Source organism: Neoarius graeffei, chromosome 1 (genome assembly GCF_027579695.1).
Source record: "Neoarius graeffei isolate fNeoGra1 chromosome 1, fNeoGra1.pri, whole genome shotgun sequence".
Lineage (NCBI taxonomy): Eukaryota > Metazoa > Chordata > Actinopteri > Siluriformes > Ariidae > Neoarius > Neoarius graeffei.
Genome location: NC_083569.1, coordinates 22006098 through 22078186, shown reverse-complemented (window position 1 = coordinate 22078186; position 72089 = coordinate 22006098). Strand labels below are relative to the sequence as shown.

At 41.8% G+C, this 72089-nt stretch overlaps 10 non-coding genes and 3 pseudogenes across 10 annotated transcripts; 7 read left to right on the top strand and 6 right to left on the bottom strand.

Annotated features, from left to right (window-relative positions):
* The first annotated feature begins 7028 nt into the window (after positions 1-7028).
* On the top strand, positions 7029-7111 carry trnal-caa (transfer RNA leucine (anticodon CAA)). Its single transcript has one exon. It is a non-coding gene; the product is annotated as a tRNA-Leu (tRNA).
* Positions 7112-7249: 138 nt separating this feature from the next.
* trnas-uga (transfer RNA serine (anticodon UGA)) lies at positions 7250-7331 on the top strand. Its single transcript has one exon. It is a non-coding gene; the product is annotated as a tRNA-Ser (tRNA).
* A 26447-nt stretch (positions 7332-33778) lies between these two features.
* Positions 33779-33892, top strand: LOC132896370 (U5 spliceosomal RNA). Its single transcript, XR_009656009.1, has one exon. It is a non-coding gene; the product is annotated as a U5 spliceosomal RNA (small nuclear RNA).
* Positions 33893-41245: 7353 nt separating this feature from the next.
* Positions 41246-41335, bottom strand: trnar-ucu (transfer RNA arginine (anticodon UCU)). The gene is given in 2 exon segments: positions 41246-41281; positions 41299-41335. It is a non-coding gene; the product is annotated as a tRNA-Arg (tRNA).
* An 881-nt stretch (positions 41336-42216) lies between these two features.
* Positions 42217-42306, bottom strand: trnar-ucu (transfer RNA arginine (anticodon UCU)). The gene is given in 2 exon segments: positions 42217-42252; positions 42270-42306. It is a non-coding gene; the product is annotated as a tRNA-Arg (tRNA).
* A 2348-nt stretch (positions 42307-44654) lies between these two features.
* LOC132897651 (U2 spliceosomal RNA) lies at positions 44655-44833 on the top strand (annotated as a pseudogene).
* Positions 44834-45187: 354 nt separating this feature from the next.
* On the bottom strand, positions 45188-45302 carry LOC132896091 (U5 spliceosomal RNA). The gene has a single exon (XR_009655929.1). It is a non-coding gene; the product is annotated as a U5 spliceosomal RNA (small nuclear RNA).
* Positions 45303-46787: 1485 nt separating this feature from the next.
* On the bottom strand, positions 46788-46978 carry LOC132897014 (U2 spliceosomal RNA). The gene has a single exon (XR_009656218.1). It is a non-coding gene; the product is annotated as a U2 spliceosomal RNA (small nuclear RNA).
* An 8813-nt stretch (positions 46979-55791) lies between these two features.
* LOC132899213 (U5 spliceosomal RNA) lies at positions 55792-55906 on the top strand. Its single transcript, XR_009656667.1, has one exon. It is a non-coding gene; the product is annotated as a U5 spliceosomal RNA (small nuclear RNA).
* A 171-nt stretch (positions 55907-56077) lies between these two features.
* Positions 56078-56254, top strand: LOC132898395 (U2 spliceosomal RNA; annotated as a pseudogene).
* A 504-nt stretch (positions 56255-56758) lies between these two features.
* On the top strand, positions 56759-56942 carry LOC132898367 (U2 spliceosomal RNA). Its single transcript, XR_009656500.1, has one exon. It is a non-coding gene; the product is annotated as a U2 spliceosomal RNA (small nuclear RNA).
* A 4810-nt stretch (positions 56943-61752) lies between these two features.
* LOC132896656 (U5 spliceosomal RNA) lies at positions 61753-61874 on the bottom strand (annotated as a pseudogene).
* Positions 61875-67311: 5437 nt separating this feature from the next.
* trnam-cau (transfer RNA methionine (anticodon CAU)) lies at positions 67312-67383 on the bottom strand. The gene has a single exon. It is a non-coding gene; the product is annotated as a tRNA-Met (tRNA).
* Positions 67384-72089: the final 4706 nt, after the last annotated feature.

Sequence of the window (72089 nt, the reverse complement as noted above, 5' to 3'; positions counted from 1 at the left end):
GGAGAGCTCAAGCTCCCTGCTTATCACCACCGAGGTCAGGAAAGGTGATTACATCATGAGAAGATGCGTAGTTAGAACGAACTCAAGCACCCTGCTCATTACCACCAAGGCCACAGAAAAGCGATTACAGCATGTGGAAAAACATCTCTTCTCAGTAACTAAGCCACTTTAGTTCAACATACAGAAACACAGAGAATAATAATGTTCATCCAAGTCACTTGAGCTCAACATACAGAAACACAGAGAATAATAATATTCATCCATTAAAATTCCCTCACATTCTCCCCCCTTTTTATCCTATAGGATAATAATTGCTAAAAGAAAAAAAATGTACACAATTTCAGTGGTAAGAGTTCCCAGAGAGATTCGACTTAACATGTCATTGAGTGTACAGAGATAATGCTAAGGCTGTTTTTTATAAGACATAGACATCTTAAGTTAACGCTAGCAAGCTACATACATAGATCAGGAAACAATCATAATGAAAATGTTTTAAGTCAGGACTAGTTTCATGTCAACTGTGCTGATGTCATCGAACAGTGGGTTATAGTCTTCATGTGAGTTTGGAGGCCAGTCAGGCACGTCATCAGAGTCTATTTTCACCATCTGGTAACCGATATTTGTCAGCTCCCTCTGAAACACAGACATACAAACATTGACAGAAAACAGGGAGCAAACATAGCATCAAAATCACTAAGCCCAGGACTGGTATGGTGGATAGAATCAGAGTCTTCCATCCACTGAACTAACACGATCAGCTGTCTTCAACTCCTCCATGTTCATCTGCTCGTAATTGTTCAGCAACCTTGCGCATCTTGTTCAGTGCCTCAATGATGTTACCGAGTTAACCCTTGCCCTTCTTGATGTGTATTGGTGCTCAGAGGGCGGGCACGCCCTATCAGCCCTCGTCCCACCTCACTGGGACTTGGAGGAAACTCGAAACCCTAAGGCTTATCTATCAGCTAGACACTGAAATACTCTTCCCTATTGAGGGTGTGATTGATGTGATACTTGCACTGTTCCATGCAGTGATACCTTTCTTCCTCACGAGCTTTAGTCAGCGTCTGGGTCACTTAGGCCTTCTTTTCCTCCTGCTCAGCCGGTTCAGGAACCCTCCTGCAGCAGCTAGCGTGGATCCACATCACTCTGCCTGTGACCTTCACTGCCATTGGGGTTGTGAGCAGGACCTGGAATGGGCTATTCCACTGTGGCTTGTTCAACTTGGTTTGTTGGAAGTCCTTCACCACGATCCAATCCCCTGGTTGTAGATCGTGCAGAGGTCCCTCAGTGGGTTTGGGAAGTGCTTCTTTGTGGATAGATTTCAAAGCAGAGGACAACGTTGCACAGTAATTCAACATTGCATCATCACACAGTGTGGTGTCTGGCAGTGTTCCTTGAGCTGGCCCTATCCCCGTGTTGGGTAGTCGTCCAAACAGAATTTCGAATGGGCTTAACCCATGTTTAGGTCTAGTTTGCATCCTCATTTGTGTGAGTACTACAGGGAGGACCTTTGTCCATCCTAGCCCTGTTTCTGCACAAGCTTTGCTTAGTTTATTTTTAAGTGTCAGTTCAATGAAGTCCATTTGGAGATGATCAAATGGTTTGTCTGATATTGGGTGTGCTGCTTGAGTTAGTTTGATACCTTGACCTGCATTATGTTGTGCACATATCAAGCATTGCTTGCAAAATTTCGCAGCATAATTTGAAAACCCCTTTGTGAACCATCTCTTTGTTACTTCTGCTACCATCCCCACTTTTGACACATGGATGAGCCCATGTGCCAATTTTGCATAGAAAGGGAACATGTATTTTGGTAGACAGGGACGGCCCGAGGGACAAACCCAGACTGAGTTTGCAAGGATACAGCCTGCCTGTTTCCAGACTCGTCTCTCGTCCTGGGTGGCAGTGCTCTGAAGGTCCGCTAGCTGTAAACAAGGGGTAGAAACCTGAGGAAAGGCAAGGTTAGAGAGTGAACTGGAAGCCGAGGCTGCACACTTAGCTGCCGCGTCTGCCCTGGCATTCCCTTGAGACAGAAGATCAGTATTGTTAGTATGGGCAGCACACTTACACACAGCAATGGCTCTAGGGAGTAGAACAGCATCCAACAACTCAGAGACCAGTTTATGATGTGCAATGGGAGATCCTGTGCTAGTTAGAAAATTTCTATGTTTCCAAATAGTGCCAAAATCGTGCACAACGCCAAATGCATACCTACTGTCCGTAAAAATATTGACAGATTGCCCTGCAGCCAATTTGCATGCCTCAATAAAGGTACAGAGCTCTGCGGCCTGCGCCGACAGGTTTGAGGGCAGACACAACGCCTTGAGGACCTCGTGATCTGAGACTACGGCAAAACCTACTTTGCTCTTTCCTGTCTCTGAGTCTCTGGAGGCTGAACCATCCACATAGAGGACCATGTCTGGATTTTCCAAAAGGGTCACTCTTTAAGTCTGCCCTGGGGGAACAAAAATCATTAGTGAGAGCAACACAGTCATGTGGTTCTCCATCATCCTCTGTAGGGAGAAGAGAGGCAGAATTCAGAACAGAACAACGTTTCACAATGATGTTAGGCATATCAAGTTTGACAGTGTTATACTTCAACCATCTCTGTGCTGACAAATGTGACGTCATTTCTCCAACAGAAGCAGGGAGACAGCATGTGGGACCAAAAGGGTGAGGTTAGAGTATCCCACAATATTTCTGGAAGCAGTTACCGCCTTTTCAGCTGCAGCAACTGCACGCAGGCAAACAGGAAGTCCAACCGCCACTGGATCCACCCTGCTGGAGAAGTAGGCTACAGGTCTCAATCTATCCCCGTGTTTCTGCAAAAGAACAGAGGTCATAAAAACCCTTCTTTTCATCTACACTTTGAACAAATGGTTTATTGGGGTCAGGCAGTCCCAAAGTGGGTGTGGTCTGCAGAGCACTCTTTAGGGATGTCAGGCGCGTGCAGGACAGCCGCAGCATTGACTGCTTGCAGATCTTGGACAAACCTCCACTCATCGGGCTGGGATGGTTTTCTTGCCTTCTTAACTGGAAAAAATAGGAGTGCACACTGGAGAGTCCTGGCAAGGGACAATTACATCTGCCTTCAGCAACGAATCAAAGACCGGTCTTATACCTGCAATTGCTTCTGGTTTGAGTGGGTACTGGGTCTGTTTAGGCCTGAAATCTGATTTGGGGGTGATCACCACTGGTTCAGCATTCTTTATTAGGCCTACATCATGTTTACCCTTCGCCCAAACGGAATTGGAACTCCCACCAATTTGGGGTGCACCTCTGCTGGAGTTATGCCTGTGGAAACAGAGACAAACAGGCCACTATGGCCGGGGTCCCCAGGATCCCAGTCATCAGTGGCTAATATTACACTGCGCTTAACATGCACACACCAGGCCCGTAGCCAGCATTGTGGAGGGGGGGGATCTTTTTTCCCCAAAAGTGGACTTCATCTGGCCCCCTACTCCCGTACCCCCCAAATACACGAGCACACTTCAAATCTCCTAATTTAGACTTTTTTTATTCGTTATAAGTTCTCTGTTGTCTAACTTATTATTGTTATCTTCCTACAACTGTGCTGTGACTTCATTGTCTGTCTCTGTTGCTCACCTCAGTTGTCTGTTGTTGCTCTCTTTCATTGTCTGTCTCTGTTGCTCTCCTTTATTGTCTATCTGTTGTTTCTCTCTTCCACTGCCTGTCTCTGTTGCTCTCCTTCATTGTCTGTCTGTTGTTGCTCTCCTTCATTGTCTGTCTCTGTTGTTGCTCTCCTTCATTGTCTGTCTCTGTTGTTGCTCTCCGTCATTGTCTGTCTCTATTGTTGCTCTCCCCTCTGTCTGTCTGTTGTTGCTCTCCTTCATTGTCTGTCTGTTGTTGCTCTCCTTCATTGTCTGTCTGTTGTTGCTCTCCTTCATTGTCTGTCTGTTGTTGCTCTCCTTCATTGTCTGTCTCTGTTGTTGTTGTTGTTCTCCTTCATTGTCTGTCTCTGTTGTTGTTGTTCTCCTTCATTGTCTGTCTCTGTTGTTGCTCTCCTTCATTGTCTGTCTCTGTTGCGCTTAGGGTGACCACCTGTCCTGCATAGCACGTGCGCGTACAGCATTTGAAGCCGAATTTATGCGTCCCGCAAATTCAGAACGTGTCCCGCATAATCGATGCTTGCTGAGGGGGCTGTCGCTCTCCCCGGGCCACCCAGGCAGCCAAACGAATATTACGAGTACTTGACATTTCAGCACACCACCGTCGCCACTATAGACTGTAGAACAAAACCACACACACACCCCTCACAACTGACTGGTTGTTGTCAACTTTTTGTTGTTGCCATGACACCGCACTCACGTGCACAGACAGTGACGAGGGACGCAGGTGCAACGCATGCATTGCTTTCATATTAAAAAATGGAGAAAGGTACCGGGGAGATGGCAGGTGAGGCACCGCCACCTCCAGTTAAAAAGAGAAGGTGTATGTACAGGAAAGAGTGGGAAAATTAATATTTGTGGCTGAAAGGGGTTGAGGGGGATACCGAGAGGGCTTTTTGTGACCTTTGCAAAACATCTTTCTCAATCGGACATGGCGGGGAATACGATGTGAAATGACACAGGCTCGCGGAGACTCACAAGAAACGTGTGCAACAGAAAGAAACGTCTAAATCTATGGATGCTTTCCTCCGACCTAAAAACGACTCTCTAGCTGACAAAGTGACTGCGGCAGAGGTGACGAGTGTGTATCACACTGTCCAACACGCAATATCATATCAGGCAGGAGACTGTGGCACAAAGCTGTGGTTGTGAGTTAAGAGACTTTTTTTCTACTGTTTCTGTGGTGCTGAGCCACTACAATTCCTGTTAATCCACTGAAAACTAAATGGAGACTTGTCACTATTCCTGCTGTACTGATGCACTGCAAAGCCTCAGAATCAATATTATATTATGATTGATTTAAAGTGAATAAATTGTAATGGAAAATAAATAAAATTGAGTAGCTTCAGTAAATCATAAGTGGAAGTGTGTCTGTCAAGTCATTGAATGATCAAAATATTATGAATGTTTATTTAAAAAAAAACACATTTGGTGGCCTGTTCATGACCATACATCACCAATAACAGCAGAATAGGGTATTATTGATATACCATGTAAGGTAGTATGTGCTAGAAATGGGTAAACCACTATCTGTGAGTCTTCCAGCGGCTGGCGCAGCGCAGTGGGGGCGGCGTCCCACATTGTCCCTCAAAAACATACCCCTTGTCCCCCCTTGGGCTTATGAGCAGGTGGTCACCCTAGTTGCTCTCCTTCATTGTCTGTCTGTTGTTGCTCTCCCCTCCTCTGTCTGTCTGTTGTTGCTCTCCTTCATTGTCTGTCTGTTGTTGCTCTCCTTCATTGTCTGTCTGTTGTTGCTTTCCTTCATTGTCTGTCTGTTGTTGTCTGTCTCTGTTGCTCACTTCAGTTGTTGTTTATGGCATCAGAACACTCCTGATCTGCCCATGCTTCAGCATAAAAAACAACAATAATTTCTAATTGAGATAAATGTTTCAAGTAATCCTGAGATTGAAATAATATCGCACAGCCCTATAAGGACAATTAATTTAAAATTGCCTAAATGCAGCAACAGTGGGTGTTTTCACACACACTGGTCTGAACATTTTCATTTTTCAGCTAGTGCACACGTTTCTTTTCACTCTGATCCAAATGCCAAACCACTGACAGGGCGTCATGTTACCATGACGACTGAAAAACACGTGCTCTTAAAGTCTTGCATTTTACTGTCTTCACACCACACCACAGCTCCGATTTCCCAAGCTGAAAAAAAAATAAAAGCAGCCCCAGGTCCAACGCTACTAGTACCTAGCCATCGAGCCACCTAACTCATCTCTGTGTCTGCGTGTCACTGACACACATAGACTGACGGATTGGCTGACGCTACCCCCACTGATCACTCTGACGGATCGATCTACCACTACTGTTGTAAACAAAAGAAAAACAAAGTCCTGCACTCAGCACCTTACCCATTTTGGCCCTTTTTTGGAACATGGTGCCAATATTTTGGGACAAAGTAGCAGCAGATTTCTTGCATTTTCTGTCTTTATCTTCTTTTTTCCTTCCCCATTTTCTCTTCTATCCAGGGCAACCGCGTGACGTCACCGTACCGCGAGATTGTGCCACGCAGCCAGCTCAAGACCTGGGAGTGGTCAACGATGCGTCTCGCTTTGGTGTCTGGCCGAACGGACTAGGAGCAGTGTTCGGCTAGCGGTATCCAGTGAAGAAGCGTTCTTCTATCTTGATCCTGAGGTATCCAGTGAAGAACTCTTCTTCACTGGATACCGCTAGCCGGACACTGCTCCTAGTCCGCTCGGCCAGACACCAAAGCGAGACGCATCGTTGACCAAGCCCAGGTCTTTAGACCAGGTCTTTAGACCAGGTCATTGACCACGCCCAGGTCTTTAGACCAGGTCCAGGTCAAAAGACTGGCTTTATTTAGCAGCGCTGCCCACAGACGGTTGTACATCCAGCGAATCAACGAGGCTAGGCCGTAGACTCGTTCACGTCCAACCTGAGGATTTTGCCTCCCTGAAGCGTATGCGTTTTGAAACGAAGTGCACCGAAGCGTCTCCTGATAATTTGTCCACGCTCTCCCGAGGCCCCGTGTGCAGTCGTGGTTAAAAGTCCAGGTTAAAGCGATGTCCTCGACGTCCGCCCGACGTCTCCCACGCTGCTCTGAGTGTGCTGCCGACGCCATCTGAAATTGGGTTTGTTGAAAGGCAGCCGGAGCCTTGTTCTGTGGAGGCTTTTACCCGAGCTTGTCTGGCAAAAGAGGGAGCGGTTCCAAGTCCAGGTCTCTGTCCTAAACGGAAAGGGCTCCTCTCCCAGACAGGTCGAGTCAAAGCACGGTCGTAAAACGTTTGACGGAAAGACCGTGTTTTCTGCAAATTTGTAAAAGCACTGCCCAGAGTATTGCGAGAGTGAGCCAAGCGCATGGCCCACGCGTGAGAGCAGCACGAGCCCTCAGCATGTTCCACGCCGGATTCGCGCTAGGTGTGGTGAGTCAGGGTGGTCGAGTGGTCTAAGGCGCTGCGTTCAAGTTGCAGGCTCCTCTGGAGGCGTGGGTCCGAATCCCACTTCTGACATTTGCTGCAGTGGGTTGTTGATGGGCCTCGTGGCCCATGCTTGGCATGAAAACAGAGGCTTTGGCTGGTGTGCCTTTGCAAAAGAAAAAAAAGTTGCTCAAAGCAATTTTTTGTCGCACTTGAATTTCGGCGCCTGCAGTAGTCATGGCCGAGTGGTGAAGGCGACGGACTTGAAATCCGTTGGGGTTTCCCCGCGCAGGTTCGAATCCTGCTGGCTACGTGCGGTGTGAAATTTGGGGCCCATCGAGTGTTGCCCGTATCGGGCTGGCTGGCAGCGGACGGGTTTCGCCAGGGCCCCTGTGCGCTCCGCCTGAAACGGGGCGGCGGTCTTCCTTTGATCACTGAAAATAGGCATTTGAGCAGTGACCCAAGTGCACTGCCAACTGACGTGGTCAGCTCAAGACCTGGGTGCGGTCAACGATGTGTCCCGCTTTGGTTTGTGGCCGAGCGGACTAGGAGCAGTGTCCGGCTAGCGGTATCCAGTGAAGAAGCGTTCTTCTATCTTGATCCTGAGGTCTGTCATCATCATCTGATCATCATCACTGGTATCTCAGGAGTGGCATGTGTAGCACGAGAGAGAGAGAAACACAGATTGTTAGGTATGCTCACTGTCATGTAATGGTTACCAACAGTGAACATTGTGTGCTGAGTGCAAGTGGGGACTCCGGCAAGACTAAATATGACGGCATAACTAACAGGGAGAGTCAGAACGTAACAGCGACTTGAGGGTGTACATAAGGCCATTCTACCATCAACAAACCTCAATGAACGTGTAAGGGGGGCAGCATCCAAACATCCCATTTTACCATTACATTACATTACATTACAGACATTTCACAGATTGATGTATGTAGCAGTGGGGGCGTGGTCAAGCGTCGGTCTGTGACAGGAGGGCGGAGTCAGGGAAGGTAAGTGGCAGAATCACCACACCTGATGTTAGTTAACCTGTGTTTGTGTGTCTTCCCCAGTGACCGCGCCCTATATAAGGAGAGAGAGAGCAGAGGAAGAGAGCTCTCTCCCCGACCAGATGACTTATGTGTGTGTGTATGCGTGTGGCTGGTAGAGTGTGTTTGCGACTGACAAGTGCAAATAAAAAGAGTTTTTGGAACTCAGTTCTGGCCTGCCGTACTTCTGTGCTCCACCCACCCGCTCTGATTACCACAATCAGGTGTAGTGATTCTGCCACTTACCTTCCCTGACTCCGCCCTCCTGTCACAGACCGACGCTTGACCACACCCCCACTGCCACAATGTACAACATACCCAGAGCAGTCTGTGGAGCAGTTGGGGGTTAGGTGCCTTGGTCAAGGGCACTTCAATACACTCTTCAAAACACTTATCAAAACACTCTCTGCCCAGGAACCCTCCAGATCTGCTACTTTATGTAATAAAAAGCTGTTGACAAAAGGCTTGACTAAACAAATATATTTTCAGCCAAGACGTACAACCCCGATTCCAAAAAAGTTGGGACAAAGTACAAATTGTAAATAAAAACAGAATGCAATGATGTGGAAGTTTCAAAATTCCATAATTTATTCAGAATAGAACATAGATGACATATCAAATGTTTAAACTGAGAAAATGTATCATTTAAAGAGAAAAATTAGGTGATTTTAAATTTCATGACAACAACACATCTCAAAAAAGTTGGGACAAGGCCATGTTTACCACTGTGAGACATCCCCTTTTCTCTTTACAACAGTCTGTAAACGTCTGGGGACTGAGGAGACAAGTTGCTCAAGTTTAGGGATAGTAATGTTAACCCATTCTTGTTTAATGTAGGATTCTAGTTGCTCAACTGTCTTAGGTCTTTTTTGTCGTATCTTCTGTTTTATGATGCGCCAAATGTTTTCTATGGGTGAAAGATCTGGACTGCAGGCTGGCCAGTTCAGTACCCGGACCCTTCTTCTACGCAGCCATGATGCTGTAATTGATGCAGTATGTGGTTTGGCATTGTCATGTGGGAAAATGCAAGGTCTTCCCTGAAAGAGACGTCGTCTGGATGGGAGCATATGTTGCTCTAGAACCTGGATATACCTTTCAGCATTGATGGTGTCTTTCCAGATGTGTAAGCTGCCCATGCCACATACACTAATGCAACCCCATACCATCAGAGATGCAGGCTTCTGAACTGAGCGCTGATAACAACTTGGGTCGTCCTTCTCCTCTTTAGTCCAAATGACACAGCGTCCCTGATTTCCATAAAGAACTTCAAATTTTGATTCGTCTGACCACAGAACAGTTTTCCACTTTGCCACAGTCCATTTTAAATGAGCCTTGGCCCAGAGAAGATTTCTGCACTTCTGGATCATGTTTAGATACGGCTTCTTCTTTGAACTATAGAGTTTTAGCTGGCAACGGCGGATGGCACGGTGAATTGTGTTCACAGATAATGTTCTCTGGAAATATTCCTGAGCCCATTTTGTGATTTCCAATACAGAAGCATGCCTGTATGTGATGCAGTGCCGTCTAAGGGCCCGAAGATCACGGGCACCCGGTATGGTTTTCCAGCCTTGACCCTTACGCACAGAGATTCTTCCAGATTCTCTGAATCTTTTGATGATATTATGCACTGTAGATGATGATATGTTCAAACTCTTTGCAATTTTACACTGTCGAACTCCTTTCTGATATTGCTCCACTATTTGTCGGCGCAGAATTAGGGGGATTGGTGATCCTCTTCCCATCTTTACTTCTGAGAGCCGCTACCACTCCAAGATGCTCTTTTTATACCCAGTCATGTTAATGACCTATTGCCAATTGACCTAATGAGTTGCAATTTGGTCCTCCAGCTGTTCCTTTTTTGTACCTTTAACTTTTCCAGCCTCTTATTGCCTCTGTCCCAACTTTTTTGAGATGTGTTGCTGTCATGAAATTTCAAATGAGCCAATATTTGGCATGAAATTTCAAAATGTCTCACTTTCGACATTTGATATGTTGTCTATGTTCTATTGTGAATACAATATCAGTTTTTGAGTTTTGTAAATTATTGCATTCCGTTTTTATTTACAATTTGTACTTTGTCCCAACTTTTTTGGAATCGGGGTTGTAAACACTGAGACTGTGTCTGAGACCCGAATACGACTTGGAAGGCTGTTGCATAACTGGGGGGATTTGTGAGAGAAGGCTGTCCCTCTGCTGGAGCCTTCACTATTTGAGGTACCAACAGATAGCCTGCACCTTTTGATCTAAGTCAGTGTGGCAAGTCATGAAGGACCAGAAATTCATTCAGGTACTGTGGCGCAAGATCAAGCACATTTAGTGCTTTATAGTTATAGTAGTTTATAATCAGTGTGAAATTTGATTGGGAGCCACTGCAGTGTGGATAAGATACACAGCAAATTCCTCAGTGTTGAATTAACACTTTCAGAGTTAATTTGTGTCCAGTTGGACCTATATAAACACAGTAGGGTGTTAAATCAACACTCTGGGTGTTAATTCAACACTGGGGATTTTGCTATGTAGGGGTGATGTGGTCATATCTTCTAGTTTTAGTAAGGACTCTCGCTGGAGCTTGTATATGCATCTGTTAGATCATTCAGACAGTAAGGCATCACAATAATCCAACCTGGAGGTAAAAAAAGCATGAACTAGGTTTAATGCATCATGGAGTGGCATTATATTTCTTACCTGAGCAATATTTCTGAGATGAAAGAAGGCTATAGTGATATTATCTACATCCAGCCTCACATGGGGAACGTGTCCTGAGCACATTGAAGCAAACACATACTGAAAAGAGGGAATTAATGTTTTTACATAATTACAGTCATTTTAATGTATAAACTACACTCGGGTGGCACAGAGATGCAGTGTCACTGTCGCCTCACAGCAAGTAGGTTCCTGGTCTGAACATACTAGTCAATTGGGAGTCTTTCTGTGTGGAGTTTGCATGTTCTCCTTGTGCCTGTGTGGGTTTCCTCTGCATGCTCCAGTTTCCTCCCACAGTCCAAAGGATGAGGTCAACTGGCTTCTCTATAGAGATATTGCTCGTATGTATGAATGTGAGTGTGAATGTCTGTCTGTGTTAAGCCTGTGATAGACTGGTGACTTGTCCAGGGTGTACCCAGCTTCTCCATCATCATCAGCTAGGATTGGCTCCAGCTCACCGACGGCCCACAATGGAAATGCAGTATAGAAAATGGATGGATGGAGGGAGAGAAAAATATACTCTAATAAGTACAGAATTGAATATTTTAATTATGTGCTTTTGTAGTGCCTCAACATTAGGGTCCTCGACCCCAACAGAAAATATATTAGAGAGAAAAGAAGCACAAAGCCTCTTTTTAATTTGTTTTTGCATCACAAATATTTTCTGAGGTGTTTCACTGCTGGTCTTTCAAAGATGCCAGCAAGCCATTAGGCTTTGGAAGGGAGTGGTACATGCTGTGTGTGTGTGAGATATTTTTGCATTAAATGAACTGATATTCACTTTGAATGCGAATTTGTTTTGTGTCTTGCTTTCTCCATGTGTCATATGTGCAGCAGCAGGCAGCTTAATGTTAGAGCTGCTAAGTGGAAGAGAATAGTTAAGGTTTATTTCAAAGTTTAGTCATCCGTGGACAGTTATGTTGTTTTATCAGAATGGTGTCTCTGAACTAAACTGAGCTACTAAGAGTAACCGGAGCAGGGGTTCGGATAATATATATGCAGTGTGTATGATAGAAGACCAGGTATACTCTGTCACAGAGGTTTTATTGTGAAAAGTCGTGTTCTTCATCAAAGAACTGAACATCTCTGGAGGATGTGAGCAGGGTTGTGTGGGTCTCAGTACTTTGCCCACAATAAGATAACTGACTGCTCCATCTAGTGTTCACCAAGGAGAAAAACCTTTATACATTCATAAATGTTTACTACACATACAGTGTATACATTACAGAAAGAAAAAAAAATATTAGCTGTTGAAAAGATTATTTTAATTTTGAAAATTAATATATTTGTGCAAAAAATACAGTGCAAGTCAAATTTTTGGACACACCTAATTCAAAGTTGTTGTTTTTTTAATTCATTAAAATACACTTCATGTCATAAAGTCATGATGGACTGTCGTTTCTCTTTACTTAGGTGAGCGGTTCCTGATATAATATGGATTACTACCAGTGTCAAATAGAGCTACTTACTGTATTTTTATTATTTACTATTTACTGTTTGATATCAAACACATTAAGAAGGCAAGGAATTCCACTAATTAACTTTTGACGAGGCAACACCTGTTAACTGACTACCTTTAAGATAATACCAATAGTGTGCAAAGCATCATCATGTGCCATGTGTTATTTCATAGTTTTGATGTCTTCAGTATTGTTCTACAATGTAGAAAAGAGTCAAAATATTCTGATTCCCACAATATACAGTTTCAGTATTATATATGTGGGTTTAATACACTCAGATAATGACATGCCCTTCCTCAGGACAATCCAATAGTGTAATTACTCCCAGTGGCGTGCACAGATAGACACGAGGTGGTGCTCAAGCACCTGCCCCTCTGTCCAAAAAAAGTGCCCTTTTGAATTTTTTTTTTATAGTTTACTGAGGCCAATGTCGACATGATCTTTTAGAAAAGCCGTGGCATTAAAAGTGCGTGTGAAAATAATGTCCCGATGTGTGCCCCCTCCGCACACACACCGGACCTCTGTCTCTCTTGCTCTGTCACGTGAACAAGCATGCAATGCATTCAATGTGAGGTTGCAGCAGCATAGCATCCTGGAAGCCACGGCCTTGTCGTAGCACAGACAACACATCGGGCAGTCAGTCAGCTCTTCCCCTGCCCCACCAGCCAGGTAACACATGAATCGAGTGAAAATGTATTGTTTGCCCTCTAAGCCCAAGCTGTAATTATTTTGTCGTGAAGTAGCCCGTCGCATACAGAAACAACTGCACATAAGTATTATATTTTTTGCTAGACCATTTTCAGATTTAGGAAAGCAAAAATTTATTTTTCTATTTTGTTCAACTAGAGATTCCTGGCAAAGTCAAAAAGCCTTGATGTAATAAATTAACATTAAGTGGTTGTTTTACACCTTTAAAAACTAAAACGGGTCAGTGGCGACCCGAACACAAGAGGAGGGTTAAATCTCAGACTTTTATAATAAGGTGTTCCACATGCGCAAAAAAGTGCCCTTTTTTCCCCCCAGAGCACTTGCCCCCCAAAATGTCTGTGCACGCCACTGATTACTCCAGTCAGAACAGAGAGACTCATGGGTCCACAGTCATTGTGGAATTCTGGTATGAGGATTGAGCCAAGCCTTGTCTTTAGTGCACTGGCTATTGAGGAATATGGAATTGTACCATGAGGGTACAAAGATTTCTTTATGATAAAAAAATGACATAACAGCACACCGCAATACATTTTAAGCAGACAATTTGTAAAAATTTGATAATTTGATGAGTATTTGGGGCGGCATGGTGGTGTAGTGGTTAGTGCTGTCACCTCACAGCAAGAAGGTCTGGGTTTGAGCCCCGTGGCAGGCGAGGGCCTTTCCGTGTGGAGTTTGCATGTTCTCCCTGTGTCTGTGTGGGTTTCCTCTGGGTGCTCCGGTTTCCCCCAAAGACATGCAGGTTAGGTTAATTGGTGACTCTAAATTGACTGTAGGTGTCTGTGGTTGTCTGTGTCTATGTGTCAGCCCTGTGATGACCTGGCGACTTGTCCAGGGTGTACCCCACCTTTTGCCCGTAGTCAGCTGGGATAGGCTCCAGCTTGCCCGCAACCCTGTAGAACAGGATAAAGTGGCTAGAGATAATGAGATGATTATTTGTTTTACTGGCAGCACTGTGCCATGTGTGCAGTTTTACATGTTCACCCCACATGGGTTCTTCAGTTTCTTCCCACCTCCAAAATAAACAAGACTGTAGGAAATTTCCTGGGATAAAATGTCCCTATGTGTGAATGAGCATGTGAAATGGTCTGTACATGGTGCTTTGTCAAGTTATAGTTATGTTAGCTAAGTTATAGGGCCAGTGGCGCAATGGATAATGCATCTGACTACGGATTAGAAGATTCTAGGTTTGACTCCTGGCTGGCTCGAAAACTTTAAAGGATGGCATAGTGGTTAGCACTTTTTCCTTACAGCAAGAAGGTCCGGGTTCGAGCCCTGTGGCCGGCGAGGGCCTTTCTGTGTCGAGTTTGCAGGTTCTCCCCGTGTCCGCGTGGGTTTCCCCCACAGTCCAAAGACATGCAGGTTAGGTTAACTGGTGACTCTAAATTGACCGTAGGTGTGAATGGTTGTCTGTGTCTATGTGTCAGCCCTGTGATGACCTGGCGACATGTCCAGGGTGTACCCCGCCTTTCGCCCGTAGTCAGCTGGGATAGGCTCCAGCTTGCCCGCGACCCTGTAGAACAGGATAAAGCGGCTAGAGATAATGAGATGAGTATTTGTTTTACTGGCAGCACTGTGACGCGTGCAGTTTTACATGTTCACCCTACATGGGTTCTTCAGTTTCTTCCCACCTCCAAAATAAACAAGACTGTAGGAAATTTCCTGGGATAAAATGTCCCTATGTGTGAATGAGCATGTGAAATGGTCTGTACATGGTGCTCTGTCAAGTTATAGTTATGGTAGTTAAGTTATAGGACCAGTGGTGCAATGGATAACGTGTCTGACTATGGATCAGAAGATTCTAGGTTTGACTCCTGGCTGGCTCGAAAACTTTAAAGGGTGGCATAGTGGTTAGCACTTTTGCCTTACAGCAAGAAGGTTCTGGGTTCGAGCCCAGTGGCTGGTGTGGGCCTTTCTGTGTGGAGTTTGCATGTTCTCCCTGTGTCTGCGTGGGTTTCCTCCGGGTGTTCCTGTTTCCCCCACAGTTCAAAGACATGCAGTTAGGTTAACATGGGGCAGCCTTGAGAAAGGTACCTAACCCCTGACTGCTCCCTGGGCGCTGTCGTGTGGCTGCCCACTGCTCTAGGTGTGTGCATGCATTCACTGCTTCAAATGGGTTAAATGCAGACGATAAATTTCACTGTGCTTGAAGTGTGCATGTGACAAATAAAGGTTTCTTCTAAGTTAGCTGCGTCAGTTACGTCCTGTTTACTGATGTTCCGGATGGTGTGCTGATACCACGCCGAAATGCAGTTTTGCATCTTAAGGTGCTGAAACGGATGCCTTGATGTTTCCCTACGTAATTTAGCATGCTTACGAGTAAGTTTGAGATTCCCTTTGCCATACGATGGGTGAAAACTGTCATTGCAGTCCATTCTAGGGTTTCATTTTACAAGACTGGCTTTATTTAGCAGCGCTGCCCACAGATGGTTGTACATCCAGTTAATCAACTAGGCTAGGCCGTAGACTCGTTCACGTCCAACCTGAGGATTTTGCCTCCCTGAAGCGTATGCGCTTTGAAACAAAGTGCACCGAAGCATCTCCTGATAATTTGTCCATGCTGTCCTGAGGCCCCGTGTGCAGTCGTGGCCACCTGGTTAAAGCGATGTCCTCGACGTCCACTCGACATCTCCCACGCTGCTTTGAGTATGCTGCTGACGCCATCTGAAATTGGGTTTGTTGAAAGGCAGCCGGAGCCTTGTTCTGTGGCGGCTTTTACCCGAGCTTGTCTGGCAAAAGAGGGAGCGGTTCCAAGTCCAGGTATCTGTCCTAAACGGAAAGGGCTTCTCTCCCGGACGGGTCGAGTCAAAGCACTGTCGTAAAACGTTTGCCGGAAAGCCCGTGTTTTCTGCAAACTTGTAAAAGCACTGCCCAGAGTATTGCAATAGTGAGCCAAGCGCATGGCCCACGCATGAGGTCGTGCTTGCCGTGAAAACGGAGGCTTTGGCTGGTGTGCCTTTGCAAAAGAAAAAAAGTGCTCAAAGCAATTTTTTGTCGCACTTGAATTTCAGTGCCTCCAGTAGTCGTGGCCGAGTGGCGAAGGCGACGGACTTGAAATCCGTTGGGGTTTCCCGGCCAGGTTGGAATCCTGCTGGCGACGTGTGGTGTGAAATTTGGGGCCCTGTCGAGTGCTGCCCATGTCGGTCCGACTGGCAGTGGATGGGTTTCGCCAGGGCCCCTGTGCTCTCGGCCTGAAGCGGGACGGCAGTCTTCTTTTGACCAACGAATATAGGCATTTGAGCAGTGACCCAAGTGCATTGCCAAGTCACGTGGCCAGCTCAAGACCTGGGTGTGGTCAACGATGCGTCTCGCTCTGCTGTCTTGCCGAGGGGACTAGGAACAGTGTTTGGCTAGCGGTATCCAGTGGAGAAGCGTTCGTCTATCTTGATCCTGAGGTCTGTTAAGTCCTGCTTACTAATGTCCGGGATGGTGTACTGATACCACGTTGAAATCCAGTTTTGCATCTTAAGGTACTGAAACGGATGCCTTGATGTTTCCCTACGCAATTTAGCATGCTTACGAGTAAGTTTGGGATTCTGTTTGCCATATGATGGGTGAATACTGGTCATTGCAGTCCATTCCAGGGTTTTGTTTTCCATCCCTGGCTATATTTACCAGCCCTGCCCACAGACGGTTGTACATCCAGTGAATCAACTAGGCTAGGCCATAGACTCGTTCACGTCCAACCTGAGGATGTTGCCTCCCTGAAGAGTATGCGTTTTGAAACAAAGTGCACCGAAGCATCTCCTGATAATTTGTCCACGCTGTCCCGAGGCCCCGTGTGCAGTCGTGGCCACCTGGTTAAAGCGATGTCCTCGACGTCCACTCGACGTCTCCCACGCTGCTTTGAGTATGCTGCTGACGCCATCTGAAATTGGGTTTGCTGAAAGGCAGCCGGAGCCTTGTTCTGTGGCGGCTTTTACCCGAGCTTGTCTGACAAAAGACGGAGCGTGTCCAAATCCAGGAATCTGCCCGAAACGGAAAGGGCTTCTCTCCCGGAAAGGTCGAGTCAAAGCACTGTCTTAAAAAGTGTGCAGAGGTTGCTTGTAAAAGCACTGCCCAGAGTATTGCAATAGTCAGCCAAGCGCATGGGTGAAAACGAAGTCTTAGGCTGGTGTCGCTTTGCCAAAAAAAAGCGGTGGGGGTGTTTTGTTTTTTTTTTGTCGCTCACGAATTTGGGCACCTCCCGTAGTCATGGCGGCAGACGTGAAATCCATTGGGGTTTCCCCACGCAGGTTCGAACCCTGCTGTCTACGTGCGGTGTGAAACTTGAAGCGCGTCGAGTGCTACCCGTGTCGGTCTGGCTGGCGGTGGATCGGTTTCGCCAAAGCCCCTGTGCTCTCGGTGTGAAACAGGACGGCGGTCTTCTTTTGATCACCGCACATAGGTATTTGAGCAGTGACCCAAGTGCATTGCCAACTCACGTGGTCAGCACAAGACTTGCGTGTGGTCAACGATGCGTCTCGCTTTGGTGTGTGCCCGAGCGGACTACGGAGCAGTGTTCGGCTAGCGGTATCCAGCAGGGATGCGTTCTTCAATCTCCGTCCTGATGTCAGTTACGTCCTGTTTACTGATGTTCCGGATGGTGTGCTGATACCATGTTGAAATCCAGTTTTGCATCTTAAGGTGCTGAAACGGATGCCTTGATGTTTCCCTACGTAATTTAGCATGCTTACGAGTAAGTTTGAGATTCCCTTTGCCATATGATGGGTGAAAACTGGTCATTGCAGTCCATTCTAGGGTTTCATTTTACACCCCTGGCTATATTTACCAGCCCTGCCCACAGACGGTTGTACATCCAGTGAATCAACTAGGCTAGGCCATAGACTCGTTCACGTCCAACCTGAGGATGTTGCCTCCCTGAAGAGTATGCGTTTTGAAACAAAGTGCACCGACGCATCTCCTGATAATTTGTCCACGCTGTCCCGAGGCCCCGTGTGCAGTTGTGGCCACCTGGTTAAAGTGATGTCCTCGACGTCCACTCGACGTCTCCCACGCTGCTTTGAGTATGCTGCTGACGCCATCTGAAATTGGGTTTGTTGAAAGGCAGCCGGAGCCTTGTTCTGTGGCGGCTTTTACCCGAGCTTGTCTGGCAAAAGACGGAGCGTGTCCAAATCCTGGAATCTTTAAATAAATAATATAAATAAAACTATGTACATAGTTGTGTGTGTGAGTTAGTGTTTGTGTCTGTATGTGTGTGTGAGTGTGTGTGAATTAGTGTGTGTGTGTGAGTGAGTTAGTGTTTGTGAGTGTATGTGTGAGAGAGTTAGTGTGTGTGTGTATGAGTGTGTGTGAGAGTGTGAGTGTTTGTGAGAGTGTGTGTGTGTGAGAGGGTGAGTGAGGGGAGGTAAGAAGTGTGGACTGAGGAGAGATGAGGTGGCATTTGGCTCTAAGCAACTCCATATCCATGTGAATGTATGTGTCAGTGAGTGAGTGAGAGAGAATGAGACAGTGTGTGAGAGAGAGTGTTCTGTGTGTGTGAGACAGAGAAAGGGTGAGTGAATGAATGAGAGAGTCATTTTCTTCGTGGTGGTCAACAGAAACGGTTTAATTGGGTTCTCTTTATCTACTTTTAGGACTTGTGTGAAAATCTGATGATGTTTTAGGTCATATTTATACAGAAATATAGAAAATTCTAAAGGGTTCACAAACTTTCAAGTACCACTGTAACTCCACCCTCTCATATACAGTGTCCTCCACAATTATAGGCACCCCTTGTAAAGATTAGTGAAAAGGGTGAGAAAAAAATCCACCGTTTGGTGAAGTAACTTCATCTCACACTGAAGTAAATGAGAAAAATCCAGCCTTTAATTGAAATAAATTCATTCAGAGAAAATCAAATCCCTCATCAAGAAATAATTATTTTCAAGAAAAACACATTTGTCACTATTACCTGCCATAATTCCATAATTCCTAATGTGGTTTTCCCGAACAACGTCATAGCCAAAGTAGTAATTTAGTTCGCTCTTCACTGAGGATGGACCTGGATCACTCTTTCACAACAAAGAGCGTCTCCTCACAGCCAAATACACAGAATGTGCATGGGACTCTCACAATCAATAGGGGAAACTGGTGTTGAATCTGCTGCCAGTCTTCAACTATTTTTCTTGTACACTGCAAGTACATTGAGTTAATTATGGAATAAATATACAGAAAACCAGAGGTGGAAAGTAACGAATTACATTACTCGCGTTACTGTACTTGAGTAGCTTTTTTGTGTACTTATACTTTTTCAAGTAATTTTTAAAGAGTGTACTTTTACTTTTACTTAAGTATGTTTTCTTTTAAGTAGTGTACTTCGGTACATTTTACATCACAACCGTTACTGAGTAAAAAATAAATAAATTAAATAAATAATAAAAAAGGCTAAAACGGAGAAGGGGAAATGCGTTCTGGAAATTAATCACAGGAAGGACAGTAGTCGCGCGCGCGAGTCTCACACAGACGATGGTGGACATGCACCAGCGCTTTAAGGGGGGCTCAAGCCCCTGGGCCACAGCCAATCAGGGGCCTTGTAATATTAATAAAATAAACTGTCGGAATCGTGGGCCTACATTAATGTACGGATAGAAATAAGGTTAGAAATAAATGAGCACACAGTAGCCTGCTGTAAGAGACATGGTGGATGTGGTTCGCGAAACGAACACCCACAACTGTACCAGAATAAAATGTAACAAAATGTAACGTCACGCACGAAAGCACGCCAAAGACTGCAGACTACTGAGACACAAATTTAGAGGCTTTGAAAGATGAAGCGTTCACATGTTAGCGGGGCGCATAAAAGGAAAAAAAGAGAGATGCAGGTAATGATAGAATCATTACCTAAAGTCACAGACTTTTTTAAGGTAAGGATCACCAATCTGTTCAGAATATCAGCTACTTATCAGTTATCAGCCTACCAGCAGCTAGGCTATGTGCAGCTAGGCTAGATATGCTATGATCTGTCCAACAGTAAAATAAATCAGTTGTGATTTGAATACGTGTCGTGTGATTTGAACTTATACGAATTTACCACTGTCTTAGTAGTAAATCCTTATAAATATAAGGATAAATCCTTATAAGGATTTATAAATAAATATATATGCCATGTATGATTTACTCCTGAAAGTGGCCCCTTTTGCATTTTCCTCATACAAATTTTTTATGAAAATCTAGTATGTATGAAGTGAACATTGTGCATGGTTTTTACAGATAATGTGTATGATGAATTACACTGTCTTTGTATGCTTCATGTAATGTTTGTAGTTTTAAATTATATTTTACAGTTTAAAATGTATATGCCTTTTATATGTAAATCCACACAAACATATATGTTTTTGTTTGAATTGTGGATGTATCGTAAAGGTATTCTATGATGGCTCTCTGTTTTTTATATGTCAACCTACTGAAAAAGACAGGTTTATTGTATGACTTCTTTAGGTTTATAGATGTTTTTATATGTCAATCAATTACTATAAATGTAAAAATAGAAGAGGTTTTTTTTTTGTATGAATTGTTCAGGTTTATCTATGTTTTTAAAATGTCAACCAATTACTGTCAATGTAATGTTGACATATAAAAAACACAGAGAGCCATCATAGAATACCTTTACGATACATCCACAATTCAAACAAAAACATATATGTTTGTGTGGATTTTCATATAAAAGGCATATACATTTTAAACTGTAATATAATTTAAAACTACAAACATTACATGAAGCATACAAAGACAGTGTAATTCATCATACACATTATCTGTAAAAACCATGCACAATGTTCACTTCATACATACTAGATTTTCATAAAAAATTTGTATGAGGAAAATGCAAAAGGGGCCACTTTCAGGAGTAAATCATACATGGCATATATATTTATTTATAAATCCTTATAAGGATTTATCCTTATATTTATAAGGATTTACTACTAAGACAGTGGTAAATTCGTATAAGTTCTTTACTGTTTTTTTTTTTTCGTATGGGATATAATCCTGTTAGTATAATAGCATATTTCTATGGGGATAATAAAATGTCTAAAACGGCATCTACTGAAGAAATTGATGAAAAGATTGTAGCCTATAATGTTCACAGTTCAGGCAGCAGACAGAGTAAGCATACTGAGGGGAATAGCAATACAAAGCTAGCGCAGATCCACATTTCTCGCTAGCTGTGTTGGGTGTGTTGTTAACCCGTGTGGATTTAAGTGAAATACTTGAGAAGTTCTGTGGTCAAAACAACGTTTTAAGGTAAGGACACTTGATTATTAATGTTTGCCCGCCGTGGCTTGTTGTTGACGAAAGGCCCACGTGATTTTGCCTTATGCAGCTACTGCTAGCGTCATGCTTTGAACTAGGTTAAGCTCATTTGCGCTAAAGGATGGGTTTATTGAAGGACTTTGATGTAGCTAGTTTCTTTTTAAAAAATCGTATGCTCAAAACAGTATGCCCGTGTTCATCATGTTTAACTTTTTTCTTGATGGAGTGCGTGAAATATTGTTGCAAGTGGTATTTCAATGCAGTCATGTCAAAAAGGCAGTTGAATGCACGGTCTTATTCAAGGAGAAGGAAGACTTGCATGATGCTTGAACATAGATCGGTAAAATAGACCCTAGTAGGACTTGGTTTCGTGTATTTCGGTCTGTAGAGTTATGAGTTTGGCCGCTGTCCATGGTGTTTGTTTCATGTGGCCGCCGAGCCAAGTACCTTGACTTGCAGTGAATGTTTGTTTTCATGCCGCCGAGCTATTTTTATGTATTTTATTTTTTAAAAGGACTTGTCTGTAGGTGTGTGTTTTATGTTTACACATAGATCTACATTATCGCGCACGCGCGCTTGTGTGGTTATCTCTGGCCATGCCCCTGCGTGAAAGTTATGCAGTATCACTGTCCTGTCCGTGGTAATAATCAGAACCGGCTCTGTAATGATAATGCGCGTGTTCTTCTCTCCCTCTGTGGTCGGATGTGTTGAGCGATGTGAGCGTGGGCCTTGCGCAGCTACGCTGAGCCAAACGTAACCTATCGTAGGCTTCTAGGCTAATTACGCGCTTACACTGTAAATGCTTGACACGTATTGCAAATAAAATAAGAGTGTTTTCCTGGCCAATGGTAAGGGTAGGGTTGACAGGTAGCCTATGAGGGGCCTAGCCCCTGGGCCACGGGTGTTGATAAAGCACCCCTGTGGACATGGAGGAGACCGAGGAACCTGTGGTGGACGACCCTGCAGAAAACGCAATTTCTTCCAGTAATGAAGTGCACCCCTGGCTCTACATACGTGATCACTTCAGCTTCGTAGAGAAAAGGGGTGACAGTTTCATTATGCAATGCAGATTATGTGTGCCCAAGAAGACAACCATTGCGGCATACAAAAATTCGACGTCTAATCTGCGCAAGCATGTTGAGGTAAGTATTGTCATTGGCATAATGTTTCCTTTCCATAGTAAAACCGACAATAGGCTGGTTATATTCCAAAAATAGTGGATGGCATTGCTAATGTTGAAATAGCAACCTGTTGGTACTGTAACATAACGGTAACTAGTCTGTTATTCGGTTGGCTAATCATGCAAGCAAGTTAGCTTGCCAACCTGACGTGATCAGTCCTCCTACCATTCTACATCCAACAGGCCAGAAAGGAATACTAAGCAAAACAAATAATGTTTGAATTGAATTGTTCAATAACACACAGTGCACACAGGCAAGCTACGAGATTTCGGTGCAACATTTCACTTTCATATTTCGTGTACAATGCTTTGTGTGTGGTCAGGGCGATGTAAACGACATGACTGTGTGTATTGACCTTTTTTGTTTGTCTCAGTTTTAATGCAGCATTATCCTAAGCATTCAATTTGATACACTTCCTTTAAATAAAACATCTGGGTTGAGATGTACATATATCCTTGTTTCCTCTTCTTTTTCATTTTTGCACAACACAATGGAGGCAGAAAACACCCATTGTTAAAAGTAATGTTTTACTTTTACTCAAAGTACATTTTAAATGATCTACTTTTTACTTTTACTTGAGTAGATTTTTTGTCTGGTAACTTTACTTGTACTTAAGTAAAATTTCATCAGAGTAACAGTACGTGTACTTGAGTATAATATTTTAGTACTCTTTCCACCTCTGCAGAAAACATTACGAATATATTTCAATATGTTATGGAATTATAACATCTCATTGATATTGTCACACTTTAATCACATTTAACTCAATTCGGCAAGCAATTATCTAATTTGGCATTGTGGGTAACAGTTCGAATAATCATGGCTGCATTACAGTGAATCCTGCAACTCAGTCACAGAAACACATCTCATCTCATTATCTGTAGCCACTTTATCCTGTTCTACAGGGTCGCAGGCAAGCTGGAGTCTATCCCAGCTGACTATGGGCGAAAGGCAGGGTACACTCTGGATAACTTGCCAGGTCATCAGAGGGCTGACACATAGACACAGACAACCATTCACACTGAATTTAGAGTCACCAGTTAACCTAACCTGCATGTCTTTGGACTGTGGGGGAAACCAGAGCACCCGCAGGAAACCCACGCAGACAACATGCAAACTCCACACAGAAAGGCCCTTGCCAGCCATGGGGCTCAAACCCAGATCTTCTTGCTGTGAGGCAACAGCACTAACCGCTACACTAGAGAAACACATGAAATGCAAAAATAAGACTTCATCTCAATCCACTGGAACTCTACAGTGATGAAGCCATCCAAGACAGGTACAGGCTACCCAGCCCTGAAATCCTATCGTTGCACTGCAAAATATGATATCTTAGCCAGTGAAAATATGTTGAAAATAGTTGAAACAATCTAGCATTTCCTATTCGAAGAATACAAGACACCAATTCTGAGATTATTAAACCTAGTTCTAGATTGCAATCAACTTATTCTAAGGTGTCTTTCCATTTCATTTCATTATCTCTAGCCACTTTATCCTGTTCTACAGGGTCGCAGGCAAGCTGGAGCCTATCCCAGCTGACTATGGGTGAGAGGCGGGGTATCAAGTAAAAATATCCGTCCATGCAGCAAGATAATTTCATTAGCATTAAGTAATTTTCTTCTCAAATTCAGTTTTCAACTTTTTGCAGTGTGGAAGCTCTCATAGGGGGAGAGTTGTAACGAGCTCCTTGTCATAACTTTTCCCTCAGCCCAGCAGTCCAGCTTCTGACAGCTCTGCCACTGGGAGATTCCTGCAGATGATTGGGGAGGGCTATGGCCTCGGTGTGGCTGCTGTGTCTAAAGGCCTCTGCATGCTCTTGCGACAAGGCTTTCGCAGATAGCTTTTCGCAGACAGTTGTAATTTATTGTTGAGCGGGGAGTAATAGGCGTGCACGATGTTATTCACCGGCACAGCGCAAGGGGCGCGAAGTCGCTAAGAGTAGTTGGTGGGTGTGGTTAGTGGAGTGTTTATCCTCCGGTTACTTATAATGACTAGAACTTTTTTTTTTTTATACACTCTTAAAACAAATATGTTGAAAATAACACAACTTGTCCAATCTGGACAACTCTCTATGTCCAGATTGGGACAACAGAACTTTTGTTCATTTTAACACATTATTTGTTATTTGTGCAATTTTGGTGTTAAACATTTCTGAAATATAAAACAACTCTTGTTGAAATTAAACTTGCACAAAAGATGTGTTGATTTCCAACACATTCGTTTTAAGAGTGTAATGACTAGAACTGGAGTCGTATAGATGTACGTACTTCCTCAATCAACCTCTCTTCATGCTGCTCCATCTTCACTCGTGTTTTTAAAAATGCCGGTCGTGAAAACAAAACAAACCGGGAAAGTAGGGAAGCAGAAGTGCGTGTACAGTGGATGTAGAGTGGACCAATCAGAGCCCTCTTGTCTGCGACGCTGTCTGCGAGGCTTCTGCAGTGGTCACAATTTTTGGGAGGTGTGCGCAGAGCATCTGCGAAGGTGGGGGGGCTACGCAGACACTGTCTGCGACGCTATCTGCGAGGACTGGGTTGTCAGCATAAATTGGCCTTAAAGCTGTGCATTCAGCCACAGCAGCACTCCTGCACCATTGCCACACTTTGATCCAGTTTCTATGGATGCGGGAGGAGATCCAGGAAACCAAACAGGCCTTCCATCAGCTTCCAGACCCAGGATTTCCTCAGGTCATAGGAACCACAGATGGCACCTTGATCCCCATCCAGCTGCCGTCCTGTGATCACCCTGTCTTTTTGTGCAGGAAAGGGTATACTGCCCTGAATGTGCAGGTTGTGTATGATGCCCCTGGTGTGATCACTGATGTCGTTGCCAAATGCCCTAGCAGCACACACAATTCATTCATATGGGCAAACTCCTCTCTCTGCACCTTGGCCAACAATGGGGAATTGGGAGATGAATGATTACTTGGTGACAGTTGTTACTCCCCTTTTGTTCCTTCCTGCTCACCCCTTTTAGCAACCCACAAAATGAACTAGAGGAGAGATACAACACCACTCATGCTGAGGCCCGGAATGTGGTGAAGCAGACCATCGAGATGTGGAAAATGCGCTTCCGCTGCATCCACACTGGCACGGATTTAAGGGGGGCGCACTAAAAAATAGTTTTAGTAATGCAGATACCAAGATATGCCTGCCATTTTTTACTTATTAATAAGGTTTTAAAAAAATTAACAAAATCAATCATTATGTAGGATTGAGCTGAAGAGTTAATGGTATAAATTTATCTTTAATAGTCGGTCCTAGCTTAGGTTTTTTCATGATACGAATGGAGTGAAAAACGAGCTGGGTGAGTCCTGTTGGAGTTTAACAGGGCACAGGAACTTTGTGCATTGACATAATAACTGTGTGGGAAATAAGGTTGGACCGGCGGATATTGACTAGTAATTTTCGCATTTGTCCGTCTGTAATTCAAAAGCACCAAACCGGATGGCCCATGAAAAAGTGTAAATACGTATATGGGTCTAATCTACTTCTAATTTTCTTCCAAATGTTACACTGGGTGAATAATTACATTGTAATATGACCTGTGATTGGCCAATCGCAGAAGTTCTCGATGAATGACAAGTCACCTCTCATCAGTGAGTAGTAGTGCATTCTGTCATGACATCATGTGATGCTGTTATCAGCTGGGTAGGTATGCCACTAACATTCAAAGAAAATAGAATACTATAGGTTTTGGACCCTGACAAAGTGTTTTTTTTCCATCGTATTTTAACCCTCTGGGGTCGAGAGCTTCTCTGGCGAAGCCCGTCAGGTTTAGAATGAGTAGGACATGTATTTAGATAAATATATTTGCGAGTTTTTATCATGCAAGCATGCTAACCATATTGACAGAAACTTTACACTTTCCTATGTGCCCATTGCCAAATAATATTATAGTTCTCATCTCATTATGTCTAGCCACTTTATCCTGTTCTACAGGGTCGCAGGCAAGCTGGAGCCTATCCCAGCTAACTACGGGCAAAAGGCAGGGTACACCCTGGACAAGTTGCCAGGTCATCACAGGGCTGACACATAGACACAGACAACCATTCACACCTACAGTCAATTTAGAGTCACCAGTTAACCTAACCTGCATGTCTTTGGAGGAAACCCACGCAGACATGGGTAGAACATGCAAACTCCACACAGAAAGGCCCTCACCAGCCACAGGGCTCAATCCCAGACCTTCTTGCTGTGAGGCGACAGCGCTAACCACTACACCACCATGCCGCCCAATCTCATCTCATTATCTCTAGCCACTTTATCCTGTTCTACAGGGTCGCAGGCAAGCTGGAGCCTATCCCAGCTGACTACGGGCGAAAGGTGGGGTACACCCTGGACAAGTCGCCAGGTCATCACAGGGCTGACACATAGACACAGACAACCATTCACACTCACGGTCAATTTAGAGTCACCAGTTAACCTAACCTGCATGTCTTTGGACTGTGGGGGAAACCGGAGCACCCGGAGGAAACCCACACGGACAACATGCAAACTCCACACAGAAAGGCCCTCGTTGGCTACGGGGCTCGAACCCAGCCCTAACCACTACACCACCATGCCACCCCTCATCCATAATAATTTTTCATTTTCCTGTCTGAACAATTCAGAATACTAACTCGACAGAATAAACCATGTTTTCTTTTTCATAGTGTAAAAGGTTACTGTTACTTTTTATTTTCACTCACTTACCTATTTTATTTGAACACAGTTTAGCATGCATAAATGAGTGAAATATTCCAGTAGTTCGTCATGTAATGCAATTGCAGATTTTTTTTTTTTAAATAAGACCAGGAGTACGAGCAATAACATAAACATGAGCATACAGTGAAACAAAATTCATCACAAGATAAACACGACAGACGCTTAACAATAATACCAACAAAACCTGCAACTTTACTAACGTGAAACAAGGGGCCCCATTTTCAGCACTGACGTGATATGGTTGGTCTAATAAATAAACACAATCTTATTCAACAACAACAAAAATAAAGCGCCCACAAACAACAGATATATTTGTTGGTCCATTTTGGGTATTGGGGATAAATTAAGAAGTATTTAAAGAAATAACAAGAAAGGTGATTTTACATTTTTATAAAGATTATTTCAGCACAATCAGCACAGAAAGTCAAATATACTCTACATCAAAGACTGGAAATTGAAACAGGGAAATTTATTTTAACTAACAAGCTAAATTGCTCCCCCTCCTGACAAAAAAGAAAAACAATTCACTTTTCTCATATGAAGGGGTTTTTGTACAGTGTAGCTGGGTTTCCTGTTACTGTGGGCTCCATGGCGCAGTAGTACAGTGAGGAGTCTGATACTGAAGCAGAGGAGAGCTCCAAAACTACTTTCCTTTCAGTTTTATAAAGTTTGATGGATAGTCCTGGGCGAGGATTAGGAACAACCTCTGTAGATTTTAGAATCATCAGAAGAAACTCTGGTCCTGATTGAGGTTTTTGTCGATACCAGTGTAGATAGAGAGCTGATTCATCATATGTGCAGCTCAGTGTGGTTTTGCTGCCTTCAGTTGAAGTTATGATTGTTTGGTCTGGTTTCATGTGTTCATCAACAGCCTCTGCTGAAAACACATTGTAATATACTTTAATAACCACTCAATAGTACTAATTTAAGAACAGTAAAATGGTACATATTTGTATATAGTATGTCATGTTTAATATAGACTTATTGATATTAATTACAGCTGTTGTAACAGCTGGATAAGTAACGGTTTTCCTGAGTGTCAGTTTGGATCTCTCTTGTATAAATGGTAGATTTGTCTCTGTGTCTGTATCGTTACCTCCTACATCTACATTCAACATTTCAAATAAACCTTTTGTTATGAAAATAAAATCACCTAAAATAATACTAAATGACTTACCAACATTGATAACAACCATGAAAACAGAGAGGAAGAGTAACATGGTTGTTCTGAGTGTGTCTCTTGCAGTCGATATGAATGGGAGTGTTGTCTCTGTGAAACTGTGTAAACTGCATCTTACACATCTCGCTCCACCCACTGAGGATTAGATGGAGTCCTACAGATTGTGTTATCAGTCCCTTAACTTACAATATTGTAAACTCAAACCTTGTTTAATCTGATATTGCTTATGTGGTGCAACAAATCCATTAAAGAAAGTAATTAATTAAAATCCCGATAATGTAGTTAATGATGCTTTGTGTTGTTAATTGTGTTTATGTTGACTTTGCTGAATTTGATAATATTACACTGTTCGTTAATATAAGGTTTTCTGAGCACATCCCTTAATTTATTCATTTATCTTCAGTAAGTGCTTTATCCTGGTCAGACTGCTGTGGATCTGGAGCCTAACACTACGTGTGAGGAATTCACCCAGGAAAGGACACCACTCTGGTGTGTGTGACACCATTTTGTATGTGACACCACTTTGGCCTCTGATCAGGGCTGTGTCTCCCTGCTTGTATTGCTTGACCTTAGTGCAGCCTTTGACACCACTGATCATACCATTCTCCTTGATAGATGAGAACATGTTATTTCAAGGGAACAGCCCTCTCCTGGCTCAGGTCTTATTAAACTGATCGTTATTAGTTTGTTGATGTAAATAGTGATTTTTCTATGCACACTAAGATAAATTTTGGTGTTCCACAAGGTTCTGTCTGAGGCCCACTGCTTTTTTCTTTGTTATGCTGATGACACACAGTTGTATGTTTCTGCAAATCCAGATGAGAGACACCAGTTTAATAAAATTGAGGAATGTGTGAAAGAAATTAGATACTGGATGCTTATTACCTTCCTTCTCCTTAAGAAACCAAGCCTTTATTTGTCACACATACACTCAAGGACAGACTTAAGCACATAGTGAAATTTAACCTCTGGATTTAACCCATCTGATGCAGTTAACACACACAAGTGAGCAATGAGCACACACACAGAGCAGTGGGTAGCCATGCTACAGCACCCAGGGAGCAGTTGGGCATTAGGTGTCTTGCTCAACTGCACTTCAGCCAAACCTCATGGCCACCCCATGTTAACTGAAAGACTGCATGTCTTTGAACTGTGGGGGACACTGGAGCACCTGGAGGAAACCCATGCAAACACGGGGAGAATATGCAGACTCCACACAGAAAGGCCCTCGTCAGCCGCTGAGCTCAAACCCAGAACCTTCTTACTATGAGGGGACAGTGCTAACCACTACACTACCCTGCCACCCTGAACTCTGACAAGACAGATGTACTTGTACTAGGACCACATGCAGCGAGAAGTACAGTAGGTTTTCTGATTACATAGTAACTCTGGGGGCAGCATGATGGTGTAATGGTTAGCACTGTCACCTCACAGCAAGAAGGTCCTGAGTTCGAGCCCAGTGGCCGACGAGGGTCTTTCTGTGTGGAGTTTGCATGTTCTCCCCGTATCTGTGTGGGTTTCCTCTGGGTGCTCCGATTTCCCACACAGTCCAAAGACATGCAGGTTAGGCTAATTGGTGACTCTAAATTAACCATAGGTGTGAGTGTGAATGGTTATTTGTCTCTATGTATTAGCCCTGCGATGACCTGGCGACTTGTCCAGGGTGTACCCTGCCTCTCGCCCATAGTCAGCTGGGATAGGCTCCAGCTTGCCTGCAACCCTGTACAGGATAAGTGGTTACAGATGATGGATGGATGGATGGATAGTAACTCTGGATGGCCTTTGTGTTTCTTAATGTGCAGCAGTAAAAGACCTCAGTGTGATCATTGACTCCAGTCTTTCATTTGAAACTCATACAGACAACATTACGGGGATAGCTTTCTTTCATCTCAGGAATATTAAAAGCAGATGTAAAAAGTGTACACACCCCATTAAAATGATAGGTTTTTCTGATGTAAAAAAAAAAGACCACGATAAATAATTTCAAAACATTTCCCACCTTTAATGTGACCTATAACCTGTACAATTCAATTGTGTGTGAATACGTAAAGAAACCCATCGATTTGTTTTCTGATTTCTTGCCATGATGCATTTCATTGTACCTCTTACCTTTAACTGACAAGCGTAATTTTATCATTTACAGAAGTGTATGCTTATTTACATATATGATTTTCTTTCAGCTCACCAGCAACCAGTTACTTTCTCTTTTGGATGAAATGAAGCCCAAAGATTCCAGCCTGCAGAAATTGTCTAAAAATACAGCCAGATGGCCGATCACTGGAGTTCATTCTGTCTCAACATACTGTATTATGTGCATTATTCATTTTGATAACCGTGTAATAAGGACCTGAGACCTTCGTGCAAAATGTGCACACTTCTAAAAAAATGTTCATCTTTTAGGAACAAACTATCACTCTAGAAAACTCTTTAGTCCATGCGCTGCATTCGGACGAGGAGTCCGTTCCTGGGAGGTTCTAATCCCACTGGGGTTTTATCCCGGGGTTTCGTACAGGGCAGCGGATTCATTGTATTAGATTTACTTTTACTTTTTAGTCTTTCTAGTTTCATCACATAATTTCTGAATATTAGTATGTTGATAATGCCAATGCTGAGTGTTTTAAATATTTCCTCAACTGCACTTTTTTTAAACAAAACCTCGATCATCTTTTCAAAGTCAAAGCTCGAATCCCCGGAGCTCCATGCGCTGCATTCGGACGAGGAGTCCGTTCCCGGGAGGTTCTAATCCCACTGGGGTTTTATCCCGGGGTTTGGTACCAGGCAGCGGATTCAATGTATTAGATTTACTTTTCAAAATGATATTATTTTTCCAATGTGGTTTTTTTTGTTTTCTTGTCTCAGCAATGGTGAAATCGAATTTGTGAATAAAATCAGTGCCCTGACTCTACTCATCAGGCCAGAGCTATTCTCTTTCTGTGTCTGTTTTGTCCAACATAAGGAAACAGTATAGCAACGGTAAAGAAATAAAACAAGAGAGGCTGGCTATACAGAGCATTTTTTAACATAGTTACTGGGAGACCAAATGCTAAACCAGCTTCACTGGGAGACCAAATTTTATCATTTGGTTCAATCAGTTGCAATTAATTAACCAAGTACCATGTAAGTATACATTTAACAAGGAAAACGAAGATCTATGTTATGAGCTATATACACACAAGATCATGTTGGTTAAGAAAAACAAAACTAAAATTTGGTTACTGAGATGGCTGATGTCAGAATCCGATGTCATTACTGTGTAACTTTGAGTGTCTTTGACATAACATTTGTGCTTGGTAATTGCTCTTGATAGCTGTGTAGTCACTGTAGTGTGTTTGTCTGTATGGTGACTGGTGAACCATTTTGCATCACAGAATATGCCGCAGCGGTGCAGCCACATGGACTCTGGGGCCTGTGATTGTATTGCCCAGACCAGTTGGTCTCCTAGTGGAAAATCCTTAAAAAATGCTCTGGATCATGATATGTTACTGCTTAAAACTATTCCTATGCCATTCTTGAGGTCTCAAGACATTTAAAAACAAAAAGTGAGGCCATGGTTCTGTGTATCTCCTTGAAGTACCTTGCTCAAGGGCACTTCAGCCCAAGACCAGCCCATGTTAACTTAACTACAGAGCTGACACAGGGAGAACATGCAAACTCCAGACATGCCCCTTTTCCACCAAAGCAGTTCCAGGACTGGTTCGGAGCCAGTGCTTAGTTTGGAACTGGGTTTTCTGTTTCCATTGACAAAGAACTGACTCTGGGGCCAGAAAAAGCGGTTCCGCGACGAGAAGCAGCAGCTATACAAACGTGAAGTCATCCATTATTATTGTTATTGCTGCTTCTTCCGTGTTGTTTTTGCTTCGATATTCGCGCCAAGGTTTATGCAAACGTAGCGACATAACTGACGTATACAACGATGTAACTGATGTATACAGCGATGTAATGACGTGGCTTCCCTTAGCACCACAAGCTATGGAAAAGCAAACTGGTTCTCAGCTGGCTCGCGAGTTGAGCGAGTTGTGAACCAGCCCTGGAACTGATTTGGTGGAAAGGGGGTAACAGAAAGGCCCCCACCAGCCTCAAACCCAGAACCTTTTTGCTGTGAGGCTACAGTGCAAACCACTACATCCCCCTGCTGCCTAAGTTAATACATTTTTGAAGCCTCCCCATCAGGGAATCAAACCCCGGTCTTCCACGTGACAGGGGGAGATACTGGCCACTATACTAACGAGGACGACGCAATGACCCTCATTTATCAATCTAACGTAGAAACCAGCGCAGATCAAAGTGTAGAAATCACCGTATGACAGTTCACGTGTGATTCATGAAACGTTTGTATCTTGCCAATCACAGCGTAAGAATGATTGGGCACTGATAAATGTGGTGGGTGAAAACCATTGTCATTTAAATATCACAATCCTAAATATTATCGGTTTAGAGGCCTTGCTCCTTGACTTTACGACATGGAGAGGCGTAATATGGTCAAGAAGAGAAACTTATCTGCCCTCAGAATAGAAGCTTCAACATCACAAATCCAATGGAATAAATTATTTGGCAGCCTGAACAGTAGCATCACAGGAAGGCAGGAAAATGTGGTATGGAAAGCACTTAGGTGGAGTAAAAATGTTGTGTGTTATTCTTTACCTCATGCTTATGGAATGGGATGTTCAACAAACTCATCAGACTGGTCAGGTCTCCTATATTACAGTGTCATATATAATCACATACAGACCCAGTCTACAATAGAAACAATATAAGCAGCTGCTCGCCGATGAAAATACATTTTTAGAGATAACAAATAGTGTTAGCTTAAAGTTTAGAGGCATCTAAGATCTAATAATGATGCTCTCAATTTTATAAAATTAAACTTTGCCTTAGGATGTAGCACAAGCGAATATTTTTGCCTCGAGCCCCAGGAAAATGTTGTCAATAATTATTTAGGTTTTCAGTCCAGTGATCAGAATATTTTTAAAGAAATATTGCTGCTGGCTCATCCAAGTTTAATACTTCATTGAAAGGTGCTTTGATTTGTTTGTCTGTATGTTGGTCTCATTTGCTTGTGTTTCTAAACTTATACTTTTGTAATGTCAGGGTTCAAAGCTCACACAGCTGCAGTCACGTGACCGCGCCTTCTGATATGACTTAGTGTTCCGACTGATTCACAAATCACAACAAAGGAAGGAGGACAAGGACAGAGACTGAAGATCTTAATTCATTTACTTAAAGAAAATAGAAATATTTACAAAATGAATGCATGGTGTGAGTAAGGCAATTAATCAGTAGTGTTAGACAGTGCAAGCATGTGATGATAGTGGAGTGAAGAGCTGTAACATGAAAGAAAAAACAAATATAAAACAAAGCCATAACAAATAACCAAACCCAAGCCAGCAGGTGATGAGCTCCAAGCCCCCGCCATTTCCCAAAGGCTCCTCCTTTTAAAGGAGATCCCAGGTGTTTCCGTAATGAGCTCCTCAGCCACAACTCCAAGCATCACAGCGGCAGCGCTGAGAGTCTCACAGCCTCCAATCCAGTGTCACTAACCTGATCCAGTGTTCAGTGCAGCTCAGGTTTCTCTGCACTGACCACAAATCTTTCACCTTTTACTAAACATTTCCGGGGAGAGGGATGTTAATGAGCTCAGCTTATTTTTGCAGGCTTTGCTCTGGTAGAGCTGGACATGTTTCATGGTCAAATGTTAGAAATATCGAGCCTTTTGCATGGAAACCACACACACACGGTGACGTCTCTCTTCAAAAGGATCCAGCTGTTGGGGGCGGGGTCTAGCTGTGTTTACCTTTCTTACCTTTCTACCCAATCAGAGTTCAGTGCTATTTGGCTTGAAGAATTCTCTGCGATTCCAGAAAAGGTTAAAATTGTCTATGAAGTTTATACCAAATAAAAAATAAGTTTTTCCAAGCCAGGTGTTAAGACTGAAGAGTCTAGTAAATACAAAGCTTCCCCTTGCAGGGAGTGGGCCACTGATAAAAGATTGTATTCTAGTTTTATAGAGATCAGAAAAAAGTTTTCTGAAATCATCTTGGACAAACAGCTGTTCTCTGAAAACATCATTTGCTCCCACATGCACAACAATACGTTTGATAGTTTTATGCTTGGACATGAGTTTCAAAATGCTGTCTTTGGTGTCAGAGATGGATGCATTTGGAAGGCAGCAAATAATCAGTGTTGGGAGTAATGCGTTACAAAAGTAACGAATTACTGTAATGCATTGCTTTTTGCAGTAACGCGGTAATGTAAGGCATTACAGAAAAAATTTGGTAATATTTTACTCGGTACAAATGTCAGTAATGCGCGTTACAATGCATTTTTAACCTGGAATGAAGTGGTGGGGTTTTTTTTCCTTCAAACAAATTCGCCAAAATCACATGAGATCAGCAGAGGTGAAACGTCCGCGCAAAATGTTTCACTGCCTTTTCCTTTAGGCTAGTCAGACAGGAGCGAGAGATGAGTGAACCTGCAGCTGATCTAATGTCGGATAGCACATTATCCAGATGGGCATATGCCCATTACTTTAAGTTTGTGAAAAATAAGGATGTGAAGAACATCGTAGTCAGATGCACTTTGTGTGCTAAACCTAAAGAACTGTCCACTTCCCAAAATAGTACCAGTAATTTAACTAAACGGGGCAGCACAGTGGTGTAGTGGTTAGCGCTGTCACCTCACAGCAAGAAGGTCCGGGTTCGAGCCCCGTGGCCGGCGAGGGCCTTTCTGTGTGGAGTTTGCATGTTCTCTCCGTGTTCGCATGGGTTTCCTCTGGGTGCTCTGGTTTCCACCAAAGACATGCAGGTTAAGTTAACTGGTGACTCTAAATTGACTGTGAATGTGAGTGTGAATGGTTGTCTGTGTCTATGTGTCAGCCCTGTGATGACCTGGCGACTTGTCCAGGGTGTACCCTGCCTTTCGCCCGTAGTCAGCTGGGATAGGCTCCAGCTTGCCTGCAACCCTGTAGAACAGGATAAAGCGGCTAGAGATGATGAGATGAGAATTTAACTAAACATTCACAGAGGTGCCACAGTAACATGAAGGAAGCAAGCGGAGGATGAGAGTGGCGATAAAATCACAAAGCAGCCAAAATTAACGTTCGCCTGCTCTGAGATGCTCCTTCAGCCTCAGGAGGTTAGGAGACTTGTGGTGGAGTATGTTGTTGAAGATATGCTGACAGTTTGTTTACATTTTTCCTACGGAAGCCGCGAGAGGCCCTTCATATAATCTTTTTTTATTCACCTTGTTATCCCGAGATAACGACATAATTAATTCAGGATCTCGAGAAAACAACACAACTAATTCGAGATCTCAAGAAAACAAAACCGTTATTTTGAGATCTCGAGAAAACAAAACAATTATTTCATAATCTCAGCTGGATCACTGTATCTCCGTCGGTAGAGACGAAGCCGGGCCAGTCTTCTGCAGAGGTGCCATGGACTAATTTTGAAATTATCCCTTATTAAAAGACTTAATTCAATCTCTCCCTGTGTCAACCCCTGATCAAAATATTGCCTTATTAGGTGATCGATTATTCCAGACATTCTAATGACCAAAGTTGCGTCTATACAGAATGAGAAATAGCCCCAAAGTCAGCATATCACAAGTCTCTTAGCATACCTGAATGAACCATTTCTCAGCTGTTTTCTCAAGATCATGAAATAATTGTTTTGTTTTCTTGAGATCACGGAATAATTGTTTTGTTTTCTCGAGATCACGGAATAATTGTTTTGTTTTCTCGAGATCTCGAAATAACAGTTTTGTTTTCTCGAGATCTCGAATTAGCTGTGTTGTTTTCTCGAGATCCTGAATTAATTATGTCATTATCTCGGGCAGGCCCGCCGACAGGGGGGGACAAACGGGTATGTTGTCCCGGGCCCAGGAATGGGGGGGGCAGAACTGGGCTCTCATGAAGTTGTGATTATTTTATTTCATTTCAAAATGTGTTGATTTGGGGGAGAAATGTGCTATATTTGCATTTAATAAATGATTTCTAGATCTTTTGCCTTTATTGTCTTTGAAAAAGGCATCAAGAACCCCCTACCACCCCAATGCAAAAATGGTTTGGTCTGACTCTTTGATTAAGGGGAAAAAAACGACATTGTTTGATCATAGCGCTTCGACAATCAGCGTGCGTGCCATTTGCCAACATGCACAAGTCAGGAGCACAGAAAAGAAAAGAAAAGAAAAAAAGAGAGGAAGAAACCAAGAGACTCAGGGGCTCACTGCATAAATATTTAAAAAAAAAGATTCGGATGATGCAGCAGGTACTAGCAAAGGCAGTGGGGCAGCTGAGCCAGGTAAGACCAGTGTTGGGCATGTTACTTTCAAAAAGTAATTAGTTATAGTTACTAGTTACTTTTCCCAAAAAGTAACTGAATTACTAACGGAGTTACTTTGTCATAAAAGTAACTAATTACCAGAGAAAGTAATTATTCAGTTACATTTTGTTCCCCCTCAAAAAAAAAATCAAATTCAATTAGTGTAATCATAATAAAAGTGAATGTTAAATGTGTTTAAAGACTGAAATGGACACTTAACAGAACCAATTAGTAATGTTATCTACACTATATTAATATTTTTGTGGGACAATGTGAGATAAGACATCTATCAAATGTAATATATTTTTGTAGTTATTAAAATTATGTTACTAATTACTGGCCACTGACGAGGACAAACGCTTTGTTCCTCGACATAATGTGCATTGCACGTAAACACTCTTGCCTTTTATTTCAAGTAATGAAAAGTAATGGCTGTATTTCCAATGTGAAAGCGCAGTGCTGGGCTGACTGCTCGCCATCGCTGTGTCTTCCGATTGAAAGAGCGCGCAGTAGTGCAGTAGGCGTGGCCTACCCACGTATGTTGTCCAAATCTACTCTGATTGGCTTACTGTGCCGTTGTCTCGCGTCTCCACACTAAAGCAGAGGAAAGAAAGGCTGAACGAGCAGCGTGCCAGATGAGAACAGCTTTAATAAAGTAACGCATAGTATTTTATTGTAAGTAACGGGAACGGCGTTATAACGATGTAAAAAGTAATTAGTTAGATTACTCGTTACTAAAAAAAGTAACGCCGTTAGTAACGCCGTTTATTTCTAACGCTGTTATTCCCATCACTGGGTAAGACACAGCCAACTTTTTCCAGCCCCGTAAAGTAACCCCAACCAAGGCACGCGCGGCACGCAATTCATGTTACAAACGAGGGGAGAGCAAGTCACACTGAACACCATATCAAATGCACAGGGCATTGAATCATTTCATAACCACAACAGCTTAATAACAGTGCGTTTCATATATCTGACTGAAGCTAAGAATATTCACATTAGCCCGCAATCATATCCCGCCGTTTCTCGAGCGGTGTGTTCTTCTATACTTTTCACACTGGACAGTACGCACGCCCGCACAACAAAAGTCCGGCGCATTGCATTTCGCACCTGAATAGTTGCAGACTAAGGAAATGTTAAAATGTTAAAACTGTAAAAATGTTGAAATGCTAAAATGAAATGGTTGTTGACCGGTTGAATGGTTTTTGAATACCTGTCATTTAAGGGTTGGTGTGAGTAGAGACTGGGATAAGAGAGGTGGGTGTGTGTGTGGGTTGTTAGGGGGGGCCCATTCAGAGCATTTTGTCCCGGGCCCAGCCAAAGCTGTCAGCGGCCCTGTCTCGGGATAACAAGGTGAGTAAAAAAAGGATTATATGAAGGGCCTTTCTTGGCTTCCGTATTTTTGTCCTGTATAACTGAGTTTTTTTTTCTGGTCGGAAGTCAGACTAAAGTGATTGAGCTGCCTTTCCTTCGAGGGCTAATATGTCTAAGCACTTCAATATCATTAAAAGCACTTTGATTTTGTTATTTCTAATTCTGTTTTTCGAAATGTGACTGGGTAGCCTCATATAGCTAATAGTCATTGTCTAGCTGTGATTTAAAAGGCTTGTGGGTTTTTTTTTCAGGCCAGTTTTATTGTAGGCTACGATTTGCCATAATATGTTCATTTTTGTTAAATTTCTGAAATGATGGAGTCATATCCCTTAGGGCTAATCTTTTTTTTTTTTTTTTATGAAGCATAAACTATGCTTAATGCTGTAAACTTGAAAACAATAAAGGCATAGAAATGCTAATCTTGTATCCTGTCATATCTTTAGACATTACAATACATTACAGTTCAATTAATGTTAATATGAATACGCCTAAAGTTACAGTATTTCTATCACAATTTGCCAGACTTTCACCTATTGTCTGTTCTTGCAATGATTGTTCCTTGTATTGTGCCATGAGCCATCACTGTGGCTATTATATTCTACTGTTTTTAACCATAAGCCTAGCTCAGTCAGATACCACATCACCTTCCACTGGATGTGTGATGAGCTATTGAGCGTCTTGAGCTACATTTAGATTGCCAAATCCATACTTCCAGTTATTTTGGTGAGAGTAACTTAAAAGTAATGCAATAGTAGTGTAATGCCTTACATTTTAAATACAGTAATATTGTAATGTAACTCATTACTTTAAAATGACAGTAACAAGTAATAAATAATGCAAAACAGTTTTGAAGTAACTTGCCCAACACTGCAAATAATCATCCCATGTCCTTTTAAATGTCTTACAGTGGAATCACCAAGAACAAGGGTTGTGGGATCAGGTGGTGTTACGAGCTGCTTTTTGCCTCTTCCCACAGCTTTTCGGTTGTGGTGCGATCTCTTTCTATGATGTGCTTGTCCGCCTGAAAATTCCGCTTCCACATCCCTGAGGCATTCAAATTTGTTCTGAAGCCTTATGGGCTGTGGATTTTCCATAAGATTGTAAACCCTATTGTAGTTTGTAGACCTGGCTCTATTTCTAATAGCATGGCTGTGGAGCATGGGTTGCATAGTATCAGAACGAACTGGTGTTGAGGTAATTACTCTTCTGTTTTTATTTTTGGGCCTGCCACCCATCGTGTGCCAGTTTTCTGTACTCACATTTTGCTTTGTTAGATCGATGCATTCATCCACTCAATTTGCAATGCCATCGGCCTGTCGGGGTGCGATCTCTGCATTCTCAGCCACTGTTTCTGTACTCCTTTCATGAGATATCGCTCTTAGTTCATCCGTCTTTGGCAGAGCATCAATCTTTGTTTCCAGGATAGAAATCCTCTGTTCTAGTTCTGTGCATTTTCTGCAGGATCTCCTGGATTTTTTGCCCCTTGGCATTTTGTTTTAAAAGCTAACTTATCTTGTAAAGGTGAAAAATAAAATGAAGAAATAGTGGAAATTAAGTGAAAAAGTAAAATAAAATAAAGATCAAGCAGAAGCAAAGCAGGAGCAAAGCAAAGAAGCATCCTACTCGCTTGAGTAGGCTCTTCATGTGGGGCCATCCTCAGCAGCAGCCAGTGGTTTTCAGGTGATGAGAACTCCAACCAAAAAAAGCTGACCAGTGTTTTTGGTTCTTAAAAAAAAATGTAATTTTCTCAACCTCATGCTTTTTCCATGCATATCTCATAGTCTTCTTGTCCAAAGTTTCCTAGCACTACATAGTCCAAAATTATAATTGTGTCACCAGGAACTTACGAATATGTGCAGCATGATAAGAATCCTTTAGAGTTTTAGCTGCAGTCTTTTTTTTATATCAACTGGCTCACTGACAGAGAATTGAGCAGAACTGTTTTGAAGAAACAGTGAGAACACACAAGCAATGAATGATACAGGCACCACTTTTCCTCAGTCCCAATATCTCAGCTCAGAACTCTCTACCTTCAGAAGGAAGGTCAAAGGCCCCAGTGAGAATTGAAATCACCACCCCTGGTTTACAAGACCAGTGCTCTAAACAGGCACCTATCTATTGTAGAGTCAGCCCAAAGCAGAACCTTGAGGACCCTTTGCTGATCCTCGAATACCACTTGTCCACCAAGTCACCACTTTTCCACTGAGGGCTGGTTCCGAGCTGGTGCCTAATCTTGAGCCAGTTCTTGAAGTTTCCACAGCCAAAGAAACAGCTCTCAGCCAGGAAAACTGGTCACAGTGTGCCACCAAATCCTTGCTGGTTTAGAACCAAGAACTGCTTATGTCAGTGGCTAGGACTTGTTTTGCTGGGAAACAATCTTGAAGGAGGTTTTTTTTTTTTTTGCACAACATTTAAGGGTTCATCTCTGAGAAACAACCAAAAACTCCATGAGATGACATGAGGAAGAAACCTTGAGAACAACCAGACTCAAAAGAGAACCCATCCTCATCTGGGTCACACCAGATGGTGAGATTATAAATAAGTTCCCTTCAATAACTTTGTGCCACATTGCCAAAATTTGCAACAGACCCCTTGCACCGATGTCACACTTACATTCGCAACCGTTACTGCCCTTGTCCTGGGGGACAAGCGAGCTTTGTTTACATACTGAAGGCAAGTGATATTGAAGATGTCAAACATCTTCATGGAAGGAATCGGTCTTGCACCGACAGAAGACTTTTGTCTCAGGCACTGCTGGGATACCATGGCTCCTGTTTACTGGCAGTCCCTTTTGGGCCAGATTTATCATCTTGGCATGGCTTTTCATCTCACGCTCTTCCACAATTATGGGTGGCATACTGCTTGCCTGTACTTCTTGATTGTAGAGGTGCATTTTTGTCAGCAATTGAAAGAAACCTTCAAGAGAGTCTCGAGAGCAAAGACCTGTGGCAGGACCTGAATCGGCAAGCCTTTAAATGCAACAAGCCTTCTCTGTGAGCAACTGAAATCAACATTCAGTAGAGTCTTGCATCAGGCGCTGCTGGGTTTTCTCCCACATGGAGAATGCAAGTGTGGGCTTTGGAGGTGTAAGCACAAATTATGGCAGGAGTGAATGTCATGAGTATTGTGAGAAACTGGAATTTCAGGTACTGCTTCCTTTTGGGTAAATTCATAGGAAGAGGTGGAACATGGTGATATTTCTGTTTGACTGGGGTCAAGACAGAATTGCATCTCAGATGGAAAAGAGGGAATGGCCATATCCAAAGGATTTCGCCTCGGTCAACGATTTTGGTTGGAAAAAGCTTCCCTGCAGAGTGTATGCAAAAGGAAATGACTCTGGTGGGACTTGAACCCACAACCTTTGAATGGCTTCTCTGATGACCCTAGAAGTCCAACACGCTATCCATTGCGCCACAGAGCCCATTTTGCCCTACCGTCATGGTGTTTCCTCTCAGATTCTTTAAAATTCCTGGCTGGCCTCACGTTTCCTGTTCTGTTCCAGGGACAAATCCTTTTCTCGTCATAACAGATGAAATGAACATGCAGTAAACCTCAAAACCAATGAACTCTGGGAGGATCTCAACCCACAAGCATCAACACAAGGCCTGCAATTCAACATCCAGTATGCCACCATGCCGTCTTCGCTTGTTTTTTAGCTCAGAAAGTAAGATGGGCACGGAAGGAATTGGTCTTGCACTGACAGAAGACTTTTGTCTCAGGCACTGCTGGGATACCATGGCTCCTGTTTACTGGCAGTCCCTATTGGGCCAGTTTTATCATCTTGGCATGGCTTTTCATCTCACGCTCTTCCACAATTATGGGCGCCATACTACTTGCCTGTACTTCTTGATTGTAGAGGTGCATTTTTGTCAGCAATTGAAAGAAACCTTCAAGAGAGTCTCGAGAGCAAAGACCTGTGGCAGGACCTGAATCGGCAAGCCTTTAAATGCAACAAGCCTTCTCTGTGAGCAACTGAAATCAACATTCAGTAGAGTCTTGCATCAGGTGCTGCTGGGTTTTCTCCCACATGGAGAACGCAAGTGTGGGCTTTGGAGGTGTAAGCACAAATTATGGCAGGAGTGAATGTCATGAGTATTGTGAGGAACTGGATTTTCAGGTACAGCTTCCTTTTGGCCAAATTCGTAGGAAGAGGTGGAACATGGTGATATTACTGTTTGACTGGGGTCAAGACAGAATTGCATCTCAGATGGAAAAGAGGGACTGGCCATATCCAAAGGATTTCGCCTCGGTCAACGATTTCGGTTGGAAAAAGCTTCCCTGCAGAGTGTATGCAAAAGGAAATGACTCTGGTGGGACTCGAACCCACAGCCTTTGAATGGCTTCTCTGATGACCCTAGAAGTCCAACATGCTATCCATTGCACCACAGAGCCCATTTTGCCCTACCTTCATGGTGTTTCCTCTCAGATTCTTTAAAATTCCTGGCTGGCCTCACATTTCCTGTTCTGTTCCAGTGCAAATCATAAAGGTGAGAGAGGACAGCCCTGACGAGTACCTCTACTCAAGGGGAAGATATCCGATACTGAACCATTTACGAAAACCCTCGCAGCTGGGGACCTGTACAGCACCTTGATCCACTCAACAAAACTGGAGTCCAAACCATACCTGTTCAAAACATCAAATAGATACTCCCACCTGATCAAAAGCTTTTTCAGCATCCAGTGACACAGCAACAACCTTGCTTTTTTGTCATTTGCGTTAATTGTATAACATTTAGAAACCGTCGGACACTGGAGTGTGAGTTCCTACCCCTGATGAATCCTGTCTGGTCCAGTCTCACTCAAATGGGCAACACTTCTTTCAAACTTCTAGCCAGAAGCGTAGACAAAATTTTACAATCAACCCCAAGCAAGCTTATTGGTCTATAGAATGTACAAAGATCAGGAGATTTATCTTTCTTTAAAATCAGAGAAATATGGGTGAGATTTAAAGTTGGTGGGAGTGTGCCCCTCCTAAATGATTCCATAAACATGTTAGTTAAGTGCCCCACTTCAAACTTTGCCATCTTTTTATAAAATTCAGGTCCAAACCCATCAGGGCCTGGTGCTTTCCCACTCTGTAGGGATTTAATGGCTTCCAAGACTTCCTAGGCTGTGACTGGCCTACACAGACCTTTTCTGCTTTCTTCAGATAGGGTAGGGAGATTAATTCTGTCAAAAAAAAAAATCCTTAGAATTGATATGTTTTGACACTCAGATGAGTATAGCTTGAGCTAGATGAGCAAGTAGCCAGACGGATTTATTCCCAGATTCAAACAGTCTGTGCCTGGCATAAAATATTGCTGATTCTGCTTTTTGAGTTAGCAGTTGATCTAAAGCAGATCTGGTTGCTTCTAATTTCTTCAACACAGAACTGGAGAAAGACACTTTAAAATCTCTTTCCAAGATAGCAATGTCTCGATCAAGCTCCAACTGTTTTGCTAATATGTTCTTCCTCTTCGCAGTTGTGTAAAAAATGATAGACCCTTTGAGGAAGGCCTTGTCTGTTTCCCATAAGGTCGAGGCTGAAACCTCAGGTGAATCATTTGTAGAAATAAAAAAGTTCCCATTGATTTCCTAAATATGTTAAAAATGCAGGATTGCTAAGAAGAGATGGATTTAAACGCCAATGTCTAGATAAAGGGTCATAGTAAGGAGGCAGGCGTTCTATAGAGATTGATGAGTGGTCTGAGAGAATGCATGTGTTAATGGAGCAGGCTCCGGTTCTGTCAAGGGCCGATCTAGAGATGAAAATATAATTAATTCTAGAAAAAGAATGATGGGGATGTGAGGAAAAATGTGAAATCTTTCTCTCATGGATTAGTGACTCTCCATGTGTCAAATAACTTGAGGTCTGACCAAAGCTCTATTGTTGCTTTTGCCATCTTTGATAACAAAATATTATTTCCAGATATTATTTGTCAAGATATTATTTGTTTATTGGTGACCTTGTTAAAATAATAAAGAAAAAATATTTCTTTCTTTGCCCGACCTAACTTTTCCCTATTTCCTGGTTTTCTCCATGCTCAACAAGCAGCTGGACCATTAGTCTGCAGTAATTCTTTCCCCTACTTTTTCATTAGACAGATCACACAACACTCAGCTGTTCCTTTTCAAAATTCAACAATCCCCACCCCCTAGTTACTTACTTACTGACAGCTGAATCCTTTTGAAAAGAGACATCGTCTTGGGGGCTTGTGAGGGGGGTCCATGCAAAAAGCTCAATATTTCTAACATTTGACCACCAAAAATGTTATCTATCTATCTATCTATCTATCTATCTATCAAAAATGCTCGTTGGTCAGACATTTCCCTGCCTGTTTGCAATGGATAATAAAGCTGTAAAGGTGTAAGAGATTGGCCAAGGTCAAATTATCCTATACCAGCTTTCTGGACCTCCAATACAGTTTCACTAACCTGATCCAGTGTTAAATGTAGCTTAGGTTTCTCTTCATTAACATATAAAGCTTTTGTGGTTTACTACAGACTGCTGGAGAGAGGCATCTTAGTAAGCTCAACTGTGTGTGTGTGTTTTTTTTTTTTTTGTAGGTTCTGCTCTGGCTGAGTTGTACATTTTTGGTGGTCAAATATTAGAAATATCAAGCTTCTTACAAAGAATCTCTTCCAACCATTTGGTGCACCCCTGAGATAATATCTCTCTTCAGAAGGATTCAGCTGTGTTTACCTTTCTGGATTTTAATATTTGGAAGTGGTATATTTAAAGCTGTTAACTGCAGCCAGTTATCAGTTTTCTGTATTTTGGTTAAGATCTGTTCTTATCAGTTTAATATCTGATATGTTCTTTAAATGAAAATGTTATATTAAACAGATTTTTAGAACAGGGAGCTGGAATAGGGGCTTGCTCCTTCTACTCCATGCATCAATCTGGTATTGCAGTACCTCCAGGAATAGTGCCCTTCTTGAAAAAAAAAAAATCCTATGTCATTTTTGTGTTTGATGTGTTTTCTGAATGATGATGATTGATTAAATTTATTTTTTTTTAGAGCAGAGAGCTGAAATAGGGGCTTACTCTTTCTACTCTATACAGCACATCAACATGGTATTGCAGTAGCTCTAGAAATGGTGACCTTATTAAAAAAAATTACAGCCAAATCCTTTTGAAAAGCGACATAATTTTAGGCATGCATGGGAAAGAATTACTGCAGACTAATGGTCCAGCTGCTTGTTGAGCATGGAGAAAACCAGGAAATGGGGAAAAGTTTTGGAGCTATACCAAAAGCTTGATATTTCTCATCTTTGACCACCAAAAATGTTCAGCTCCCCCAGAGCAAAGCCTGTAAAAATAAGTTGATCTCATTAACATTCCTCTCCACAGAAATCTTTAGAAAAAGGCGAAAGATTTATGTGTCAGTGAAGAGAAACCTGAGCTACACTTAACACTGGATCAGGCTAGTGGCACTGTATAGAGTATTTTCACATGATGTCATCAAACCGAAAGTCAGCCATATTAGAGGCATTGGACACATGAACAGCAAAGCAAGCTTTGTGAATTTTTCAATAAACAAACCAAATAATGGTGAATTACTGCACAGTTTTGGGTTGCCACAATCACTCAGATCTTGAGAAGCATCTGCACTTCTACCGATTACCTAAAATAATCAAAACTCAGGGAGAGGAAACCAGAAAATTGTCAGAGGAGTGTCATCATGTCTGGCTTTCCAAACTAAACCAGGATCTGACCGATAAAAATCCGCACAACATAGTGTGTTCACTTCACTTTGTATCAGGTTTGAGGTTTTTTTTTTAAGTTTTAATCAATGTCTTAAAATTAAGCATGACACCATATTTCTACTGTCTAGCCATGATGGTGCTTCTATGTTCTCTTGAGAGTAAGCTAAAGTTAAAAATCACAATCAGCCATCTGCTGTCAGCTGAGGTAGGCCCACAGGGGATGTGCACGCATGATCTACAGTATATCACTGTACATGTAATGCACACAGTACACACCTTTGCTTTCACCAGACATTTGTCACCAAATTTCTGTGCTTTTCATTCCCTGACCCAGTCACAGCACATCTGGTTATAGGCTTCTAGTCCCTTGAAACACTTCAGATCCTCAGCAGTGTATGGACTTGGCAAATAAATTAAATAGTTGATGATGTCTGGGTATATTACAGCAGGCAGCAATGTATTGTCTTCACTCAGTTTCTCTCCCATTTCATATGGTTCCAGGCTGTTGATTAACTGCAGTTTCTCTAGATAGTAGGCTCTTACACTGGGCTCTAGGCCTTCTACATGCTTTCTAGCAGCTTCTGTCTTCTTATTGCAAGTTTCTTTAACCAATACCATTACAAAAAATGTGATTTTTTTTTTCCCCTGGATGAAATGCAAGCACTGTTTATGGAAATCAAAACCACCAACATGGCACACATCCAGAACTTTTGTGTTTTGGTGATGTTGGTGAAAACACTTGGAGGTCCAGAAAGCTGGTATAGGGTCAGGTGGCCTGGGCCAATCTCTTGTACCTTTACAGCTTTCTTAGCCATTGCAAACAGGCAGAGAAATAAGCCAATAAGTAAATAAAAAGAAAATAGGTGGTGTTGTATGATCTCTTTCATGAAAAAGTATAAGAAAGAATTACTGCAGACTCACAGTCCAGTTGCTTGTTAAGCAGGGAGAAAACCAGGAAATGAGGAGTCAGACCAGGTCAAGCAAATATATATATTTTTTTCCTTCTTAAACAAAGTAACTATTTCTAGAGCTACTATAATGTCATACAAACACATAGAACAAAAGAAACAAACCACAATTTTAGCTCTAAATTTTTAAACAGTAATTTGTTATTTAGAAAACATAAAATTAAATTGATTAACTGGAAAAAAAAAAAAAAACAGCTCATCTTTTTTTAGTTTTTAAATATGGGCACCATTCCTGGAGATACTGCAATACCAGGCTGATGCATGGAGCAGAAAGAGCAAGCTCTTATTCCAGCTCCCTGTTCTAAAAATCTGTTTAATATAGCATTCTCATTTAGAGAACATATCAGATATTAAACTGATAAGAACAGATACTACACTTGATCTTAGCCAAAAGGCCGAGAAGCGATAACGTACTGCAGTGAACAGCTTTAAATAAACCACTTCCAAATATTAAACTCCAGGAAGGTAAACACAGCTAGACTCCGCCCCCAACAGCTGGATCCTTTTGAAGAGAGACATCGACTTGGGGGTCACAATATTCTGCTCCGTTGTGTTCCACCAAAAGAGATCCATCATCTCTCCAAAGCCCAGACTTTTAAAATTTGAAGTTTAGAACTGTAGTAATTCATTAATAATAATAATAATAATAATAATAATAATAATAATAATAAATTCATTTGATTAATTGCAAATCTTGCATGTGATGATTAACTCATTCTACCAATTCGCAAATGTGTTTTATTGGCTGTCGGGAGGGTGTATGTTCCTTTCCCTCATAAACGGCAGTGAAACCCATCCGGAGCCTTAAACCCTGCGTTCCATGAGGCTGCAGGGGGAGTCGCTCTCTTCTGTGGGAGCTGCAACTAGTTTAGAATGCGAGTTTAAGCTGAGATGTGATTGGTCTAACGGTAAAACAGCACGAGCGCTCGAGAACTTTTTTGATACGTTGAAAGGTTAAAATTTTACTCAGCAACAGAATGTATCTGAATTCTGATTGGTTGTTGTATCTGAATTCTGATTGGTTGTTGTTATATTATTGCCCTTCTGTTCTTCATGTCGTAAAGTCAAGGAGCCTCTAAACCGATAATATTTAGGATTGTGATATTTAAATGGGTGGTTAGCGCTGTCGCCTCACAGCAAGAAGGTCCTGGGTTCGAGCCCTGGGGCCGGCGAGGGCCTTTCTGTGTGGAGTTTGCATGTTCTCCCCGTGTCCGCATGGGTTTCCTCCGGGTGCTCCGGTTTCCCCCACAGTCCAAAGACATGCAGGTTAGGTTAACTGGTGACTCTAAATTGACTGTAGGTGTGAGTGTGAATGGTTGTCTGTGTCAGCCCTGTGATGACCTGGCGACTTGTCCAGGGTGTACCCCGCCTTTCGCCCGTAGTCAGCTGGGATAGGCTCCAGCTTGCCTGCGACCCTGTAGAAGGATAAAGCGGCTAGAGATGATGAGATGAGATATTTAAATGACAATGGTTTTCACCCACCACATTTATCAATGCCCAATCATTGTTACGCTGTGATTGGCAACATACAAACGTGTCATGAATCACACGTCATACAGTGATTTCTACCCTTTCAATTGATAAATGAGGGCTATTGCGTCATCCTCGTTAGTATAGTGGACAGTATCTCCGCCTGTCACACGGAAGCGCGGGGTTCGATTCCCCGACGGGGAGACTTTAAAAATTTATTAAAACGCTCAACGTCGTCATTATCAATATACTAATATTAAGAAATTGTGTTATGAAAGACCATTAAAGAGTTTTCTAGAGTTTGTTCGTAAAAGATAAACATATTTTTCAGGTCCTTATTACACGGTTATCAAAATGAATAATGCATGTAATAGTGGCATTCCTGCACCCAAAAGCGAGTGGAGCCCCATAGGCATAGAGTGTGGATACATAAAGAAACCCATCAAGTTGTTTTCTGATGGTTACGGTCCTGTGTGCCTGCCACCATACCAATGTTAGTAATTACCAGTCATACACACCGCCGAGTAGCCCTTCCATCCATTATCTGTAGCCACTTATCCTGTTCTACAGGGTCACAGGCAAGCTGGAGCCTATCCCAGCTGACTATGGGTGAGAGGCGGGGTACACCCTGGACAAGTCACCAGGGCCCTGTACTACGAACGGAGGTTAACCTACCCAGAAGTAACCCAGGGTTCCCCCGCTAAACCGGGGTTGACAAAACCTGGTTATCTTGTTTGGGGTTAAACGGTACTACGACACCAGTTATGAAGTTGATTTGTTGAACCTGGTTTAACCTAATCAGGGTTAATGCGCGTTCACGTTAAAGGGGAGGTTATCAGCGCAAATCCCCACTGTTCACAATGGCACGGTCGCCGTACTTCACGAAGGAAGAATGCGCTGTCATAATGCAAAGCTACGAGGAGTTCAAAACAACATTAAGAGCAAAATCTAACACAGCGGCTGCCAATAAGGAGCGGCAAGCATGTTGGCAACGAATTGCCGATCGGGTAAATGCGTAAGTACATTCTCCCTTCTACATGTTCCAGAACAGAAGTATAGGATGAGAGAAAGCTTCATGATCAATCACAAGTCACAGAAAATGGTCCTTCGACGTGGCCCCAGTCATATAGGGTAGACTGAGTACAGTTGGGACATATGTACAGTTGAGACACCGGCAATATCTTGCGTGCTGATTTTTGCTGTGCACATGCGTGTTAGCATCCTCTTTGAGCGTGGGAAATTTGAAGTCCGTACGAAGCTCCGCTGCGAAGTTATCAGGAAAAGTCATTTTTGCCAGGTAAGATTTTGATTTTTCCATGTCCCTTCCACAATGAATATCTTCTTACCCCTTTATGACTTCTAAATAAAAGTTGCATGTATGCAAACGTTGTTTTGTGCTCTAAAAACAGATCTATTGCATGGCATAGTATAGCATTGGTGCGATGTGCGAGGTGGTCATCGGGGTACAGTTGAGACACAATGTATCAACTGTACCCGACGTAGAACTCTATTGCGTCACATGCTGTTTAGCATATGTCCACTTATGATAACAGGGTTTAAATCACAATTAGACCAATAAAGACATCTGTGAATTAATTTTTAATGTTTAGTTATATTTGAACTCTCTACTATTTATTTATACATTTGTATTGCATGAATGTTATCAAGACATCAGAGTATGAAGTGAAATGTAACGTGGTAAAACAAGTACAGTTGAGACAGGTCATGTATATGTACTTACAGAGCTCATTCAAAACACTAAAAGATATATGGATTACACTTGTTAGCTAGTTTTTATCTACCTAGCAAGTTTTTAATCTGCATTATCATTAAGGCATCACATAAAACTGTTATGTATAGAAATGTTACTTCATCAAGCGCGTGTGTGTGAGTGTGAGAGAGAACAAGAGAGAATGTGTTCTATAGCCTATTTGATATTTATTTATTTATTTGTTTTTGTGCTATGCCTGTTACAGGATGCCACGCATCAGAATTAGAACAACAAATAGGGGAGTGCCAGCCCAGGTGTTAGAGAGGGCTTCAAGAGTTGTAGAGGAAGGGAAGTCACTCAGGCAGGTGGCAGAGGAGTTCCAGATACCTGTGTCATCATTGGGCCGTTATGTAAAGAGGAGGAGAGAGTTGATAGAAGAGGGCTCAACCATGTTGCCCTCAGTAGGCTACAGGGGTTCCAATGCAGTTTTTACTGCAGAACAGGAGCTGAGCCTGGTAGCCTATATCAGGAAGGCAGCTGCCATGTACTTTGGGTTACCCCAGAAAAGAGGTAGAAATGTATTTTTTAAAGAAATAAGATAAATTAAGCAAAATAAAATTGCAATCATTAAATGAATAAAATTGTATTTGCACTGATGTCAGATTTCCAGTGTTTTTAATGGTGTCTCAACTGTACTATGGTACTGTCTCAACTGTACACCATATGTGTAGAGTATGGGTACAGTTGAGACAAAAGTGCACCTTTTTGTTTTTGATTAATTACATAAAATTTAAACACCTTAGAGATATAATTTCTTGGTTATATATTAGCACAAATATTGAGGATATATTATGTCTCAAAAACGTTTTTGTTTAGTGTCTTTTCAGAGTCTAATTTGTGTGTGGAAAATGAGAAAGCAAAAACTGTCTCAACTGTACTCAGTCTACCCTATAGCTTGTTTAATGTCCGAAAAATCCTGAATAAAATTTGGTATGGTAAATTCATGGAGTAGCCTACTTAAGCTGATATGCGCACAGAGTCACATGAATTAGGATGACTGACTGTTCAGTCCCTTTGACTAAGTTGGTGTATGTCCTGTGAACATTTCAGAGGCAACAGCAGTGCCAAATGCACCTGGCAACAGGTGAAAATGAAATATAAAAACATCATTCATAATGGTAAGTGTGTGTGTGTGTGTGTCATTCTTTTTCTGTACTGTGTTTCAGATGAAAAAGCTTTTGCCCAAGGACAAGTAGGCTAAACAGCATTTGCCTTTTATTTATTCAAGTTTTATCTGTTTGCCTAATAGTTCAAATTGTTTTGTATATAGTTTATAATGTAGTTGTGTGATATTAATGATAATATTGTGGGAAAACTACTTTGCACGGACGTTCATTTAATTTATTCTATCGTCATTTTGTTTGTTCTATTTTTGTGTATTTTATTTATTTATCTGTTTGTCTAGTTGTATCTATTTTTCTAATAATATAGTTTTTGCATTAATTGTTTTTTCCTATTAAAATAATCTTGTGTTCTTGTTATAGCTTTATCTATTTATCTGACTGTTTAGTTGTATCTATTTTTGTTACAATTTCAATATTTTTAATATAAGTTTTTTTCTATTAAAATGTTCTTGTTATATTTATTGTAGTTGTATCTATTTTATATCTCAGACTTAAATATTTTTGTAAAACAAGTGTTTTTCTATAAAATATTCTTGCGTTCTTGATAACTATGTTCTTGAATGTTTTTTTTTACAGAAAAGCCGTTCTGCATGGACATTCATTGAAGCCCTCATTGTTTTTTAATGGTTATTTATGAGCATTTAGGGGTTACAATAATGTAAGTCTAGGTTGCTTTATATAAAAGGTATGTCCAGAAATATTGATGTCACTGTCTAAGCAGAGGGATCTGGCTTCTTTAGACGCTGTCTTCTTAAAACTGAATAAATATTTAAAAAGAGCCAAATGAGCCAGGCTTTTGAACAGCTCTTTTCCAAGAACGGATCACAAAGATGCGGATCCCGTCAAAGAGCCATAAATCCCATCTCTAATCTGCGCTCCGATATCGCACGGGTCATCCAGGTACGCTGGCATTGTCTCTAGAGGAAATGTCGGTGGAGAGGTGGTGTTTAAAAAGGGTGTGGTTAATCGGAAACCTCGGGCTAACCAAGAACATAACCTGAGACGAGCAGGTTTGAGATGCAGCGTAAGTTGCCATGGCAGCATACCTCGGTTTGAACATAGCCAACTTTCGTAGTATGGGTTAATCGGGAAGTTACGCTGCACGTGATCAAGTTACTCTCGAAGTTACCCTGGTAAGCCAGAAAACCCGCTTTGTAGTACAGGGCCCAGGACATAGATGCAAATTGTGAGACCACAAACACAGACAACAAAGATGAATCAAAAGATGATGACACCACAGAAACCGAAGTTGAAGAGATTGATGGAAACTTTGCAGGGACACCAACAACAATCAACCAAAAACAATACCATTCAGAAAGGGAAAAGAGACCCCCAAAATACTTACAAGATTACGTAACAGTCTCCAAAGATAAGATAACCAATGCAAATGTTGATTCTTGTTACAGCGCAGTGTTCGGGATTCCCCAAACATACGGTATAGAGATGCCATCATGTCACCTGAAGCTTCTATGTGGGAACAGGCTATGAACGAAGAAATGGCTTCACTTAAAGAAAACGACACATTTGAATTGGTGACTTTGCCAAAGGATAGAAACACAGTGGGGGGGAGATGGGTCTATGCTTTGAAAGAAAATTCAGACACAGTAAAAATTTTCAAGGCTAGATATGTTGCTAAAGGATACAAACAAACAGAAGGAATAGATTACCATGAGACATTTGCTCCTACAGCAGATCTCACTCAGTGCGAGCACTGATGCAGATAGCGGCACAGAATGACTTTTCTGTACATCAGATGGATGTGAAAATGGCATACTTACATGCCCCCATTGAAGAAGAGATCTATTTAGATCAACCAGAGGGTTTCGAAGAGGTAACGGAAACAGGAGGGAAACTAGTGTACAAGTTGAAAAAAATCCCTCTATGGCCTCAAACAACCTGGAAGAAATTGGTACAAACTTTTAAACGATCATTTGGAACAAAACAGCTTCGAGAGAAATTGGGTAGATCACTGTGTATACAGGGAACAGATTGAAAATGACACAATCATAGTAATCATCTGGGTAGACGACTTGATCATTGCAGCAAGTAGTGAGGATCAGCTAAACAGGTTCAAGGAAACAATGAAGTCTCAATTTAATATGAAAGATTTAGGACAAATATCATACTTTTTGGGCATCCAGTTTGAACAAAAAGAAGGAGAAATCAAAATGAGTCAAGAAAAATACATAATCAAAATGCTTGAGAGGTTCGGAATGTCCGACTGTAAACCTAGAGCTACAGTTGAAAATGGAATGTAACAGAAATGTAGAAGAAAACAACACTGAAATAGAAAATCCCAAAGATTACAGAGAAATTGTTGGACGCTTGATCTATGCAATGACTTGCACCAGACCTGACATCAGTTGGATTGTCAGTAAACTGTCACAATCCTTAGCAAAGCCTAAAGTACAAGACTTGGTGGCAGCCAAACATGTTTTAAGATACTTGAAGGGTACTTCTCACTATGAACTACGTTTCAAGAAAACAGATGAACACTTGAGTCTGTCAGCATTCAGTGATTCGGATTGGGCATCCTCTGTAGAGGACAGATGTAGTACCACAGGTTACTGTTTCAGTCTGACAAAACAAGGCCCTGCAATATCTTGGAAGTCTAAGAAACAACCCACAGTGGCACTGTCAACTTGCGAAGCTGAGTATATTGGCTTAGCAAACACAACTCAGGAAAGCATCTACCTAATGCAGTTATTAAATGATTTGGACTCAAATGTTTACAATTGTACAACAATTTATGGTGACAATCAGGGAGCCATAGCACTGAGTAAAAATCCAGTACATAGGTCAAGGTGTAAGCACATTGATGTGAAATACCATTTCATTCATGATGTACTTAGGGCAAGAAGAATAACTATTAAATACTGTCCAACAGAAAACATGGTTGCAGACATACTCACTAAATCTGTACCAAAAGTTAGAATCCTGCAGTTTAAAATTTCCTGTTTGGAAATTAGATATACTTGATAATGGTTGTGTATGGTTTGTGAAGATGAGAACAAGTGGGGGTGTTGAGTTATGTTCTCATATAAATATTATTTGTGTTAATTTTTGTTATTAATGGTTTCCTACCATGTGTGAATGTGTGATGTTTTGACTCTGCAACATGTGCAGTGTCTCACTGGGGATATGTTAATAAACGGTACCTAAACGGTATCTAAAATGAATGAAACCGAGTGATTCATCATCTTTACCATTAGATAGACGAAGAAAACATTTACCACATAAACATGGACAGAGAAGAAAACTTTGCAAAATGTAATTACAAATTTCTGAATGCATATGTCAAGGGTATGTTAGAGAGAAGTTGTGGCTCACTGATTAAGGCTCTGGGTTACTGATCAGAAGGTTAGAGATTCAAACTTCAGCTCTGCTAATCTTAACCCTGTCTGCTCCAGAGGTGCTGATCTGGTACTCTGACACTGACTTCTTAACATACTGGGATATACAAAGGAAAGAATCTGACTGTACACAGTGAAAACTAAAAGTGCCTCGAATATCCAATTGGGTGCTCAAGGAACTTAAATGAAACTCTTATGATGATATATATAACATATATGTTTTTTGTAAAGGCTTTACCCCGTTTAAAACAAAAAAAAAACAAACAACAAAGAAAAAAACTCTCATATATACTAACCCTGATTAACCTGTATACCCTGTATGCCCCCACATTTTGTATGCTGCGGAATCTGTCCTTTTTTCAGTAGCTTTGTATAAACAATAACCGCTAAATGTAATGCAATGTTATGTAAGGTGATCGCCTAGGCATTCTCATTGTGAAAAGTAAGTCACATGTACATGGACTGGCATTTAATGTCGTATTTGTTCCTTTCTATTTGTTTTTTGTCTGTTCATATTCTTTTTGGGGGAGTAAAGTCAGTTTAAAAATGCCGTTAAATGCATAGGCCTATAGGCCAAGTTTAATGACCTTGAGGTTATCAGAGGTCATATGTCGTTTTACAAATGAAAAATGAATTCAGCACCCAAACATTTAACAAACAAGGCCATTTGCTAACTTCATTAATCATTTTAGTACATTTCATTCCTTAGAAAGCTGAGAAACTGGGTTCAGCTGAGACGTTTACAGGCCCAAAGTTCAATGACCTCTAGAGGGCAACAGAGGTCAGATAGAGCTCGGCATATTGCAGATTTGAATTCGGCACACCCAAATTGACAAAATAAGATTGTTTGCCAACTTTGTCTCAAAAATGCCTTTGGGTGTCACAATTCTGGATTTTGGTACCAGTCTATAAGCACTGGCCCCGAACCAGCCCTGGAACTGCTTTGGTGGAAAAGGGGCAAGTGTGAACCACTCCATCCCCCTGCTGCACAAGTTAATACATTTTTAAAGCCTCCCTGTTGGGGAATCAAACCCTGGTGTTCTGTAAAGTTATCCTACCTCTTGGATTTGTCCTACCGCGTGGCAGGCAGAGATACTGTCCACTATACTAACGAGGATGACACAATAATCCTCATTTATCAATAAAAATGTGGTATGGAAATCACTTACTGCTGGGGTCAACAGCGTTCCTGTCAATAATCAAACTCCAGCTGATGTTTTCATATTTAATTTTTAGGCCTACATCCGTGATATTGGACAGATCACACAGCACTCAACTGTTCCTTTTCAAAATTCAACACCCCCCACCCCGCTTGCTTATCTATCTATCTATCTATCTATCTATCTATCTTTCAAAAAAGCTCGTTGGTCAGACATTTCTCTGCCTGTGTGCAATGACTAATAAAGCTGTAAAGGTGTAAGAGATTGGCCCAGGCCACCTTACCCTATACCAGCTTTCTGCACCTCCAATCCAGTGTCACTAACCTGATCCAGTGTTAAGTGCAGCTCAGGTTTCTCTTCATTGACGCATAAATCTTTCGCCTTTTACTAAAGATTTCCGTGGAGAGAAATGTTAATGAGTTCAGTATATTTTTGTAGGTTTTGCTCTGGCGGAGCTGAACATTAGAGCTATTGATCTTTTTACATGGAAGCATCTCCCACACGCCTCACATGGCGATGTCTCTCTTCAAAAGGATCCAGCTGTTGGGGGCGGAGTCTAGCTGTGTTTACCTTTCTGGATTTTAATATGTAGAAGTGGTATATTTAAAACCATTGACTGCAGTAAATTATTGCTTTTCGGCCTTTTGGTTAAGATCAAGCGTGGTGTCTATTTTTATTAATTTAATATCTGATATGTTTTGTAAATGAAAGTGTCATTTCAAGCAATTTTTTTTAGCATAGGGAGCTGGGATAGGGGTTTGTTCCTATCAATCTGATGCTGCAGTATCTTCAGGAATAATGCCTTTGCTCAAAAAAAGGATTTGTTATTCTTATTTAACACTCTTTAAGTGAAGTTGATAAATGCTTTTTTAGAGTAGAGAATTTGAATAGGATTTTTTATTTTATTCTATATGCTCATATGGTATTATAATAGATTTAGGAGTGGTTACCTTATTTTAAAAAAGAAAGAAAAAATCTTTATTTTGCCTGCCCTAACTTTTTCCCTGTTTTCTGCTTTTCTCCATGCTCAACAACACAGGTGTAGAATTGGGTGTGGGCGGTATGGGAGAGAAATGTTAACGAGTTGAACCTATTTTTGTAGGCTTTGCTCTGGCAGAGCTGAACATTTTTGGTTATCAAGTGTTAGAATATTGATCTTTTTGCATGGAAGCATCCCCACATACACTCTACAAGGCGATATCTCTCTTCAAAAGGATCCAGCTGTTGGAGGCGGAGTCTAGCTGTGTTTACCTTTCTGGATTTTAATATGTAGAAGTGGTATATTTAAAACCATTGACTGTAGCAAATTGTTGCTTTTCGGCTTTTTGGTTAAGATCAAGTATGGTATCTATTCTTATTAATTTAATATCTGATATGTTCTGTAAACGAAAATGTTGTTTCAAGCAGAATTTTTTTTTAAGACAGGGAGCTGGAGTAGGAGTTTGCTCCTATCAACCTGATACTGTAGTATCTTCAAGAATGATGCCTTTGCTCAAAAAAAGATCATTTTTTTATTCTTATTTAACGCTCTTTAAGTGAAGTTGGTAAATGTTTTTTTTTTTTAGAATCGAGAATTAAAATAAGATTTTTTTTATTATTCTATATGCTTATATGGTATTATAGTAGATTTAGGAATGGTTACCTTATTTAAAAAAAGAAAAATCTTTATTTTGCCTGCCCTAACTTTTTCCCTATTTTCTGGTTTTCTCCATGCTCAACAACACAGGTGTAGAATTGGGTGTGGGCGGTGTGGGCGTGTCCCTACCAATATTTCTGATTGAAGAAAAAAAATCCCGCCCCGTGCGCGGGACACAAAGGGTTACTGTAGGTTTCCACTGGGCGAAACACCACGCCCAATTCGCTCATGAATATTCACTCTGGAGGCGTGGTCGCGGTGTCAATTAGCAAGTGCGGTTGCAGTGATGATGATGATGATGATGATGATGATAGTTTATTTCAAACGTAAACAAACAATGAATAAATAAGCAGATAAGAAAAACAAAACAGCATTTGCAACAAGAACACGTAAAAAGCCACTAAATTAGAAAATAAACCTTAAATAATATAGGTAATAATAATATATCAAAACAAAAGAAAACAAGACAAAAATACAAACAAGGACGCACTAAGCAGTTTTGAGTTTACATGTCCGAAAAGGAGTGGGCTGAAGTAAAAACTTATTTAATCCCACCCCTCTGCTTTAGTCAATATAAATTATTTATCGAGCTTCCTTATATATATATATATATATATATATATATTACTCATTACTTCAACTCTTCAGATATCAATTCTCTATGACTATATCATATAATTAATTAATTACCGTATATGTGTATATCCATATGTCTACACACAAGTTCTTTCTCCTGTGTGCTCTGTCACTAGTTTGCCATTGGTCAGTGCTTTGTATCATGCAGACAGGCACATAGGCATTATGGGAGTGAAATAAGGCCCACCTCATCTACCAATTATTGTCACAGTATGTTACCCACGTCTACGACTCACAGATCAGAGCTCTTTGGGCAGCAAAGATTTTGCTCAGTGAATCAGGAAAAATCAGAGTGATTTCATGGTTTTCTAACTTTTTTCCACATGTTCTTCTTAAGCACAAGACATAAAACGTAATTAATCAAGTGCCCTGAATTGTACACGTACAGTCGTTTATTTTCTGTACCCATGAGCTATCTCAGGGGTAACCCAGACACATTCAAACCTCTGGGCTATTCAGAGTTTTTGCTTGACCTTCTCTAGGTCTAGGGACTGGGGCAGGAACCCGGAGCACCCAGTGCAAAGCCTCACAAGCACGAAGAGAACATGCAAGCTCCAGACATAAAGGCTGCTGGTCACCCACTAGGCTCAAGCCCAGACCCTGCTCGGTGTGAGTTGACACTGCTAACCACCACAACAGTATGAGGCCTATGTAAATTCAGTACAAATCTGTGCTTTCCAGTGTAAAATCGCCTGGCTACGAGTGGCAGTGTACGTGCTTCCAAAGAAAAGTCTATTTACTTAAGTCGGGGTAAAATGCCTTGTAAGCAATTTGTGACTGGAATGAGGATATGCTGACATTAAAGCCGGACGTTGCAAGCGTTTGACTTTGGTGCAGACCCAGCAAATTATTTCAAACTGAGCAAACACAAAAGAAGTTTCTGTTGTGGAGATGGAGGTTTCTTCCTCATATCATCTCAGGAACTTTTTCCTTGTCATTGTCGCCTCTGGCTTGCTCACTATGGATACATTTATAAATTTAAATTTTATATCTGGAATTGATATATTTCTGGAAAGGTGCTTTGTGACAGTGTCCATTATTAAAAGCACTGTACAAATCTAATTACACTGAACTGACTTTTAGATATGCAGATTAGCTTTTATTAGGATAAGTCCATGCCTTTGATAACTGCAACAGCTGCAGCCTTGTGTTGATTTTGAGGCTCACATTAACCTTTAAAAATCCTTAACCTTGGTATTAAACAAATTATATAATCACATACAAACCCACTCAACCTTAAAAACAATATAAGCAGCTGTTTAGTGCCCTGAAGTTGCAGCCTAACAAATGCTTGCTGATGCAAATATGTTGTCAATAAAGCTTGCATGCTTGCTCAAAAAAAGATTGGACCATCCCTAATCACAGAATTATTATTTAAATTAAATAAATGAAACAATGGCCTTACATATACTTCATCAAATAGTGTATCATCAAATCGGATCATAAAACAAAACAAAGCAAATGTGACTGATGGTTTCTTATTCATCCACCTCATCTTTGTATTTACGGTACATGATCGTACTATAAAGTCTCAATGGAGTGTTTTGAAAATCCCTTTGCTTTAACAAATGCTTGATTTGCAGGAAAATAATACATACAGGGACACGCCTTGTGAATTAAATCAAAACATTCCTGCCAGGTTTTTATTAGTTTTGATTAGAATAATTCCTTTCCCTATTTTACTCATATGAAATAAGGAAGGTTTATTTCTTCAGGATGGAAACTTGGCTCAGTAATCTTCATAAATAACACTTTCTTTAAATAGTTTGGCAACATAATTTGACTTTTGTGTTTCCAACATATACAACAACAAAAATGAGTACACACAGCTACCTACAATATGCAGGTGACATCACATGACCACATGATTAATGGTTTCTGTATTCACATGATTCTAATAACTATAAACACACACACACACAACTTTATATATATATATATATATATATATATATATATATCACGGGTGATTGCTCTAAGACAACGAGGGAGGCTCAGCCTCCTCTAAAAATGACGAACATCGTGTAGGATGAATTGCGCTAGGCTTATGTTTTAGCCGACCTTATAACATTGTTATTTCAGATCCAGAATCATAGAAATATATATGCTCAACCCAACTACAATGCGAAACCATTCCGTTATAACTTTAATGTGTGCGTGAGTTTTTCCCCCTTGTGACAGCGCGATGCAGCCCAGCCTCAGTAGACTTCAATAGCATTTGGGAGCTATGCGCTTTTCAATCTCAAAATGCAAGACGATTATTGGACAAATACTGCGAAAACGCCCACCCACAGAGTCCCACAGACTCCCAGCCTTAGTGGACTTCAATGGCATTTGGGAGCTCTGCGCTTTTCAATCTCAAAATGCAAGACGATTATTGGACAAATACTGCGAAAACGCCCACCCACAGAGTCCCACAGACTCCCAGCCTCAGTGGACTTCAATGGCATTTGGGAGCTCTGCGCTTTTCAATCTCAAAATGCAAGACGGTTATTGGACAAATACTGCGAAAATGCCCACCCCACGGACTCCCAGCCTCACATGGGAGGGACATGGCAAAGCTTTCCGCGAGGAGACTGGTGATTGGTGAAAGCGGCCGGATATTTTCTTTGATTGACAGCTCGTTTCAAATATAGACAGGCAGCGGTGAATTTCAGTTCAGTCCCATGCAGATTCGCAAGTGCTGTGGTGTATTGTAAGAGATCAGCTTACATTTCGTTTTCATTCATTACATACGGTTTCTACCAGCTTTTTTAGTTTGTATATATTTTCATTGTAAATAAAGTGTAAATATAGTGTTGTCAAGTTTGCTATCTTAGTTCCAGAAATTTCGTTTATTTGAGTGACTGAACTTGAACTTGAGGGGGCTAGTCAGCTAGCGAGAAAGCTGCGCACAGATGCCAAGCATTGCTGATTTAATTTTGGCGAAGCCATTTGCCAGTCTTCCTTTCGAGGAAAAAATTAAAATTAAAGAGCAGGGTAGACCAACGCCTCAAATTGACTTGGTGAAAAAGGTAGGGAATAATACTCGTTCCTTTCAGCTCTCCTGGTACGAGAAAGTGAATTGGCTAACAGCAAGTGACCCACATCAACAACAGTAAATAGGCTACTTTAGTAATATGTCATGGATGGACCAAAAATATAGAATCTATTTAAAATGTTTATGCTCAGTATATTATATTGGAATATATATTTTTCTGGATATCAATTAAACACAGCTACAATTTGGAAAACATTTTTAAACAAAAACACAGCCGAGAACATTTCACACTACAGACCTGGATTAAAAGTGAAGGGTTATCAAAATTGTCAATAAAACATTTCTCAGTCAAAATAAGTAAAATATAGGGAAAGTGTCATTGAATGAAATGTGTGGCACCCAGCTCTATGTTTGGCTCCCCAAGGTCAGTGCTTGTGCCTATTCCAGAACACTCTGCTGTTACTGCTGAGGTCCCTGACAAAGAGCTGCTTTCAGTAATGATCAATTTTTAAACAACATGCCACAATTTTAAAATATAAAATGTTAAAATATACCCCCCCCCCAACACCACCATCATGTATATTGGACAGTAGGCTAATGGGCCAAAAGAACCTGTTATTTCACAGTTTGTGACCCTGCCAACAATCAGCCAGATCAGAGGCAAGAGTATGGGCAAAATTGATGTTTTTTCTTTTAAAATCTGGAAATATCATAACCGACCAGCCTCCCCTGTTTGAAAGACTACCAGCCGCCACTGATATATATATATATATATATATATAGATAGATATAGATAGATAGATAGATAGATAGATAGATAGATAGATAGATAGATTCCTTCATCATTATAAAGGCTTTATTCTGATCAGGGTCACAATGGATCTGGAACCAGTTATAGGAACACTGGGTGAGAGCCAGGCATATACCAAATACCTACATCATATGATAGTTTCAAGACAAAAAAAAGTAAGACAACACTATTCTTTCTTCCACAGAAACTGTGTTTTAAATACATTTAATTTAAATTCAATTTTGTGGTTTTTGTTGGGAATTCTGAAAAGAAGCTTCAGAAGCCAGCTTCACTGAAATATCTCTCTCATAAACATTTCTCTCCACAGACGTCTTTAATAAAAGACAAAAGATTTATGCGTCAATGAAGAGAAACCTGAGCTACACTTAAGCCTAGGTCACAACCGGACGTACGATTTTTTGGCCGTGCGATTTTTGGCGTTTCCCAAATCGCTGCGTTTTTTTTTGTTCATGGAGAAAGACGCGCATTGGCCGTAAGTTTGTCTTGCAACCTGAAAAAAATGTAAGTGCCCGTAGAGTTTGTTTGACATGACAAAGAACCTCTGCAGCCAGTCTACGGCTCGAAAATCAGCACGTCACACACGCGCCCTCCGTGCGTTTCTTGCACGTAGACCGGCCGTAGGAGCATGTACTGCCGGTTGTGACCGAGGCTTTAAGACTGGATCAGGATAGTGACACTGTATTGGAGGTGCAGAAAGCTGGTAGAGGGTAAGGTGGCCTGGGCCAATCTCTTACACCTTTGCTAACGATTGCACACAGGCAGAGAAATGTCTGACCAACAAGCTTTTTTGAAAGAAAGAAAGAAAGAAAGAAAGAAAGATAAGCAAGCGGGGTGGGGGGTGTTGAATTTTGAAAAGAAACAGTTGAGAGCTGTGTGATCTGTCCAATGTCACGGATGTAGGCCTCATCTCATTATCTCGAACCGCTTTATCCTGTTCTACAGGGTCACAAGCAAGCTGGAGCCTATCCCAGCTGACGATGGGCAAAAGGTGGGGTACACCCTGGACAAGTCATCACAGGGCTGACACATAAACACAGGCAACCATTCACACCTACAGTCAATTTAGAGTCATCAGTTAACCTAACCTGTATGTCTTTGGGGGAAACCAGAGCAAACCCACGGGGAGAACATGCAAACTCCGCACAGAAAGGCCCTCGCCAGTCACAGGATTCGAACCTGGATCTTCTTGCTGTGAGGCACCAGCGCTAACCACTACACCACTGTGCTGCTAGATGTGTACCTATAAATTAAATATGAAAACATCAGCTGGAGTTTGACTATTGACAGGAACACTGTTGACCACAGCAGGAAATGCTTTCCATACCACATTTTTCAGTGTCACCACAAGATGATATTAGCATCATTTCATCCAAAAGAGAAAGCAACTGGTTGTTGATGAGCTGAAAGAAAATCTCATCTCATCTCATCATCTCTAGCCGCTTTATCCTGTTCTAAAGGGTCGCAGGCAAGCTGGAGCCTATCCCAGCTGACTACAGGCAAAAGGCAGGGTACACCCTGGACAAGTCGCCAGGTCATCACAGGGCTGACACACAGACACAGGCAACCATTCACACCCACAGTCAATTTACTGTAGAGTCATCAGTTAACCTAATCTGCATGTCTTTGGACTGTGGGGGAAACCAGAGCACCCGGAGGAAACCCACGCGGACAACATGCAAACTCCGCGCAGAAAGGCCCTCACCGGCCCCAGGGCTTGAACCCAGACCATCTTGTTGTGAGGCGACAACGCTAACCACTACACCACCGTGCCACCTGAAAGAAAATCACATATGTAAACAAGCATGCACTTCTTTAAATGATACATTTACGCTTGTCAGTTAAAGGTAAGTGGTACAATGAAATGCATCATGGCAAGAAATCAGAAAACAACTCGATGGGTTTCTTTATGGATCCACACTCTATGCCTCTGGGGCTCTGCTCGCGCGGGCCGGAGCTCTGCTAAGATGTCTCATCTCATCTCATTATCTCCAGCTGCTTCATCCTTCTACAGGGTCGCATGCAAGCTGGAGCCCATCCCAGCTGACTATGGGTGAGAGACGGGGTACACCCTCCTCTCTCCTACAAATACTCAGCTCTCACTTCCCCACTTCGCAAAGTATCGTCTAGTACCCCCATGTCTAACTTTACCGAGCCGTTTGTTTTCCGCCTGATTTCCAGTGTATGACCCGTGTTTACATTTATCCTCGACCTTGTCTTTTGCTTGCTCTCTGTTGTATTGTTTGCTGATTGACTGACCCTCGCTCGTTTCTGGATTATGATTCCTGCTCTACATTTGGCTCAGGGCACCATACAAGCAAGAACTGCCACTGGATGGATAAACCTCACACACTTTGGCACTTCTGTTGGGATGGAGTTTACCCATGTAATTTACCACTGCAGTGTGTGCGATTTAAAGTTTTGTCACATTAATTTATATGGCATAAGTCCAAAAGCCAGGGTCTGTCATGGTATGGGGTTGTGTCAGTGCCCTTGGTAAAGGTAACTTACACTTCTGTGATGGCAGCATTAATGCAAAAAAGTACACTGAGATTTTGAAGCAACATATGCTGCCTTCAAGATGACAACTTTTCCAAGGATATTTCAAGAAGACAATGCAAAACCACATTCTGGACACATTAAAAAAGGCATGGCTGTGGAAGAAGAGGGTGCCTGTCCTCTCTGTCCCCAATAGAGAATGTGGGGGGAATTTTGAACTGAAAAATATGATCATAATGACCCCATATTGTTGCACACCTGATGACCTGTTTGCAGGAAGAATGGGACAAAATAACACCTGAAACGCTTCATCACTTGCTGTTTTCACTACCTAAACATCTTTTAAGTGTTGTGTGAAGGAATGGCAACATTACAAATTCGCAAATGCTTGACCGTCCAAGCTTTTTTTGAAAATGTGTTGTAAGACTCAAAATTTAAATGTTTATTAAAAACAAACAAAAACAAACAAAAAACCCAGTTAAATTCATGAGGTAAAACATTAAATATTGTGCTGTTGTAATTTTTTGAGTGCAATACAGGTCAAACATTATTTACATTTTTTTTCAGTTTATGTTTCATTTTCAACATATCTAAATGTTTTCTGACTTAGGGTGGTACTGGACACTGAACTATTTTCAGGATTAAAATAATAATAATAATAATAATTTACTCCAATTGCCACTTAAACAGGACAATAATTATAATTCTTTGTTTGTGGACCAATAAAGTAAAACAAAACTGTAAAGAGGGATATCATTTTGTCAAAATGTTAAATCTTGAGACACAGCCCAGGCCTCTAACTCCAAAAGATCTATTTAAGAGGTGAAGTTGGATGCAGTGAGTTGATCAGCAACAGTGGGATTGTTCTGTGTTGTACTGGTGATTTAGTTCACCGTGACTGATACTGTAAAGTGACGATCTGTACAAAGTTATGCTCCAACAGCAGAACTTCCTGGGTGTGGCCTTCTAGAAATGTTTTCTTTCATGTGTAAAGGTCAGCACATACAACAAGCACTATTATACAGGATCCTCACAGAGCTGTGTTCAGAAATGGCTCAACTATACAACTTCCTGTGTGTAGACATGCATGTTCTCTTCGTGCCTGTGAGGCTTTGCACCGGGTGCTCCGGGTTCCTGCCCCAATCCAAAGACCTAGAGAAGGTCAAGCAAAAACTCTGAATAGCCCAGAGGTTTGAATGTGTCTGGGTTACCCCTGAGATAGCTCATGGGTACAGAAAATGAACGACTGTACGTGCACAATTCAGGGTACTTGATTAATTACATTTTATGTCTTGTGCTTAAGAAGAACATGTGGAAAAAAGTTAGAAAACCATGAAATCACTCTGATTTTTCCTGATTCACTGACCAGGATCTTTGCTGCCCAAAGAGCTCTGATCTGTGAGTTGTAGACATGGGTAACATACTGTGACAACAATTGGTAGATGCGGTGGGCCTTATTTCACTCCCATAAGGCCTGTGTGCCTGTCTGCGTGATACAAAGCACTGACCAATGGCAAAGTAGTGACAGAGCACTGAAAATCAGGCCTCCTGATGGACAATTTTCGAGGCCAGCCACCAAATTTCTAGTAAGACAGATAGATGACGTTTATTGCCTCTGCTGGGAATTTTGGGAAGAAAAGTGGCTAGAAAGAGCAGTGGACTGTGTCGGCGTCTGGGCTCTGGGCCCAGCGCGCTTCCGGTGCGCCACTCTGCACACCCCACACGGGTCTCTAACCCACAATCACTGGGTCACGGAAAACGTTGGAGTAAAAGTTGGCAGACTCGGCCGAAGATGGTTTCGATCCATCGACCTCCGGGCCCGGCACACTCCCGCTGCTGACCTCTCACTTTCTGTGGGTCTGGAGCCTGCAATAGCTGTCTTCTGGAAAACATTGGAGTAAAAAGACCACCAGCTAGCAGAGGATGGTTTCGATCCATCGGCCTCTGGGTTATGGGCCCAGCACACTCCCGCTGCGCCACGCTGCTAACCTTACACCCCAGATGGGACTCAAGCCCACAGTCCCTGGCTTAGGAGGCCAGTGCCTTATCCATTAGGCCACTGGGGCTCTGCTGTGACTGGATGAAAAAGGCCAGCCACTCAAAAATAGCTAGGCTCGTTCCTCAGCCGTCTCTCATCTCCGTGACAGAAACTTCTTTTGTGTTTGCTCAGTTTGAAATAATTTGCTGGGTCTGCACCAAAGTCAAACGCTTGCAACGTCTGGCTTTAATGTCAGCACGTCCTCATTCCAGTCACAAATTGCTTACAAGGCATTTTACCCCGACTTAAGTAAATAGACTTTTCTTTGGAAGCACGTACACTGCCAGTCGCAGCCAAGCGATTTTACACTGGTGCAGCTTTGTACTGAATTTACATAGGCCGCATAATGTTGCGGTGGTTAGCAGTGTCAACTCACACCGAGCAGGGTCTGGGCTTGAGCCTATTGGCTGACCGGCAGCCTTTATGTCTGGAGCATGCATGCTCTCTTCATGCCTGTGAGGATTTGCACCGGGTGCTCCGGGTTCCTGCCCCAGTCCAAAGACCTAGAGAAGGTCAAGCAAAAACTCTGAATAGCCCAGAGGTTTGAATGTGTCTGGGTTACCCCTGAGATAGCTCATGGGTACAGAAAATGAACGACTGTAAGTGTACAATTCAGGGCACTTGATTAATTACGTTTTATGTCTTGTGCTTAAGAAGAACATGTGGAAAAAAGTTAGAAAACCATGAAATCACTCTGATTTTTCCTGATTCACTGACCAGGATCTTTGCTGCCCAAAGAGCTCTGATCTGTGAGTCGTAGACGTGGGTAACATACTGTGACAACAATTGGCAGATGAGGTGGGGCTTATTTCACTCCCATAATGCCTATGTGCCTGTCTGCGTGATACAAAGCACTGACCAATGGCAAACTAGTGACAGAGCACTGAAAATCAGGCCTCCTGATGGACAATTTCCGAGGCCAGCCACCAAATTTCTAGTAAGACAGATAGATGACGTTTATTGCCTCTGCTGGGAATTTTGGGAAGAAAAGTGGCTAGAAAGAGCAGCAGACTGTGTCAGCATCTGGGCTCTGGGCCCAGCTCACTTTCGGTGCACCACTCTGCACACCCCACACGGGTCTCGAACCCACAATCACTGGGTCATGGAAAACGTTGGAGTAAAAGTTGGCAGACTCGGCAGAAGATGGTTTCGATCCATCGACCTCCGGGCCCGGCACGGGCCCGCTGCTTACCTCTCACTTTCTGTGGGTCTGGAGCCTGCAATAGCTGCCTTCTGGAAAACGTTGGAGTAAAAAGACCACCAGCTAGCAGAGGATGGTTTCGATCCATCGGCCTCTGGGTTATGGGCCCAGCACGCTCCCGCTGCGCCACTCTGCTGACCTCACACCCCAGATGGGACTCAAACCCACAGTCCCTAGCTTAGGAGGCCAGTGCCTTATCCATTAGGCCACTGGTGCTCTGCCATGACAGGGCGAAAGAGGGCAGCCACTCAAAAATAGCTAGGCTCGTTCCTCAGCTGTCTCTCATCTCCACGACAGAAACTTCTTTTGTGTTTGCTCAGTTTGAAATAATTTGCTGGGTCTGCACCAAAGTCAAACGCTTGCAACGTAATGACATTTCAGTATTATGGGTAGACCATAATATTGGTCTAATGGTAAAATAGCTCATGCTATTTTACCGTTAGACCAATCACTATACACTATGTGTATCGTGATTGGTCTAACGGTAAAATAGCACGAGCGCTCGAGATCTTTTTTGATACGTTGAAAGGTTATAATTTTACTTGGCAACAGAATGTATCTGAATTCTGATTGGTTGTTGTTATATTATTGCCCTTCTGTTGTGTCCTTGAGCCCAGAGCGGAGGGGGGAGGGAGGGACAGGGTTCTGCTGAAGCGCACATAGTGTTCTGGTCGAGGGAAATTGTGTAAAATGTGTTTCTTCAATTCAGAACACGCTTTAAAAAGTTTTCAAAAGAGAGGCGGAGGAACCAAACATTTCTGATCAAGAAGGCGGAGGCTGTTTTGCTGATTCCGTGGAAATGTTTGATTTGATTAAAAGGTGTCTGGGCCGCGAACAATGTCCACATCACCATCGGGTTGTTGTTGTTTACATGTGTCATGTTACAGGAACTTGGTCAGGGCTCTGCAGGTCTTAACTGAAGCGCTTCAAATTCAGGGTTAGCGGGCTGCTAAAGTTTGCAGGCACTTCACAAGCAAGACTCGGTGCAATATTAGCCAACATTAGCACAATCTGATATGATTTAATAATGTCTTTGTGACCTTAATGAACTCCAGTTGTTGTCGGTATCAAGTCGGATTGTTATTTACAGGCCACACAAACTTAGAAAACAGTCATGTTCATCTGTTGTCGTTTTTACACACTGAATCCGAACTGTTGTTCACTGATTAATTTTACAAGCTAATCTAATGCTACATTCCTCAAGGACAGTTTGCTCGCGAGCAGCCGCTCACTGCACTGCAACCGCACTTGCTAATTGACATGGGCTTTCTGTTTTCGTGACTACACCTCCAGAGTGAATATTCATGAGTGAATTGGGCGTGGTGTTTCGCCCAGTGGAAACCTACAGTAACCCTTTGTGTGCCGCGCACGGGGCGGGATTTTTTTTCTTCAATCAGAAATATTGGTTGGGACAGAAATATATAAATTCCGGATATAAATGTTACATATATAGAATTTATCCTGAAGGATGAAGCCAGAAGGTGTTGGTGGCAAGACGAGGTCACTGGTATCTCAGGAGTCGCATGTGTAGTGAGAGAGGGAGGTGGTTGGGGAGATGGAAAGAGAAACCCTCCTCTAAATACACACAATTTCAAACTGAAAGTCTGCAATGTAATCTCACAGTCAATTCAAAATATTTTTGGTTGTTTATTTTATAACAGACATTTTCTGGAGTATTTCATTAATTAAAGTGAGAGAAAAAACAGCTGCTGGTCTTGGTAATACCAATATACTGTATAGATTGAGGCACTGCCTAAAAGCGGAGCTCCCATCTGTTTCTGCGTTGTAGAATTTTCTTATATCATAGCCAGCCTCTTTTGTTTTATATCGAAAATTGCCAAAAAAAAAAAATTCAGGCATGACGCGCGCACGTTGTACATGGAGATTTTCCCGCCATCATTGGGTTGCCTGTCATGGCAGGCACACGAGTACGCAACACACAGTGACGTCGGACAACAACAGCGACAACTTACTCACTACTATACTGTCCCGACTACTACTCTACTTCACACTTCACTACTCACTCCACTAGTTGTTGGGTTTCCTGTGGTGGCAGGCACACACAGGACCGAAACCATCAGAAAACAACCCGATGGGTTTCTTTATGTATCCACACTCTATGCCTATGGGGCTCCCCTCACGTGGGCCAGAGCTCCGCTGACACATAGTCTGGTGGTTATTTCTCAATAGGGCGCTCCATAACACTTTCGTGCACATCTACTGTAGGGGTAAAAGCTGCCAATCATTTTTTTAGTCAGAAGGGGTCCTAACAAGTAGAAATAGGGTGGTTGGCATCTTTGAAAATGCCTATGACTCTGCTTTGGCAGCCATTTTGGAAACAGCCATAGATGACTGTTATAATTTAACAAAATAAGATCTTGGGAGCAATGAAGAACAATTAATATGTTGCAAAGCACAATCCTTCTTGTACAGAGGACAAAATTATAGTTTTTACATTTTCATGAAATGTCAGCCATGTTAGTATTCCAATATGGCTTCTGAATAACGATATTATGAAATTAAGTTTTTTAAAGAGATAAAGAATTTTGTTGTTTAAACACATGTTTCAACAGCTTATAAATTTACTGGTGACATCAACAGTATTGACACCAATTAAGAATTAAGGAACATACAAGAACATTTATTTCTGCAAAGTATGAAATGTTTATTGTGAACATCATAGCAATGTCTTCAATATTAACAGGGCTGAAGATTAATAACACTAATATATGCTTTTAAACAGCTTCAGTAATGTACATTTTATACAGATTTATACAGCTAACACTTAATTGTCACTGACCCAAGAGCATGTTCTTCGCTAGATACCCTGCTCATCCTCAGGGTCACAATTGTTTATGCAGTTGGCGGACCATTCACATTCACCATGGGTTTTGACCTTGTTGCTTCAAACCGCTTCTTCAGTCTTGTTATTTCTGTTGCATTTGTGAATTGAGAATAGCATGTTTTATGCCACTTGATGCTATTGGGGTCCAGATTCATGTGCTTTTGTAAATATTCAAAAAACTCAAAATATTCCTCATCTTTGTATCTTATGCATTCTTCAGCTTTGGTCTTTAAAGTCATCATTCCCGATTCACTTGCTTGATGTAAAGTTTTGTCATTCTTGTTCCTTCCACCGTCTTGTTGACATATGAAGCACTTCTGGAAATCAATATCCCCTCCTCTTTTTCTTTTCTTGGAGCTGAATAAGGGTTCCACGACTGACTAAAAAACAAGGGATCCAAAAGACAAATAGTAGTGTCTCAATGTACAGTTTTTAAAAATTTGAGACTTAGAAATGAGTGCAAAAACTCATGATAGCCTCAGATTATTGCTCTTGGCAGACAGGAGTGGAACCTGATGTGGATTTCTGCTATTGTAGCCAACCCAAGGTTTGGTGTTTTGTCCATGCTGAGATGGTTTTCTGCTCACCACAGTTGTAAAAAGTGATTATTTGAGTTAGTATATCCTTCCTTGCACCTCAAACTAATCTGGCCATTTTCCTCTGGCCATTTTCTTCTGTTATAAACAAGGTGTTTCTACCCAGAGAACTGTCGCTCACTCAGTTTGTTTGTTTGTTTTTCTCACCATCCTGTGTAATCTATAGAGACTGGTGTGTGTGAAAATCCCAGAAGCTCAGTAGTCTCTGAAATACTCAAGCCAGCCTTTCTGGTACCAACAACCATGCCATGATCAAAATCACAGAGATCATACTTTTTCTTCATTCTGATATTTGATGTGAACATTACCTGAAGCTCGTGCCCTGTATCTGTATGATTTTTTTTTTTTTTTTTGTATTATGCTGCTGCCACATGATTGGCTGATGAGATAACTGCAAGAATGTGCAGGTGTTCCTAATAAAGTGGACAGTGAGTGTATAGGAAATTTAGTGTGATCAATCCACCTAAATGCATGTTTGAAAATTTGAATCACAGAATAAATTGAAAAAAAAACAGTGCTTGATGAAAGTCTAGAGTCATCATCCCTTTATCACATAATTTTGTTTACATGATATACATGACCCATATTCATCAAAGTTCAGTGTAATCAAATCTTGTGATGGAAAAAAGGAAAAGCAAATTCCACTGGGAATTTTCTTATTTTTCCATTTCATTATTTTTTTGTATCTGTATGATCAAAGTCACATCTGTTCGTACATATATACCTACATGCATAATAAACACATGAGCAAATTAATGAGTGAATGAATGAACAAATGAAAATTGACTCCAGTAGGTTATGGGGAAACCCAGAAAAGAGTTCATTAGTTTTATTCCAGTAGTGCACACCAGCAAAACCTGACACAATGGATCTGGAAGTGTCATTAAAATATTTTGGAGAATGAAACATGTAGGTTTGTGAATTCACTGTGATTAATGTGGAGTTGTTGTGTTAATCCCTCATTATTATTCTATTCTATTTCCTCCAGGTGCATGTGTTACCACAAACGGTGTTTGTGTCTGTGCTTAACTGATGAGCTGGTAAAGGGAATATCTTTAATCTGTGGTTTTAGAAGCTTCATATATACCATTTGTATGTTTTTGTACAGCCTTTTAATGACTCTGTATTACTGTGTAACTCTAAGAGCACAGTGATAGAGCGCAGAATCTGAGAGCTTTAGACCTCTGATAGTAAGTTCAGTGGAGTCTCTGGTTGTTTTCGACTCTAATCGACGATCATCAGGAGTGCTCTCATAACCTGTGCCTGACCTCGCACCTTTATACAGTAAAAACTGTGGTGCGCTGTTCGGATATTGTTTGTACCAGTAAAGATAAATGCTCTCACTGCTTGACTCATATGAACATTTCAGAGTCACAGTGTCTGTTTCTTTCCTGACAATGT